Source organism: Rhinolophus sinicus, chromosome 4, assembly GCF_057876585.1.
Source record: "Rhinolophus sinicus isolate RSI-liver-muscle chromosome 4, RSI-T2T, whole genome shotgun sequence".
Lineage (NCBI taxonomy): Eukaryota > Metazoa > Chordata > Mammalia > Chiroptera > Rhinolophidae > Rhinolophus > Rhinolophus sinicus.
The window spans coordinates 4,375,629-4,447,717 of NC_142504.1; the positions used below are offsets into that span (position 1 = coordinate 4,375,629).

At 39.4% G+C, this 72,089-nt stretch overlaps 1 protein-coding gene across 7 annotated transcripts; it reads left to right on the top strand.

Annotated features, from left to right (window-relative positions):
- The first annotated feature begins 6,798 nt into the window (after window positions 1–6,798).
- VSTM2A (V-set and transmembrane domain containing 2A) lies at window positions 6,799–32,339 on the top strand. Of its 7 annotated transcripts, none has more exons than XM_074341028.2 (6): window positions 6,807–7,285; window positions 7,513–7,643; window positions 9,440–9,606; window positions 10,741–10,791; window positions 13,590–13,926; window positions 30,403–32,339. In XM_074341028.2, the coding sequence occupies exons 2-6, from the start codon at window positions 7,568–7,570 to the stop codon at window positions 30,489–30,491; spliced, it is 720 nt and encodes a 239-aa protein (XP_074197129.1). In that variant the 5' UTR covers window positions 6,807–7,285; window positions 7,513–7,567; the 3' UTR covers window positions 30,492–32,339. The 7 variants fall into 7 exon arrangements, with proteins under 7 accessions (XP_088653773.1, XP_088653774.1, XP_019581926.1 ...); XM_074341029.2 differs by having other exon boundaries at window positions 6,807–7,090; XM_088797647.1 differs by lacking the exon at window positions 30,403–32,339 and having other exon boundaries at window positions 6,799–7,285; window positions 13,590–16,459.
- The last annotated feature ends 39,750 nt before the right edge of the window (window positions 32,340–72,089 follow it).

The following is a 72,089-nucleotide window of genomic DNA, read 5'->3' on the forward strand; positions in this document are numbered from 1 at the left end:
TTTCTTTTCTCTGATGCTGCTGTCTGGAATATAGCTCTGGCAATACTGAACCATGAGGAGAAGGACACTCTGCATCTCTCACTGAAGCTTCCAAAAGCAGATGAGCCCTGAACCTCTGACCTCCAGATATTAGTTACGTGGCAGAGAGATGAGGTTCAATCCTGTGTAAGGTATTGTTATTTGGGAGATTTTTATCATGCTGAGCAAAATTTGAACCTTACTATCCTTTCTAAACAACTAACTTCTATCCTGCAGGCACACACACACACACACACACACACACACACACACACACACACACTTATTCCTCTATTCCCAGAATGCAGTAGTGAACACACCTTTCACTGTCAAGCCCTCCAAATTAGGAACAAGTCCCAGGGAATTCTAAAGACCTCATTTATTGTTTTTTTTTTTTCCTTTTTTCTTTCCCTCTTCTCAAATTGCAGAGCATTTTTCCCAAGTTTAGTTTCCTGTACTCGTATTTCTTTAAATCGAATGGCTTTTTGCTCCTTCTCAGCAATTACGAAGACTAATTGATAATTCAGTCCAGCTATCAGGGGCTACTCCCGCAGGGCCTGTGGGTCTCTCCAAAGAAAGTGTGAGCTGACTCTTACTTTCTGAATTTAGAACACTCTGACCTGGGATCAAAATGTTCTTTCATCCAACCTCAAATAACCTCACACTAAATCTTGGTCATTTAAAGAAGTCTTCAATAGTTTTTCTTTTTGTACCTTGCAAGTTACCCAGTCATGATCCTGCACTTGATACTGGTGTGAGAGCTTCACGTTTATCTTAAATTAGGGTGGTCCTATAATTTATCATCTAAAGATGAACGCAAAACTCTATGCTAATAATAATTATGGTGAAACTGACATAAACCAAGACCATTCATTACAAGGTGCCGCTCTGTTTTTAACCAACGTAGAACTTACGTGATGCTCCTTTAAAAGGCTTGGGTTCTGAGTTGGGGACTCCTCAAGGTCTTCTGAGGACAGCCATCGAGCCCTTCCCTCTGCACCCAGACTAACTCCAGTTAAGTTGGTTACCACACAGAGTCACCTAATAGCCATGCATTAGCATGCCTGGCTTATCTTATTTGGGGGTGAGTAGGACATCCATACCTGCTCGAGTCAGACCAGAAGTAGAACATAACTCCATCCTAGAATGCTGCTAAATCACTTCTAGAACCCTGACTGCTGCCTTGCCTCTTCTCATAATATCTCATGAACATAGCCTCAAGGCTTTCAAATACCAGTTCTCCATTCCTCCAACATAAGCCAGTACAATTTACCACCATTTGCCAGTGGAGAAGCCCAGACTGCTCCATTCATTCTTCCTCAAAGATCACTATAAGGTCTAATTGCCCTTTACATTCAGCCCGCAATTATAAAACTTCAGGTCCATGCCTTAAAAATAGGGATAAATGACAATAAAAATAAGAGTTAGCTGTGACTAAGCGCTTACTATATACCTGACATTGTCCTCATAAAGTATGAAACAGGAACTGTTTGTTTACAAGGAAACTGGGTGACAACTTGGGAGGAGAAGTCACTTGCTTAAGAACATAGAGATAGCAAATGCTGAAGGAAAGTTTGAACGCAGTCTGTAACACTCAATAACTAGGGAATATGTATAGGTAAAAGATGCTTTTAATTGAGAAACATGTATACTTAATAATGTAAGGCTAGTTAAATGTTTATAAATTGCTTTGGTTCTTGAAAGATTTTCAACAGCATTATTATAAGTTATTATTTACTTTCATTCAAATTGTAAATATAGGCAAAGAATCAAGCTTAGATATTATAGACTGTACTAAAGTTGCAGCTTTTCTTGTATTTTTGGTTTTCTTTCCCACAAATAATTATCTATTGCACATACACATACACACAAATAGATATAGAAGGTAGCTATTCATGTCTAATCAAACCCAGGGGGTTTTTAATGAAAAAAATAAAATATTGAAATTAATAAACATCACATATCCTGAGTTTTAACTACAATATATTTAAAGCAAAAAGGAACTTTCCAGAGATAGTAGGTTCAGCCACAACACCCTCAGCCTTTCTTACTTCGTGGCTTCTAGTTATAGATTTTTTACTAGAGGATGAACACATAATATTTATGTATATATTTTTTTTGCTAATGAAGAAATTAACAGATGCAACTTATAATTTAATCAGAGCCCCTTTTAACCTCTCGTATGAGGGGAATTATTGGATGCAAGGGTCCATGAGTTTTGTAGAGGGCATCTAAGCAGATCGTGATATTAACTTTTACAGAAAATGTGAAGCTTCCCTTTGCCATTTCCAGAGGTCTCCTCCAGGCTGGGCATCAGAGTTGTAAAATGATATAACATGACCTCATGAATAATTTGAGTTCTTCAACTTGGTGAACTTCAATTGCAAAGTTACATAGCAGTCCATGGAATATGAGCCAGATCTAAGTAATTTACATTTTAGTTGCACATAAAAGGAAAAGATGAAGGGAGAAATGCCATCTAGAAAATTCAAATGAACAGTTGCCATGTAATGGGGAGGTAGATTCTACTTAGACCCCCTGGCTTTTTAAGATGCTTGACCACTTCCAATGACCATGAGTTACTCCCACTCTCTGAATTGACTTTATAAGACACGAGATATTAGACAGCCAGAAGTTGTGTGGAAGAGATTCGAAGACTCATCTCCAAATGTGGAATCTTAAGCGACTTGTTTGTTAGTGTCTAGCAAAGAGTGTGGGTGTGATTAATTTTGTTTGTAAGGGTTATTTTTTCAGTATACCTTGTAGAACCAAGAGCATGAACAAGTTTCATTTGCTCATGTTAAAATATATAACTCTCCACCCTGCGTTTTAAACACTTTAGATCTTAGGATCTTGAAGAAATAAAGTCTTGATTTGCTTTTGTGAAATCAGTGCCTGGTTATCATTAGCAGCTCCTGGTCCCCCGTATGTAGAATAAGAAGTTTGGATTAATTGCTTACTAAGCTCCATTCTAGTTCTAAAATTCGTTCATTTTAGGAAGATGTGTTGTATACAAGGTGTGATCAAACAATATGGTGAGTGTTTAAATAAAAAAAAATTATTACAGTAAAAACATATTGCTGTTAATCCCCCTCAAAATGCTCCCCCTCGCTTTGAACACACTTATCGCATCATTCTTGCCACTTTCTGAAGCAGTTCTGGAAGTCCTCTTTTGTGAGTGTCTTTCGTTGTGCTGTCGTGGCTGCCTCAATGTCCTGAATCATTTTGACTTTGAGGAAGAGCCAGAAGTCACAAGGTGCCAGATCCAGGGAATAAGGTCGATGAGGACACATCGTAATGTTTTTATTTGACAGAAATTGCCATATATCAGAAGCAATGTGTGACACGTAGCCTTGTCGTGATGGAGGATGAAGTAAGACACTCATGAGAGAGGACTTCCAGAACTGCTTCAGAAAGTGGCAAGAATGATGGGGTGTGTTCGAAATGAGGGGCAATATTTTGACGGGGATTGATGGCAATGTGTCTCTTACTATAATAAATTCTTGTTATTTAAACATTCACTGCATTTTTCAATCATACCTCCTTCATGTAGAGAAAGAGATATGTTCCATGCTGTCTCTTCTGTCAATATCTTGTCGGTGAGTCTATCACATCTTTGAAAATGTGATACGTGGAGAATACTGGTCAACCCAGCCCTGCAAGGCATTGCCTTCTATAATTCAGTGGGAAAAAAATTTAAGAGCTCATCTTTGGTTAATACAAGTTAGTGACTTTCTCCCAGACTCTTATTTTCTTCAGCTGAAATAGAGTTTCTCTGTGGACTTTTATATTGCTTCCATATTTAAGGACTCTGTGATACTTTCTTTCATTTCCCCAAGTGAGAAAAAAATAATCCACACATGAGGTTATAGGTGAAAGCTTTCCTCAAAACCCTGAAATATTCTCTCCTACATGCTCTGAGCTTCTCCGAAGAACGTGGTAAGGATGAGCCTCTAGATGCCTGCCTGGAAAAGCCTGTCAGCTCCACTGGCCCCATGAGATGTCTGCAGGAGAAGTGAGCCACGGAAGTTTGTGCCTCTGGACCCATAGGGATCATCTTCCAGTTCCTTAGATGGTTTTATTTTAAAGATTATTTCTAAATAAAATACCTAAATTTGTGTCTTCCAATTACTCAGCAAAAAACATTTGAAGTTTACAGTGGGCACTTAAGCCCCAATTTAGAACAGATTATGACCATGCAATATGGACAGTCACTCTATCATGAGCCTATGAGAGTCAAACATGGGGATCCCCATCGATTTCAAGGCACACAGATAGCCCAAGGCCCTCTTAGGATGAAGGAGCAGTGTGGTCTGTAGTCACGGAACCTGAAGATCCCCATACCCAGTTCAGCTCTTGGTGGACCAATGGCTCTGAAAGCTTATGTAACAGCCTGCAGATATGTAAGGGAGCAGTGTTTGAAAGACAAATTTAAACAGCAATAACAACAACAAAAATGTAATCTAAAAAAGATACCAAAGGAAGGCAATGGAATGAACTCAAACAGGTTTCATTATGCCTGCGAATGGAGCATATTCAAGTAAGCATTCCTATTATAAATTGTCGGGGGGGGGGGGGGCCTTGCTGGGGAATAGCTGTGGTGATAACGATATTTAAATTAAAAAAAAAAAAAATGACCGAAAGTTAATTCAAAGGGCAAAAAAAAACCAAAATGAGATTGGGGATTTTATTGTTAGGGCATTAGTTCATAAACAGGTATTTTAAATAAGAGATTTGCAGTCACCTTTATAAAATAATGTATCACTCATCATCTTGGGGAAGGAAAAATGGGCAGGAAATATCTCTTCCATATATGGGTGCAGACAACTTGTCTTTCCTGACAAGTTACCTCCAATCTTGTGGGAGAATACAGTGTTTTAAAGGGATTTAGTTAAAATAATGGGACTGAGTCTCAGAACTGTGTCATTTGGTATACTGGATATATTTACTTTTTAATTAAGGGTTCTTACCACTTCAAACTGTTAATATATAGAGAGAGACTTTTCGTCTTAAATGAGGCAAATGTTTTAAAGGAGATAATGCAAATGTGTTTACTGGCACTGTTTACAGTCCTGGAGATGATAGAACAGATAGTATTTAAGATAAAATATTTGATCTACATTGGCAAAACTTAAAATAAAAGGTCTATGAGGCACTTCTCATAAGAAAAAGAACATAAATCCTTTTGTAGTCCCTTCCTTCCTTCCTTCCTTCCTTCCTTCCTTCCTTCCTTCCTTCCTTCCTTCCTTCCTTCTTTCCTTCCTTTACTCTCTTGTTGCTTAAATGCTATGATGGTTTATCTGTGCTATAAAAGCTTTTCTCACACTTTATTTTTCACATTTAAACTTGTTTTTATTACACTTTTGCAGTGATCAAGTTCCCCTTAAAAGCAGCTGAAGTGCTTTGCAAAATTAATTCAGAACTTCCCTTGCTTAAAATGGATGCCCTTTTCTTTATAGTGGAAAATGTTCTAACAGCACATAACCTTGAAGTCAGGTCATGTTCCTGACATATTAATCACATGTTTATGTTGAATGTTCAGATAAAGCTAAAGCCTTGTGATAAACATTAAGGCATGCAATTTAAAGCTGGAGGTGACTAACCTCTGAGGATCTAATGGCCGGAAATTTTTGTTTATTTTCCAAATAATGCTTAGTTTGGGGTAGATGTATTAACTTGGGTTTGTTCTATAGTCTGAACACATTCTCTATGAGAGAGTGTTTTTCTTGGAATCACATACTTCAGAATCCTTTGCTCAGTACAAGAAGGACATAGCATCTTGTTGGCCTAAACATGAACAGATATGAAATATCCCCATGACTGTCTCCAAATCTTATTTTCTGTCTCCACCCACAGTGAAAAATAAATGGGTCTTAAGAAAATAAATAATATTGCTATGAAGTTACTGTGAGTTAGTTTTCTGATCTTTTAAGTTATCACCGCAATAGGCAGTAGAAAGAAAGTTAAAAATCCAACAGCTACGTTAAGGTCATTTTTCTCTGGTCAGTGACACAATTAGCCAACTCCCAATTCTTTATGAGTAAAATGGAAATGCATATACCACATTGGTTTCCTGGCCACACTGTTAAGACTGGGTCACATTTCCAAACAGCATTGAAGACTTGTGGTATAGTTGCATAGAAATAATAACGGGAATGAAATACCTGATACTGTTAGATAGCAAGTGATTTTCATTTTGGTAAAAAGATTTAAATTCACAAATGATTGGTCTTCATATGGACAAACAGAGCCTTTAATGTGACATACACTGTTTTTTAATTCTTAATTAGAAATAGAATAGAAATCTCCAAACTGTTCCAAGGCAGGTAACTAGATTTGTTCCAAATTCTAAAACTTACAGTGCTTATTGTTCCTAAAGAATATTCCTTGCTCATATAATCCGAGGGAGCATTAAAGAATCATTGTGTTATGCGAAAGAAAAGCAAATAAACAAAACAAAAAACAAATCATGCAATGAAGACTTTAATGGTATTTAAAACCCCTCCCCGGCTCCAAAATACACTTGAGATGGAGGCGGGGAAGGCCCAGGGGTATATAAATTTGAAAAATAAATAAAAGTAAACGTGCACGGTGGGCTTTTCTTTCTGGAAAATTCTCTCCATACGTGACTTTTTGGACTTCGGTGTTTTGCATTTGCCAGCTCGAGGGGCACGGTGCCTGCCTGAGCAGCGCCTCTGAAGGGATACCATGTGACCGCTCTAGTTAGCGCAGTTAATAACTGGTTAAGCGACATTTCCCTCAAATGGCCGTGTGCATCGCCCCCAAGCAGTCTGCTGCACCCCATGCCATTCCTCCCCCCTTCAACACGCCCCAACTTCCTCCTCAAATCTCCAGCGCCTACCCCCCAGCCAAGCAAAACCGCAGTCCTGCAGCCGTATTGTCCCTGTGAGCACCGAGCGAGCGATCCCGCCCGCCGAGGCAGGAAAGATTCAATCGACGAGAGGGAAAAGCACATCGGAAAAGGCTGGATGCTTCTGCTCCCCAGAAGGACACCGCAGCGCGAGCCTCCGCGCCGCTGCCTCCCCGGGCTGCGTGGCCGAGCGCCGGGCAGGTGCGGGACCGCCTGGCGCACACAGAGTTAACGGCGTCATCGCAGCCATTAGAGGGAAAAGTTGCGGCGCGGCGAGCCCGGCGAAGTCCTCCGCCCGCCCCCTGGCCCACTCCCCACTTCCCAGCCGGCGCGGCGTGGAGGGAGGGCAGTGATCACGCAAGCCCGAGCAGCGGCTGACGTGGGCCGAGCTGCCAGGTAGCGGAACGCAGGCAGCCAGGCGGCGGACTCACTCCCCAGCGTCGCAAGCCCGGGTCTGGACTCCGAGGCTCCCCGAACCCCAGCCAGCTGGCTTTAGCCTTCGCGAATTGCACCCCCCTGTCCCCAAAGCCAGTCCTCGCCGAGCCAGCAGCAAGATGTTTGCAGAGTCGCGCCCGGGGCTCTGAGACACCGCCTCCTGACACGTTTGCATTCCTTTCTTTTAGGGCTTTTTGGCGGTCGGCTATACTGATGTGACCCCCCCTCCCTTTTTTTGGAACGATGGGGATCTTTTTGGCGTATGTCGGATTTGTTTTCTTCTCCGTTTTATATGTACAGCAAGGGCTTTCTTCTCAAGGTAAGTGTGTTCACTGGCAAACATACATTTCCTCGCGGGGTGTGTGTGTGTGTGTGTGTGTGTGTGTGTGTGTGTGTGTGGTGGTGTGTGGGCAGGCAGATGTGGAGAGATTCCCAGCAAGTAACAGTGGAATAGTGTTCTGTGGGCATTTTTCTTTAAAGTTTATTAAATAGTAGGCATGCTAGATTTGAAAGCAAATCGAGCTGGTGCCTGACGGTGAGGTAGGTTCCTCAGTGAGCACAGACACAGGGTTGTGTGTGTGTGTGTGTGTGTGTGCCTTCTGTGTGCGTGCACAGGATAACCACTCATGCATACATAATCGTCACAAACAAACAGGGACTCTCCTTTGCCAGTCCTCCCGTTTGATGGAGGCAGAGTGGGTTTAGAGTTTCCTTTTTCTGGGTCCCTGTGACTTCGTTTGCACGGATGTTTATCGAGGGACAGACTCGCGGGAGGACCCATAGAAAGGTCTGGCTTGCATTCCAAGCGGCAGCTGCTTGCTGGGTCCCGTAGTTAAGGACTTAGCACGCTGCAGGGCCCATTTCAGCACCATGAACAGTGGTGGGGACCCCCCTGTCTGCTGCCAGAAGACTGCATCTCTTCTGAAGCAGATACGCCAGCCTCCCCCTTCCAGCTAGAACAAATAAGTCTCTTTGTCAGATCAGAAGGTCTTCTTTACATCTCCCATTTCCTTTAAGTATAAATGCAGGGCCGTTTCAATGGCGATCACTTGCGATTTCATAAAATTGTGAAAAGGGGCGCTGACAGTGTCTCTCCTTAAAAAGTCAGGAAAACGTGCATCCGCCCTGAGCCAGTCCTGCAGCGAGGGGCCCTCCTCTCCAGGAGCGCACTGTACCCTGCACCCACACACCCCCATCAGCCACGAATCTCTCCAAGACTGCTTTCAGGGAATCGTCATCTCTTCCCAAAGCGTCCCTTAGACAAAATAAGAACAACCATCCAAAGAATTCCATGTTAAAGAAATGCCTCTGGGAGAAAGGGAACATCTTATTTTTGCGACTTTTGCATGACTCCATGAATCTCACAAACTATAATAGCAGGGTCGAAGCTGGTAATGAAAAGACAGGAAAACAAACACATCTCTAGTGACTTCAAAACAATCTTTAATCTGAACTAAGTGCAGGTATGTGATTCTTAGGTGCTATGATGTATAGCAATTTACAATACAATGGCTTGACTGGAACAAGTATGGAGGTGAATTTGGAGAGAAATCGTCACAGCCTAGAAAGTGTGCAACTTGTTTCACTGCTGTAGCCTTTGGATCACAATTGCTAATAGTTGTTTTGCTGTATCAGGAATGTGCATTTTGACAGGTACTCATGACCCATTCTCTATAATGTGAAACGTCTAGTTATCATAGATTGTTTAGAAACTTGGAGGCAAGAGGTTCCTCATATATCAACTTGACAGAATTGTCTAAAATGCACCTCACTGAATCCCTCAGCAGTATTTGGGGACTGCTGCAATCTGACAAAATGTATTTGCTTCTAACTGAGCAGCCTGGCTAATAGGGGGAATTATTGGCAAGCTTGTTAACCTCTCCATTATCCGGACTTGATTGACAACAAAGTGATTTAGGCATGATACCAAAAATAAGACAGGAAAGAGGCAAAGGAACGGGGGTTGGGGAGCCAGGCAAAGTGCGGGATGTCATAAAGGGGGTTTTGTTCTTGATTTTTTTAAGTCCAAGTAAAACGTAGTGAGCAATCAAGGCAAGAGAACTGACAAGAGTGGTGTGGATATTCTAAAAAAGATGCACTTCTTCTATTTTACAGCAAAATTTACCGAGTTTCCGCGGAACGTGACCGCGACCGAGGGGCAGAATGTGGAAATGTCGTGCGCGTTCCAGAGCGGCTCCGCCTCGGTGTACCTGGAGATTCAGTGGTGGTTCTTGCGGGGGCCCGAGGACCTGGAGCCCGGGGCCGAGGTGGCCGGTGCGCAGGTAGCAGAGTTGCGTCGCCCGCACGCCCCTGCGTCTGTCCACTCACTCCCTTGGGCCTCTAGGTGTCCGCCAGGGGTCTGCGGCCCAAGATGGTGCATGGGCGCCCCTTGGGAACCACCAGCTCTCCGGGTGGGCGTGACACCCAGGGATGCCAGGGTGTGCGCCAGAGTGTGTCCTGGGGATGATACAGCAAGGAAGATGTCCTGTCGAGTCTTTCTGGTTAAAACTGGGATTAGCCGCCTCCTTTTAGTGCTGGCTATCATCGAGCTGTCCGTGATGGCACTGCTGGGTTGGTACCTCCCAGGACACTCACTGGCGGTCCCTTTCTGGACGGTGGGATGGGGTGGGGAATTCTGTCGGTGTCTGCATCTCCCCCTCCCGCACGTCTGTGGCTGGCAGAGAAGAAAGCGATTGCTAAGGGTGGAATGAGACAGGAGTGCGGAAGGGGCGACAGGGGAGGGGAAGAGTGAGGAGGAGAAAGGAGAGAGAGGTGGAAGAGAAAGGAAGGAAGAAGGTAGTGAAGGAGGGAACCGGAGGCCGAAAGAAGAGGGTGGAGAGGGGGACGGAGTGGATGGGGGGAGGGGGGAGGGGCGGAGAGGGGAAGGGAAGAGGAAAAGGGAAAAAGTGGGGAGAAGAGGGAGAAAGGAAGGGGGGGAGGGGGAAGGGTCCGAGCAGAGAGTGAAGACAGTTCAGCAAAACAGGCGGCGGACGAGTCCAGCAATCCGGGCGAGAAAAATAAAATCTGTCCTTGAGACCCCGAGAAGAGGACGCAGTCCCGGCAAAGATGCAGAATCTCAACCCTGCAAACTTCCACCCACACGCGTGCCCGGCGCCACCCTCCCGGAGTCCCTACCTCCCCGCACAGCCCGTAGGGGACAGATCCGAGCGGGCGACACAGCAGCGCCCCTGCGCGGTGGTGGCCTCGGCCTCGCCAGCCGTGCTGGGGAACGGCTCCTCCCTCTCTCTTTTCTGAATCACCACACACACACACACACACACACACACACACAAAATGTTGCAGCAACGGGGCTCGGGTGCTTGCTGTCGCAGGGCATGGCCCGCACCTCCGCGCTGCGGGTCAGGGCTGGGACCATCCGGGTCCTCAGCCTGAGCCTTCGCCGCCTTCTCCCGCAGGTGGAGCTCGTGCCCGATCGAGACCCGGACAACGACGGGACCAAGATCAGTGTGAGTATCATAGGGACGGGCGACAGGGGGCGCGTGCCTTCGTCAGCTGCCAGGCAGGCCCAAGATGAAAAATCAATGAATTTTAGGTTTTTAAAAGCCTTGTAACTTATTGTCCCTGAAAAAGGCAGTTTCGCAAACGTAGGACGAGAACCACTGTCTCTTGCTTACCTCATTGGGTGCATAAAAATGGAAACCTATTTAGAGTTGGTACAATAAAATTATTGATTTTAATCACCTAAATATTTAAACGTTCCTAGAGAATGGTTTTGTTATCACAAGGGGTGTGATAACCTTGCTTTTTAAATAGTTACATAACTGTAATTGTAAGAGCTGCAACACTAATATCTATTCAAAATTATGGAAATAATTATCTTTTAATAGAAAGTAACACACTAACAACAAAAATCTTCCTAGGCAGAAAAATATTAAAGCATCCCACAGTGTTGAAGTTGTAATGAAAACAACTCAATTTTCACTGTTATTCATAATGCATGCCGTGTATTTCTAATGTCAATATTAAAAATCATATAAATATAAAGCCAGAAGCCAACATAAACATAAGAACATAACTGGAGAAGGTTAACCTATTGAAAATATAGAGATGAATTTCTACTCTACTGGTTACTACTTTTCATAATTGTGTGTAAAATTAGGAAAAAACATGAAAATCTTATTTTTTTACTGTACCTTAAATGAAGCCACATAAAATCATTTTATATTAATAGAACTGATTAATTTGTTGATAAATAGTAAGCAAGCTTCCATTATTAGAAATGAAATAGTTATATAATAAGAAAGGAGGCGTCCGCTAAGCATAATTATGTATCACATATATAAGGAATCTGAAAATCCAATGACCCTACATTTAAAAGCGTAATTTATTCTGAGGCTTTTACAACAGCATACAGTGGTATAAGATTGGGGTTATAGCACAACTAAAATATAAAAATATATTGATAGAATCAAATTCTGTAATCCAACTGTATAATTTCAAAATGGGAGAAAATATCAAACAAAAATAATATCTAAAGCAGAAACTCCAATTTATGTTGAGAAATTCACTGACTTCTTAGACTATTTCAATTCAATTCTTCTTACGTCACAGAAATTATTGTTTTAGGACAGTTCTAGAAAAGCTTTATTGACAGAAGCAATTGTTAACACTGCTTTTCTTAAATATTTCACTTGTCATCCACACATACAATTGGATAGATTGTTTATTGATGAGTCATCTTTGACTCTTCACCTGCCATTCCTCCAAAGACCAGTAATGAAAACAGCCTCCAACATCCTAACCTAGGGAAGCCATAGAATCAGATACATAATCCTGGATACAACCGTTAACAGTATTATCCATGCCAATAGTTCATAAAATCTAAGAAATTGGAGAGAGTTCTAGATACAAATTGAGATAGAAAGTAATTTCTTCCCAGTTTACCCAGTGTGTGAGCTTGAATATATGTCCTAGACCAGCAGTAGTTAACTTAATTCCCAGGCGAGTTTTTATGAAATACTAAGAGAGCTTCAGTCCCTAGAGATACAGTGTGACTGCATTGATCCAAGTGACAGCATTTTCTAACGGCTCCTCAGAAGAGTCTAATGTGCAGTCAGTGTTGAGAATCACCGAGCCAAATCCCCTAAGCCTCAGTTTACTGTAAAACAGGATAATAATAACGTAGGTACTCAGACTTGACTAGGACACTAAACTGGATATATATGAAGCTATTAATTTCCATTGTTTTATAGTATTAGTATATTTATATGTCATTTTTCTTATGCATTCATACTTATGATTATGGTTCAAATGTTGGAAACTATCTGTATATACAACTGTATATGTAAAATAACAGATGAACATATCCCAAGTTTTCTGATTTATGGCTATTTGAAATTATAATGGCCAGTAGCAGAATAACTTTCTATCACTTTCACTTCTTTTCTATTTTTCAAAATCATCCAATCCTTAAATCCTGAATATCTTATGAAATCATCCAGTCAATCATGGACAATATATAATGTATATCAAATCTAGCCATTCTGATAAAGACGTTTATGGATACTTATTACATATTATATAGAATTTTATGTTATACATAATCATTTATATAATCTTGCTATTAATCTGGCATAACAATTATTAGAAAAAATAAGAGATCCAATTTCAATTTTGAAAATCAAACCAGGGTTAATTTCAACTTCCAGGAGCCTAAAGACCCTATTATGGCAGAGAGTGTGTATTCTGAGTTATAAGACTTCAGGTGACATTAATCTGCACCCTGAGCCATGCCACCCCAGGACTATAGGTCAGAGTGGACCAAAAATTTGGGAAGAAAAACCTTTACTAGCCAAATCTATTTTGTCAGTACCTATAATAGTCATTCCACTTAAACTCATGGTTGGTCCCAACGACCAACAAAACATTTTTGTGATACCTCAGAGTTGTAGCCCAAAGTGAAGAAAAGAGACTGTGTGAACTCTAGACTTGACCTCAGTAGGTTCACATTTCATTCATTTGAGCTAACCAGGCAGAGGCCCATCCCATGATGGGAACTAGGGAAGGGGACCATAGGGCTAGTGGAACATGGTGCTGGCTGGATTGAAATGGTCATCCCTTGACTGGGGAAGCCAGTCTACTACTGCACAAGGATACACAGTGCCGTCAGATTGGACTGTGGAGAACAAAAAGAGCTCTCTGACTTGAGACCCTTCCATTCTCCCACATAAGCAAACGCAGGACAAAGTACGGGAACACCATCAATTGACATAGAGCTTTCTTTTCTTTACCTGCAATTTTTCAGACAGTGAAAGTGCAAGGCAATGACATCTCTCACAAGCTTCAGATTTCCAAAGTGAGGAAGAAGGACGAAGGCTTATACGAGTGCAGGGTGACCGACGCCAATTACGGAGAGCTTCAAGAACACAAGGCTCAGGCCTACCTGAAAGTCAACGCCAACGGCCACGCTCGGAGGATGCAGGCCTTCGAAGCCTCCCCCATGTGGCTGCAGGATGTGAAGCCTCGGAAGAATGTCTCCGCGGCTGTCCCCAGCAGCATCCACAGCTCTGCCAACCAGCGGATGCGCTCCACCTCCAGCCCTCAAGCGGTAGCCAAAATCCCCAAACAAAGTCCGCAATCAGGTATGGAAACCCATTTTGAGCCTTTCATTTTCACACTCACAAACCCTCCCCTGGACGATCGATCAAGTAGAGTAGACAGGTTGATGTATGACGGTTTTTAACATTGGAGACCTAGTTCAGTTGCAATGATGATGAGATGAGACCCGGAGAGCCTGGGGCTGGCCTTCACAGAGGATGACACCTGCCCCATTAGTCGCTGGCAGTGCTTCCTGTCCAGGGGAAGTAAGAGCTGGACTTTTTTTTTTCCTTCTGTATTTACACATTATAAGAACAATAAATCATGTAATGCTGGTTGCATTATAAATGCATGTTCATTTTCTCTACAGATTTATGTATTGATAATGACCCAAATTAAGAGACTTTCACTTAATCAAAATGTAAACGAAAGAGACACACCACGTTTTCTGCAACCTATAGCCTTAAGCAGGACCGTCTTCTCCAAGGGCTTTTGATTTTGAAGGAGAAACTTCAGCTGCTTGTGATGAAAGTGATGATGATAATGGCAGGAAGTGAGGGGGGATGAAAGGCAGTAAGTGGTGCCGAGATAAAGCAACTCCTGTAAATGTGCCTTCGATGCCAATTTAGAAGCTTAGTCACACATTTCTGAAGTCAGCTGTGCAAGTTAAAGCTCTTCTGAATAGCATTAATTTATGCAATCATTCAGCCAATGGAAACTCACAGGAGTTTCAACCTTGATGTGGGATAAAGCCTGCTCAGACTGAGCAGTACCTCACACGACCCCGCAACTGTGCCGTATTTTGCTCAATCACTTGATGTAATATTATAGGATGAGGGGGACATAAAAATATTTATCGTTCTTCAAGTATTTCCCTTTACAGTTTATCACTGAAAAATTACTGGTGCTACTATTGGTAACAGAAAATTACATTGGTAACATTCAAGGTCTCTTTAGCCGTTAGATTTTTTTAAAAATCTGGTCATTTCATCAAAATAATTATACACATATATGTGTATTCTCTATCTTATCTGACATATATCTTTGTATCTTTTCTTGTGAATAATACTTTTAAAATAATGTGTTCCACCCTAGGTGTCCTTCTTATTTTTCAAATGCTAATGGTTTTTAGAGAGCTGGATTTAAAGTCCCTGCGAGTTTGCCTTTCAATGTAGGTGAGCAGCTATCCCAGCATGCCGTGGTCACATCAGTCTGATGACTAAATAACTTAGCCTCACTAAAGCTCAGTTTGTGTGGCTTTGTCTTATTTTCCTCTTTATTATCTCAGTTGTTTCCCAAATTAAGAACAACACCATAGCTAGAATATATATATATACATATATGAGAAGGTCAGACAATTAAGTTCGCGAACTTTCCACTGTGCGCTTACATGGTGGAAAGTTCGCAAACTTAATTGTCCAAACTTGTATGTCTACATACATACAGAGGATGCCATATATATATATACACACACACATACACATTTTATGAAAGGACAAAACTATATTAAAATTACACTGATGGTAACCACTTTGAGCACCTCTTGTAATTGCAGAAGTTAAACGTGACTTGTATTCATCTTTTGTTATCAGTATATACTGAGTATTACAATTTTAATACAGTTTTCCTTTCTTAAAATGTGTATATGGTTTTTTTGGCACCCTCTGTACATACTTGTATATATGCATATACATCTATAGCACACATACATATGCACCTAATCATTATAATGTTTGCAGACATTATCTGATCAAGATTCAGTGTCTTTGGAGTCACTGCTCCCATCCTTTTCATGCGATCAAAAGAAGAAGCTAGACACTATATGCAAAATTACAGACTAGCTTCAACAGACAGTTACAATCCAATTAGAGAGAATTCCAAATCATGGAAGTGAAATTATTAGCCTGCATAGAATATGCCCGGCTAGATATCAGAAATCCATGCTGTGGAATAAAATCAAATAGATTACCTATTTCAATGAAGAATTCTAAGCATAGAATAAAACGTTCTATCTACTAAATTAATTACTTTTGATTCAAGAATGTACTCTCTAAAAATACCTATTTTATTTTAGCATCTCTTTCTTAGTACTGTGATTGGAGCTAAATGGTAAACTCTAGATACCATCTAACAATTTTCCAATAAAAAATCCCTGCTCATTTTCCACCCCACTACCAGCCTCACTCACTGCTTTTTCTAGAGTAAGGGTGAAACGAGAGAAGGAATGCTGACTCATGGAAGTCTATATTCATTAAAAGCCATGTTCACTAACCATTATCTGCGTATAGCAAAGATTAATCTGAAATATATCAAAAAAATTTTTTTTCTACCAGTGAATACTGGAAAATCGTTTATATACATTTAACAACGTTTTCTAACTTCTAATTCAGAAGCTGGAGTGGCCCAGCCACCCATTCTATTCACGTGTAAGTTTCTATGCTTGCACAATTATTGTATAAAATACAATATCTGAGATGGATATTTATATATCATATTCACTGTAATACCCACATCCTGATTTATAATTTTGCTTTATATTTTTTCAGGTTATATTCAAATAAAGCTGATTTCAATACCCATGCTTTATATATTCACTCATTTATTCATTCTCCATCCATTCACATTTCTAATTCTGATTTCTTTCTGGAGAGCCACACTAGGGTTCACTATTGCCCTCCAGTGTTTCTCCACATATGTGTCCTATGAGCACTGGAGCAGAGTAGAGATGGCTGCATATTTGTTGACACTCCACCCATTAGATGTAGCACCTCTTCCCCCCAGCCCCGCTACCTGGCTGGTCTGTTCCCACTCTGACAATAAGATGTGAAGAAGTAACGCTATGCAAGTCATGCTATGCCCATCCAAACCTAGCTCTTAAGGAGACTGGCAGCTTCTGCTGTGGCCTCTTGGAAGCCAGCCACCGTTTAAGAAGTGCGATTACCTTGAGATCACCTTACTGAGTGAAGCCCAAGCCCACCAGCTTTTAACTGCAGCCCCCGCTGAAGCGTGAGAGGTCCCGAGCTAGCACTGCCCAGCTAAGCCAGCCAACCCACAGACTCGTGAGAGATGATAATAAATGATTGTTTTAAGGCACTAGGCTTTAGGGTGGTTTGTTTCACAGCGCCCCAAACTCAAATATTCAAAACTGAATTTATCATCTTAGCTTTTTCACCGAAAAACCAATGTTCTTCCTCTGGTATTCCCAAATTCTTTTCATAACAAACACTATCACAGTCCCAAGGTGTAGAAACTTTGAAAATGTTCTTAGCGCCTGTTCTTCAGACAGTTGCCATAATGAGTTAATTAGTTATTCCAGGCCTACTAAGCATCTCTTCAAAATATCCTTGATCAACTGCATCTTTTCTGTTCCCCCAACACGAGTTTCATTCCAACAGCACCTAATGACATACGTGTCTCAATTCCAGTACAAGGAACGGATCACAACAGAGCAAGTATTAAATAATGATATTTCCAAAGCACCTTCCCTAACTTTCGTAGTCTAATTTCCAGCCCTGTTTCCCCTGAGTACCTAATCCTCACACACAACCTTCCTAAGTGGCATTTCCTGTATGTTTTTAGGTGTTTTATCACCTGCATGATGACTTTGCCCAGCTGTTTTCTTTGCATGGGTCTTTCCCTATGGCTGAGTTCCCAGTCAAATGAAAATCCTTTTGTAAAACTTTCCCTTATTGTCTTAGTCAGGTTGGTTGGTCCCTCATTCAGGTCTCCACAGCAATTTGTTATACTTACTTCGAATCGATCAGCCATGTATTGTAGCCATTTTTTCCTGGGGCTTTCCTCCTTTCAGTGCTGGAAGCCGCACATTCTGGGGAACAACCTCAGTCTCAGGAAGTACAGGATAGTTGGTCATCCTAACAAGAACTTCTTGGCTACAAATATTACAACTTGCATTCCGCTAAGTGCCCACAACAAGTGGAGTTTGCGGTTGGGGAAGACAAGGAAAGAGAGGGGAACAGTATACCTTTGTTTTTATCTTCTTTTTCTTATAATTATATTTGCATACATAGTATTGCCACTATTCCGAAACTGATCAAGGCTCCTAAGCAGTGTTTCTCAGAGTGTGTAGTGCAGACGGCCCATGCCAGACTCACCAGGGAGCTGGTGAAAAAGTCATGTTCCAGGATTTCACACCGCACCTACAGAATCAAAAATCTGAGTCTAGAGCCAGAAATAGGCATTTTTATGTGCAATAAATGATGAGAATCATTAACTCTAAAAAGTTCTTATGGGTGAGGAAAAAATGTTTTTATCATTTACTATGAGGTATGTGTGTGTGTCTACAAGACACTCTTATAGAGACTGGTCTCTTGCCATTATTCTCTTCCCAGTGCTGGGATGGACCTTTGGGCAGCTGTTCTGTCTGCTCCCGTGATCAGCAGCTGGCACTTGTAAGAAGCCTGGCTGTGGTTAAGGTGTAGCGATGTTTCTACGCGGAGCCTCTAGTCGCTCAGCAGGAATGCTGGTTCTCTGAACTCAGAAATATGGTGATTTGTTTCCACCGTGATGTGAGCCTGAGCACTGAGAGGCAGCTGCCACTCCAGCTGCTGGAGGCCAAGGGTGCCCCAAAGCACCTCTTCTGCTGACAAACACAGCAGGTTTCCAAACGTGGCCACATTTAGCAGGAACGATCTTACAACAGAAGTCCAAGCTGCTGGGGAGGGAGATGGGGCACGGAGAGTCTTGCAGGAGATTGTTTCCTGACTTAAAATGAGAGGAAGTTGTGAGCTGCGTCCAGGTAGAGTCAGTCGTGTCATTCAGACCTTAATGTTGATTTTGGTTTAAATGACCAACTTGGCTGCATACACTGGGTAAATTAATTTGATCATTGTAATTCTATGTAAAGCAGTTGCTGTGTAAATCAAGTATCTGTGAATAAGGGGAAAAATAGATGTCAGGCAGCGCTTTGGATAATACAGGCCAAGGAATCTGCTAGAGATGTTAGAACCAGAATTACTCGGATATAGATTAATAGTGTACACTGGCTACATTCTCCCACACACTATGCTTAACTTAACTTCCTGAAATTCAGTAACTGGCTGAGTCTACAAAACCAAGGCCCAGCTGTAGGCTGGAAGGGCTTTCAATGCGTCCGTGACCACACTGAGTTTCCCTCATAACCAGAAGCTCTGTAATTGAGGAGACATGATGCAGAATTTGCTGATGTCCTAAGTGCTTGTCTCTAATGATTTCATGAAGCTGCCAGCAGAACAGCTTCCTGGATAGATGACCAAAGGGTAGAGAAGTTGCCAGAAAGACTTCACTCTGTTGATCAAGGTAACACAGTCCTAAAAGAAAGGTAAGGGCTTCTTTCTGCCCAGGAACACTGAAACCTGACTGAGGTGAGCTCATCTCAGCTGCAAAGAGCTGAAACTAACAGGAAGAGGCCCCTCTGGCTGGCCATTCACCAGCAGAGGCAGTAGGCACAGTGGTTAGGGAGGAAGACTGGTCACATGTCATCCCCATCACTCATAGCTGAGTATGTGTCCAGGTCCTCACCTGGAGGATTAAATGAAATTACATACAGAGACAGCATGGCACTGCCCAAGCCTCTGTAGATAATAACTCTTTGCAGGGTTTACATGACCAGTATTGTATGTGCTATATATTACCACCAGCAGCAGGGAAATGCCCTACACGCCTGGCTCTCCTGTGGCAAATATGTTCCTTGTTGGGTGTGTGTAGGTGACGAGTTAAAGAAGGAAAACTGGGTCTTCACTCCTGGCTTGTGTTTCATCATTCATAATTTCAGAACTTTCTCCCGTCACACCACCATGAATTGATGAGAAGTTCTTCCCTATATAACTATGCCACATTAGCCACCAGCTGTCTTGCCCAAGGTCATAACTAGATCCTTACTGTAAAACATAATGAAATCCAAATGATTTTTAAGAATTTCAGCTGTGTGACCTGAATAAACAATATGAATTTGGAAGTCGCAGTTATACAAACTGGCTGCTATCTTAATTAAATTCAAGCTCTTGTAAAAAGACCCTCGGAATGTTTTAAATCATAAAATAAACATAGACACATCTAAAAACATAAACAAGTGAAAATATTGTTGAAAGCTCCACAAAGAGAGAAAAATAAAGAACATTTAAACCCTATAATAAGAAGGGCAATCTGTGGTAATACAATGATACAGATTTGATTCTGAGATGCACTCTCCAAGCTTGGTTGTTGAGGAGCTGTGTACAAAATCTTCCTAAAGCTCAGAGTTCTTATTGATAAAACTGAGGTAAAAACATGTATGTCCCAAGGGTCGCTTTCCACATTAAGTGACATAAGAGTAAACCTGGCACATGAGCGAGCTCAGCAATTGTTGGTTCTCTTCCTCTTTAACTCTCAGGTATTAAAGTATATACTTAAATAACGGTGATTTAAGAGGTTAATTAAGAAACATAAATATAAATACAGATGAAAGAAGCCTGAAAAGTTCTAAAATTATGTAAAATAATATAATATCTGATGAATTAAAAACATATAATTAAGGGCCTGTTTAATTAATAAATGACAAAAGGAAACATATTATCACAATTTATGATATATATCCAAATGAGCTCCAATTGATTAAAGAGCTAAGCAGAAAAGAAAAATCAGATATAGGAAGATTAGCATAAAATCAGAGGCCTGAGGCTTTGAAGATTTACAATTATAAGAAATGCAAATGAAATAACGTTTTACTATATAAAATTTAAAACGTGTTTAATCAAATGTAACCAAAAGGTGATGCAACTGACAAGGAAATATTTGTGTCTAATACTTAGAAAAGAAGGAAAAAGTATCAATTTTACTGATGCTATGATTATGTAATACACTCTAAATGACTTAGAGATAGGAAAAGTGAAAATATCAAAAAAGACAAGATAAAGATATAAATTGAAATCAATTCTCTACATGACAGCAATACCCAAATAGAAAAATTAGGGCATAATATATAATCATCAATAGTAATAACAAAAACGTATAAAATATCTGTGTGATTTTTTTTTCCAAAGACAGCAAGTAAGTAGTATAAATACGGAAAGCATTAGAACACTTTGTTAAGAGTTTATGTACGAATAAATGCAGAAACGTGCTATGGTTTTGGAGGGACAATCTAAGTATTTTAAATATGTCAGGTTTTTCTAAAGTATTTATAGACTTGATTCAGTCTCAGTCAAAACCCTAGTCATGTTAAAAAAATTGGACACATATAATCTTGGCAAAGATTTTTAAAATTAACACATCTCCCCAAGGTTACAGTGACTCAGGCATTCTGCCCTATTATGACTTGCACAGTGAACTGATACTGCCCTTCTGGAGGAAAATTTGGTGGGAAAATCAGTCACAGAGGTTTGGATTGTGTGGCCCATCTGTCCCTGAAGTGATTCTCCTGGAGGAAATTCCAAGGAGAGGAGTAGTCAGGCAGGTCCAGACCCATGCACTGGGATGCCTGTCACAGAGGTAGGTTGGTCTTCCCATAACTGGAAATACTCAAATGACCAAGAGAAGGAAAGTTACCTAATGAATGTGTTAAAACCATGAAATGAATATTAAGCTGCTTCTAGAATCATGTTTTCAAAGAATGATTAATGAAATTAGAAAAGACTCAATATAAAATTTAATGTGAAAAAATATAGGATGCAAACCTTTCAAGTGAAAAAATATAGACTACAAAACTTTAAATCAATCTGAGATATGTGCATTCAAAGTGACAAGAAGAAATACATGAAAATGTACATGGGGAGTCAATGTAAATTTGGTTTCTAATTATTTGATTATTTTGTTTGTATTGATAACATCTGCACAATAATAATTTATAACTTTGTTATAAGAAAGTAAAAAAGAACATCATTCGAAAGTTCCCAAATTTAAAAATAGGCAATGACAGATAGCTCAAGAGAGAGAAAACAAACTAACAAATAAAATACACTAAATAAATAAAGAAAGGCAAAGTAAAATAATGGTATTGTGTGATTGTGGAGCTCATAACAAATTAAAGAAATATACACCATTTGTACATGCATATATATATATATGTGCATGTACGTGTGTGCATGCATACATTAAAACTATTGTAAAAGTGGTGTATTCAGAAATTGCTAGTAGCATTCAAATTAAGAACATTATATCTTAGGATCTGAGTGGAGAATCTCACCCTCAAATTATTCTTTCTGTTTTTCTAAACATAATGGGAGTGCTTGATAAATTTACATTGACTCAATAATTCAAGCACATATAAAGTCCATAAATAAAATATTATGCAATCATTTGTCCTCTCAATAGTATGACTCATTCGGTCCCCAATTCAGAGGGAGATCAAAGTGATGAGCAATGGTGTGTCAAGGAAAATCAATACACTGGAATATTTATAAATTATAATTATGTTTTATTTAATATGACTGCTTCAAAAAAGTCTGAGAGAGCATTTCTGCATGAATTCAGAATCCTATATGCATAAAACAGACCTGATATATATGGTTACACTCAGCGCTTGATTTAAAGCAAATTGTAAAAGCTAGGAGTTAGAATTCCTTATTCCATGAAGCCCACCACTATGGAGCTATTGAAAAAATAAAAATAGGAAATTAACTTAAGCTAATTTATCATCTTCACAGAGGCAAGAATTTTAATGAAGATTAAATAATACAGTCAGATACCCCAAATTTCAAAATATAAAGGTCTGAAGCACTGTGCAGTGAGGGTTTCTATTATGGGACTGATATTTTGTTTTATTTAGATGTCTTATGCTGTACATACGTCCTTAGCAGCATCTTCCTCAGCCATTTAGAAGGTATTTTATTTTTAATTTTTCTGATTAAACAAATGTATTTGCTATGAAGGAAATATTCTCACTTCTCCTAGCATTGTAAAGAGTTCATTTGAAAAATGCTACAGTTAGGGAGCGAGCAGTAGAATCACAACTAAATAGAAAAATATATGTAATTTAGAATATAAACAGTCACTCTATTTCCACCAATTCTAAAATATAAAGCTTTTGAAGATATGAATTGTGTCTTGATAGTTTTGGTGGTGTTGAGGTATGTAGCACTGTGCTTAGACTGGAATTAGAATTAAATAAATGTTTCTGAATTGAATATGATGTGTGGCTTATGTAAAGGGCAACACATTGATGAGGATAATATCACTGCTAAGTAGATATGTGAATTTTTAGGAAATTTGGTCAATCTTTAAGAAAACAACCCCAGACCACTTATGTGTTAAAGGAGAGAGAAGACTGGAAACTAGCCTTTGAACCATTCATTTATTTTTAATCGTATTTTATAAAAAATTCTATCTTGGAACTATGATGAACTATCCTTGGCAACTGTGTACTTTTATCATTTCATTTTCCTGCCTTGATAAGTAGGATATGGATAAAAGAAAAAAGAACTCTTGCTTCAACTATCTCTGTTAATTGTGTCATGCTGATGGCTAAGAAAATTTCTGTTCTGAAGATAATTTATAAAACATTCTAATTCAGATAATTCAAAAATAGCTAGATTAAGAAAAAGGGTAAAATCATTGGTTCAAACTTGGAAAACATGTAGGTAATATCTTAAGACATTTTCCTTATGTTAAAACAAGTGTGTTTTCTGGAACTATATAATTGATGTTTTTCTATATCCTATGGCATTAGGTCCTCAAATAACTTTTTCTCAAAAACAAACATTGCCAAAGAAGTAAAATTATTTTTTTGTAATTTAGGCAAATTACTGTATTTATATAGTATGGTGATAGCTCTATCTTTTTCAATTTATATAAGAAGATATATAAAAAATTGTTTCTTTCCTTTTCTTTCCTTCCCTTCTATTTCTCTACTCCAAGTCCCTTGGTTGCCATTTCTCTTAATAATACGAGATGCATCTCCATGTTGGATGAGGACTTTTCCTCTGACGATATTGGAGACAGGGGTCTGTGACAACATGCAGAAAGTGTAGGTGGGAAGAGACCTTTGTCCCACTCATCAGTGATGATGGCTCAGACATGACATCCACCTTTCCCGCCTCTTCACCCAGCAGTCAGTAATTCTAGCTGTGGTGCGTTCTGTATCAGCTTCTCCCCTCAGGGCAGACGACCCTAGCCTCCCCCGGGACAGGTGCTCTGTGGTTGTGGTCCCAGCATCAAAGCCACCCCCAGTTGGTCTCAGTTGTCCTGACAATTTCCTCTAGGCCACTCCCCAAGTTGAATGTACTTATTTAAGCCCTTGGACAAATGTTGCATTTTTCACACATTGTTATAAGTGCAACAAAACCACACGTGTATGCAATCCCTAGTATGGAATTTGCGAGCATTCCAACAGGGCAAGGATTAATATCTACTTTCACATGATGCATAAAGAGTTTGCTGATTAATAGTGAAAAACTACATGCAGGAGGCATATTTAAGCTCCATGAGTAAACAGTTTCAAGCACTTTAGCAGCATTTATTTACATACCTGAAAATGTAGTGCTAATAATAAATTATTCTTACGTATGCATTAAAGCAGTCGTAATAATCAGTATTAAAATGGCATCCTTTGAAAACATTTTATTTGTTTTTCCACTAATTTATATTCTTCTCCCTATCATTTGTCAAAACCACTCATATTTCCATATATTTCTAATAGGCAGAATTGAGAAAGTATAGTTTTCAGGTATGCAGAATTGCCAGATGAAATGATGAAACAAATTAGTTTGTAGAGTCAAACAGAACTGGCTTTGAACTTCACCTGTACCACCTACTAGCTGAGGAAGCTTGAACATGTGGCATGCCCCCCCCAGCAAAGTTCCTCAATCAGCAAAATGATCATAGTAACCACACGGGTCATGGTCAGAGGTAAAGAAATAAGTGCTCAAGAAGTATTAGCTGCTATCGTCTTCATCACCACCACCATCATCCTGTCTGCGCCCAGATCATATCTTACAAAACGTGCTGTTTTCAGATGCTCTCTAACTTTAGCAGGTGAGAGGCAGAGTCACTGTTATGTGTCCATTTTTCAGTTACTGTAGAAGGAGAAAACCCTGAAAGCATATAGGCATTCCTCGTAAGCAAGAGAACATTCTGGGGTGAATGGGGTATCACCACACACCTTGTCATTTAGACCTTGTGTATGTGGGTGACTACACTCTTTGCCCTCAGCTACAACAAGAGGCCTCGTAACTAGATAGAGGTGTATATCTGCTGACAGGGAAAGCAGGAAAGGAAATTTAAACAGTGGCTGCCCCATGCCAGGGCTCAGTAAATAGGCGATTTATGTATTGGGTCAAAAGGTAGCACTTTTTTTTTTTTTTTAAATAGGGGATTTCTGGAAGAAATTGGCACTGGTTTCATAAGAATTCTAATAAAAAATATATTATTTTCAAAAAATTATAGGATAAAATCATCCTATTGTTTGACTTGCCCCCTTATACAGTGACTTAGTATGTGCAAACCAGAATAAAAATTGCATTAAAAGCCAGCTCAGATTTTCTCGCAAGCTATTTTCATTTCTTAAAGCTGGCATCTGTAATAAAGGAGAAGTATGTCAAAGGCTGGTCTGTTCCTGGAGCTGTATGGACACTCCGTTCTTTATAAGCTGAGCCTCTTCACAAACCAAAAAAAAAGAAAAAGAAAGAAAATCATTGTATTGTTGCTTCTTTTATTATTGGAAAGTTTACATTTTTAGGTTTGTTCACATGATAAGCATCACTAATCTCCACTTTTACAAAATAAAGTTTCTGGATCAGACCGTGGAACCTCAGTGGGATAGAAACTATTTCCTTTCTTTTTTCTTGCTCCTTTTGATACCACTAGATATACTCAAATGAGAGAGAGAGAGGGAGAGAGAGAGAGAGAGAGAGAGAGAGACCTATGGAGAATTGTACATAGATCTATACACAGATGCACTGAATTGTGACTGTTCCCATATCTAAACCAACTACAAGTTGTACTCGCATAGGAAATTAATCCATCAGAGATTCAAGGCTCAGAGAAAGCGGATGTTTGAAGAGCTGGTAAAATTGAGACATGATGAGTTGTCTAGATTGCATCTCAACACGCAGCTTACTTCTTTGAACGAAATACTCATATCCCCTTCTCATGATCTTTCCTGGTAGACGAGTGCGCTGGTTGTCTTTCTCTTCCTGTCACTAACTAATGGTGGCACTTTGAACAACCAGCTTAATCTTTTTTGGTTCCAGGCTATCAAATTTAAATAAAGAGTCTGGAAAAGAGAAGCTTCTGGAAAGAAGACATGTAAGAATAAAGGCAGAGCCACCTCTCACTGAAATATTTAAATGAATTTGGAGGAACCTCTAAGATCTAAAAGTCTATAATATGAAAAGTTCCAAATATTATTCTATCATAAGATATTTGGTATATTATTTGGAATAAAACAAACTTTACTTATTATTAATGTTTAGGAAAACTAAGAGGCTGATGATGTTTTCATATTTACTATTTATTAGCTCAGAATTGGGGAAAAGAAGTTGTATAACAAATAGTTTTTTTCTCTATAGCATGTTATAACCAGTGCATTTTCTCTGAAAAGATCAGTGTACATTTAAATAATGGTTTCCCATCCTAATTTAACAGATGTGCAGACGATCGGGCCAGCTTGCTTGCCTCAAGGAGTTTCAGAGAGGAGCTTATTCAACTCTAGTTGATCTGACTGCATTGCTCTTTCTTCATTTCTATATCTTTGCTTTGCTGCCCATGACCCATGGAAGCTAGGGGGTGTTCTTCCATGTCGCTGAGTTACCTTTCCCTGACCTGTAAGTTCACTAGACAGGGTTGTGGAGAGGAAGAGCTAAGGCAATGGCACAGAGTGTCTGCTGCATCTTCCCTGACACACTGCACGTGCCCAATCTAGTTTAGTCATTTTGGAGACTGACATTAGCAAGAAGAGGGGTGCAGCCTCCTTAAAGATTCTCACGGTCCTCCAGTCTTATGGTTGGAGTCACAGGGAAGGAGACGTGGTGGTATAGATGGAATAGTCCAAAAAGGACGGTGCCAAAGGGGAGCTGAGTTCTTTCACCTGGAAGACAGATGAGCGGGGCAAGGCCCACCTTCCAGTCTGGGAAGTTGTGCTGAGTTCCATGAGGAGGGAAGGTGGGGGACCTAGCTGTCCAGCAGACCCTCCTGATATGGTGCTGGACCTGCCTACCATCCCTACCTGATTGCTGAAGATGCCACCATCTCAACAATGTGCTGTGATTGTTTTGCTTGTTTTAAAAGAAATAGATGGAATTTTCTGTTCTGCTCTGAGTTGAGCATTATAGTGAAGATAAAATACTTGAGGCCCTGTTTCATAGTTCTCCTCGGCCGCACGCTCACTTGTCACAGACACTCTCCTGAGACACATTTGCTTGCCCACATGTCAGTGAAAGCCATGAGACTGGTTATTGCATGAGACATAAAAAGGGCTGAAAATTGGGAGCTAATTTCCTACACTCCTTGGACATGTAAGACTTCTTAAACCTTTCCATTTGCTAGATGGAGAAAATACCTCCCATGCTTTACAAAGGTGGGGGGATTATACTTGAAAGAGCACTAGGAAAATTGTTAAGCAGAAAAACAAATGAAAGGCATCATTATTAAAGAGAAGTCGAAGGACATCCTGAAATGGCATCTGAGAGAGAACCCTCCAGGCTCTGTGGGCTCCCCCCTCCTCTAGTCACACTATCTGTACACGTCCCATCTGTACGGAACTTACTCAGTAATAGCGTCACCTTTCCTTCTTCACTGGCTATTTTGTGCTGGGGGCAAATGTTTGAAACCTCTCGAGGTATTGTTTTTGACATTGAGAGTAATAAAAAATAATAGCAGAAATTTCACCCCTCACCTTTAAAGAGCTTATAGTATAACCAGTGAGATAAGTTATGAATATAATGAATTACAGGTCAGTGTAAGCCTCGCTAAGGCCAAAGGCAAAGGAGAGGCCGTACCAACACACTGTGGAAGTGCTGAGGAAAGAGCTCACAAGTGGCTGGTGAGAGCAGACACGCAGAACAGCAGGTTACTGGAGGTCAAATGCATGGTCATACTAGGGGGGTGACGGGCTATACTGCTGGCTGGGGCATCAAGCAAAGAAACCACATAAAGCAAAGTAGGAGATCGTATTCCCAAACAATGTCTGACATACTAATATGGAAAAAAACATGAATGCACGAATAGTTCTCCTCTAAGAACACATGGAAGAAATACGCATTTAATTTGGGATCTTAGGAGTATGTGGCAGCAGAGAAAATTAGAACTCAGGGCTCCTGACCACTATCCTGGCTTCCTCATTCACAAAATGTTTCTACCTGTAACAATGAGAATGGCGCAGGATGAGTGGCCGGAGTTAGCTGTTTAAAAAAAAAAAAATTAACTTTCGATAGAATAGACCATAGCCTGTTTGATAAACAATGTTTATACTCCGAAAAGTGAATGATGTGATATGTTATATTCAGAACAGTGTACCTCTGAATGAAAATGACTGATGGTTACTTGTTAAAATTACATGGACGAATTATAACATTATAGACGCTCAGATTTCACTGTCTAAATCTTTGGGATTAGAAAGATGAAGGAGTACACATCTCTTCATTCAAGGTGTAAATAAAACATAGAAAGACGGGACAACCTATCAGTGATTTGCTTTAGAATTCACTGTGCAAGAAAGAAAAACTTCATAGTTGGCCTGGCAAATAAATTTCATTAATTAAAAATAGGCTAAAAAAATGCATGTGCCTAGAGTGGACAAAAGACCTGGAAAAAACAAAGTACTATGTTACATGGCCTATCAGAGGGCCATTCAAAGTTTTAGTGGCCTTAAAGTTATCTTTACTGTGTATCATTAGGGTTCTTGCCAATTATACGGATCATGTAAAGTTTGTTTTAACTTGCACACACTGGATATAGTATGGTGGGAAATGTTGGGTCAAAATGAGTAGCCATTTCCTTTATATCTCATAGGCATGATGGGCTCAGGCGTTTTCCATGAAGAGTGCATTACTTGAGAAAGGGGAAGATTTACAAGAGAGTTGCAGTGCGTTTGAGCCCATTTATAATGCCCATGCTGAAAAGAAACCATTATTTCAAAACTACCTTTTTAGAAGACTGAATCACTTTACTTAGCTTTATTGCTTTTAGCATTTTAAACTTTTTTTCAATAGCGGACATACTTTGTGTCAAGTGCCACTGGCTAATTAAGGAGCATGCAATCAATCATTCCATTTTTCTGTTGTTTTTTTTAAATGAATCCCTGTCAAAGTATCTCTCTTCAAAAGATAACAAGAACACACACTTAATTGGGGGAAGCTGAGGCTTGTGGTTCTACATAGATTGTATATATTTTCCTTTGATGGTCATTATACTTCGAGCCGCGCATGGATTATATGGTCACTTTTGCATTTTTGAGCCTTAGCACCCAGCTTGAGAGAAGGAACGCTCTCCAGAGACCCACTCCTAACCTCTAGGTCTTCAGTCATTAGGTGTCTCTGAGGAGATATGCTGTTAAATCCATGGCTCATCTACCAAACAAAGGTGAATCGTGACTGAAAAGCAGCAGTGTGAGGCTACAAAATGGCCACTTTAGAGCCAATCCCTAAACATGTATTCTACCATGACTTTTTGATAGCACGCGCTTTTGCCTCAATTGTTAAAATTGTCAGTGTGGACCTGAACATGATTTAGCTGAAATATTCAGAGGACTCAATGTCTCTACCCTTACCCCCTGCAACCCCAGTCAACCTTTCCATAAAAAAAAAAGGAAAAAAGAAATGCTTTAAGCCTGATTACGTTCTTGTTTTCTTACTAATACAGGTACTTAACACATCATTTGTAACTAGAAATTTACTAGCTAAAATATGTGAAGAATTGCAAAAATACAATTGAATCCTTTCCCTTAAATAGCCTCGAAGCCCTTTAAAAATTCCCAGTTCTTGATAACACTAACTTACACTCAGATTTCAAGGATAAAAATTGAGAAAGACCTTCCTCTAAAAGAAAATGCCCAAATGCACCCATCCGGGAATACTCCCCGCCCTTGGGAAGCCTTCCACCGTCAGTGTGGGTTCCATCTCCGTGGTTTTGTGCTTATGCAGCAGTAATGCAGGGGGTGTATTTTTAGGGAGCAATCTAGGAACACCCCATAACTATAGGAAATGAGCCTCAGAGAATTAACTTGAGGGTCAGTGTTCTGGATTCGTTCCTCTCAGTGTTCCCAAATGTGGAATGGCATTGTTTGAAAACAGACAAAACAAGCAAGACCAACTTCCCGGGACTGAAATACTTTGTATGTGTTGTTGTTTGCAGTGCATGCCAGGACATTCATGAGCACCACAGCCAAGATGGCGAGCTAATTAAATATATATGTGTATGTGTTTAAAACAGCCTAATAAGGAGCATTGGAAATCTTCAAGATGAGCGAATATCTTATAACTTCTTCCGCAGGTGCGAGGATAGCTACAAGCCATGGACTTTCTGTCCTGCTTCTTGTTTGTGGCTTTGTGAAGGGTGCTTTGCTTTAATCTAAAGTGCTGACTTTTTTCCAATATCACTTTCTCTTCTTAAAGCAAAGAGCAAATCGCCTGTAAAATCTACGGAGCGGACAGCAAACTTGACCCTAAACTCCAAGCACCACTCTGCACCCACTGTACTCTAGTTACCTACCCAACGAGCGCCTGCTTCCGGAAGCATAAACGAAGAGGCTGTCACACGCTTTGTTCATAACATTTTCTTGGGCAAATCACTGGTCTTTCCTTTCAAGAGAATTAGTGTGAAGTGCTAGGACATTTTCTAACAGCAAGACCTATTGTTTTCCTTTTCTTTCGGCTACTTAAAGCACCATCTCACTGACTGCTCAGGGGTTGGCCTGACCGTCATGGGGATAGTAAATATTTACTACGGATACCGGATACCATGGATTTCCTACTAAAAGACCCATTATCTGCAGGAAGCAAACAGAGCTCAAAAGGCTACGGAACAGACACTGTCATCGAAGGAAGCCCCGGTTTGGGGGCAAGAACAAGATTATCAACACTGCGAGGCAACGAGGAGAACATTATTTTAAATAAGAAATAAAAGAAATAATTTTTTTAATTTTCCTTTTTTTTTTTTTTTTTTTTTTGCTTGGATTTTTCTTCTTTTTCTTGATTCTAGCTCTTATTCAATGGTGGCAAATGCTGATTATGGCCAATCCCTGTCAATCCTGGGAGGTTTATATAAATACATTTTGAATGTTCTATATTTCAATGTATTTTAATTCATTTTGCAATTCCTGTATATGCAAATGAAAAATTCTGTAAATTGCTTATAGTATGTGTGATATAACTTCAAAGTAGGTAGACTATGACCCTCATGCAAGCTGGTTTTTTTATCATTATATATATAAATATACACATATGAATATCTATTTGTTGGGCCACCAATCTTTTTTTGACAAAACATTTGTTTCCGACTTATGATTCACATATTGTGTGAAATTTGTAATGCATCGTTTCACTTCCACAGGTATGACAGCTGCAGATGGTCTCTGTTGGCCTCTGCTTCCTTCTGGAAAATGCATATTCAAAATTGTATCCGTCTCTGATAAATGAATTATTTTTGTTGTGTGTATGCTGTGTTGGAATTTGCTATGTTCCTTTATATATGGTGTTTATTGAGGTTTGAGGGTCTCTTGACTCTGAAGAACGTACAGTCTCTGGTTTTGACAGTTATCCCCATATTATAATCATTATTTTGTCAAAAAGCTATGTTGCTCCTAGAAAACTTGCCTTGGAGGTGAACGTGGGGAAGATGAAATGGTGACCAGGATTCCCTGAATCCATGAAAGAACACTTCTTGCTGTGGCTAAAAGTGTGCTTCCTTTGACCTTTATGAATTTCTGTAGCTTTGTCATTCTGGTATTTGCTCCTAATTATATTTTAATGTCTCCTAATTAAAAATTCGAATTTGGTTGTTGGCTAAATATAGTATGCAAAAGATGACTGCAAATCTCTGATTGAAGAGGAGAACGTGTTCAGTTTTCACTAGTTAAGTAAATTATAATTTTAAACATTCCATTCTTATTTTTGGCTGTATGATAATTCAGACTATTTTATGTAGAACCTGTTTTCTACTCTGGCAAAGAATGCTAGGCAGAACTATTCATGTGGTCCATATACTCTATGGAATAGATACGGGTTGAGATAGAAATGACCTAAGTTTCCCTTCCAGAGAGATTCTTCCATTTTCTTTCGTAACAAAACCAGAAGATCATCTCTGTAGGACCATCAGCTCCCAGCCTAAGGTCCTAAACTGAAGCTTGAAGGCAATGAATACCTCTGCTTTTCAAAGGTAAATGCGTTGATTTGCTGCAATTCAGTTATAAGCAGTGTGCATATTTTCATAATATTCTTGACGTTAGCTTGAGAATTAATGTTTCATGCTAAACCTTTTATTGACATTTTTCTTGTTCATTTGGTTTATTATTTCAGTCTAATGAGAACAATAAATAAAGGATTTGATTGCACTATTTTATTAACCTAGAAATTTTCTTTCAACGCTTAATACTTAAAATGCGTAAAATAATGGTAAGATAAGTATTGTTGATTCTATCTAACTGGGCTTTAAAGATCACATACATTCAAGCATAAATAAGCATACCGATTCAAGTTCAGTTAGGCTGGGAAAATCCACCATGTAATTTACTTTTACCCAAAGTTCAGGTTGTGAGGTTGGTCAGTTCTAAAGCAAGACAGACGTGTCTCTGTATCTGATGTTCACCATGCTCACTCGTCATGAAGGACTTCTGCTAGCTTGGGGAGAACTCTCATTAGACTCACTGTGTCAGTGTTCAAAACAATGCAGACTTCTTTGCCAGGGCGCTACCAAGAGTCTGGCTCATGGGCCTCTTTGAGAAAACACATGGCATACTCTTTCTCCAAACGCAAAGTCCATCCAGAACCTTAACTACTGGAACAGAAGCAACAGCAAATCAAGGAGTCAATCTAGTCTTTTTCACCTTATAGTGCATCCCCCTGGGACTATTTCTTGGTTTGTAACCAGGGCCATAGAAACAAATAAAGACTGAAAAATAAGTTCTCTTCCTTTTTCAATCTTGATTTCCAAGATTATCTAATGTTTGTTGTTGTTGTTTTCAAAAAAGGGAGCTGTAAAAAAGTTGACATTGCTTTTTTGAATGCGAGTCAAATTCTTTAGTTCTTTCTTACAGACTTATAAGTTGTTTACAAATTAAACAATGCAAATTAAAACCCTTGAGGATAAAATAAAGTAACAAAATCATCTAAAGGAGCTCTTAACCCGAGTTAGTAAATAAACTTGGTGGGGTTCATGAACCCACTCAAACTACATGCATATTTTTGTATTTCTGTATTTGTTTTCTGGAGATGGTCTCTCACATTCATTGTTTCTGAAAGTGATTTGATTATGATCTGCTTGCCTAAAAGAACGCTTATATGCTTTTAAATACCTAAAAGGACCTGATTATTATAACTTTGAACTAGTCTACCTTAAATTTCTTGGAAGCAAGACTTGTTTAGGGAAACAGTGTATGGATATGTATTTGGCGAAGAAAACATATTTTTCAGTCCAGAAAAAACTCCCTTGAAATTTCTCATACACAGCGTGGAATAACAGAGACGGATGATGTTTGTTGAATTTTTAGAACCAATACTAAGAGCTTAAAATATAATTTTACAAAAATAAGCACAGACACCATTCAAATAAGGGATCCTCTATAAAAGACAAAATATTAACTATAACTTACTGGTAGTTTCGATAATTGCAAAGGGAAATGTAATCTGTCTTAGATAATACATAAACTCGGTGAAGCTACAAAATATGTATGCACATAATTTCAAATATATAGCCAAAACAATTTTAATTTTAGAACTCATTAATTAAGGGCGCACTCTATCACTCAGGAAGTACTACAGACTTCACAGTTTCAGCGATGCAATAGATAAGGCACTTTCTTTTTCTTTTCTTTTCTTTTTTTTTTTTTTTTTTTTACCTCTTTTCTGGTTTTTAAGATAAGGTACTTTCTTGTATCTAGGGACAGAGAGTAAATGTACAGAAACAAGAAAATATATGATCATGACAAATTCTAAGAAGAAAACCCTGTATCATGATATAAAGGAGTGTGACTCTAAGTGGTCAGGAGAGGCTACTCTGAGGAGGTGCAGTTAAGCAAAACTTGAATGACAAGAAGCCAATCAGGAGAGGATCTGGGGGGAGAGGCTTCTAGGGAGAAGCAACAGCTTGTGCAAAGCTGCCAACGGGAAGTGAAGTCTGTCTCTGTCTAGGCTTCCTCATGGACTGGAAACGGGACAAGTGCATATAGGAAGCGAGCAGGGAGGGGCATGAGAAACGATCAGGCAAGGGAAAGACAGACAAGACTCAGCCAGGGACAGAGGAACAGAACAGAGTGAAAATTCCGGTGTGGGCGCTTACTCTGAGATAGGACACAGGCTGTCTCGGCAGCTGACTTCTCACTGTGTGTAGGTTAGCTTGTAAGCAAGACTCTTTTGGAACAACATTGAATCTGTCAAGTAGTCAAGTTATAATTTGGTCTAGAAGCTGCTGGGATTTGTTAGGAATGACAGATATTTATATGCTTTAATATTTTAATGCTGATTTACAATTGATCATTTTTAGAAGGAAAAAGGAAATATTGAAAGATAATGGGGACTACTTTTATTATAGCACAGTATTCATTACAATTATTGGAAAGGTAGTTTGAAAAAAAACACATGAGTATATAAATTGTAAGTGCAGCTGAATGAAAGAAAAGAGATCCACTGCTAGACCTTTGTTAGTAAAACATTGTAACTAAAAACATAGAGGGAGGAGGTTAAAAAAAAAAGAAAAAGAAAAACTACACACACAAACATTCACACACACACAGTGATCAAAAAATCAGAAAATAAGAGCTTAGATTTTTCCATAAGACAATGGATTAAAAAGTACGGTGGAAAATATTATGACAAAATAACTATGTACTCAGTTAAGTTATATTTTTATTGTTAAAAAAATAAACAAAATCATTGTGATGTACTCAAGGCTCATAGAAAAATCGCAATTACTCTTCTTGAAAGCTATGCTTATCCATATGCTCCAACTCAGATAGGAATCAAATACGATGTTAAAAATAAACAGGCACAATGTAAACTGTCTGCCACATGAGATTGTATTAAACGTAAAGAATTGCTGAATATTTTATTGTATTTCACTGTATGTGAAAAGAAACAAAAGCTTCACAAACAGTATTTACCCTTATTTGGTTCACACAATGAAATGCACTTTAATCATTTCTATTTTGTTCCATTTCTTTTTTGCTAACACTTGTCACAACACAGTAAATTGATTTTGCAACCCAAAATTTGAAAGAAAATAATTCAGAGGTGTATTTTATTCCAAAATTTAATATAAATGGCAAGCGTAATTAAATGACAATACATAATAATAATAAAACAATAATTTAATTGAGTTCTAAGCTCATATTATATTTTTTAAAACCAGTAAGTCAGAGATAATCCAAGGAAGAGAAAAATGCATTTTTTGTCGTCTACTAAAGTGGTATGACTTGTGTTGTGGGTAGGAAAGTGATGCATGGCCTGTGGTCTTGGTGTTCTGTTTTAGGTGTGTGTCTTTTTCTTTTCTGGCTTATCATCCCTTCCTATGTGTTTGAGATATCCCCACCCCTAGTTACAAGTGATGAGGTTCTGCAGAAGACATTCCCTTCCTCAAAGCTATGAGCAGTCCCTTGGAGAGTACACTGCCGGCATATTCGCATTCCACTTCCAGTGCAGTGCTCAGATACAGACAAGTGGTAGGAAACATTGGGGAAGTGACGTTTAATCGTTAGAGGAAAGGCACGTGAGGTGACTGTAATAAGAAGCAACCCCAGAGAGGTAATCAGACTCATCTGACCCAGTTATGAGTAGTTGGTTGATTGTGGGATCTCCAGGAAGGAAACAGAATGGCATCCTTCTACAAGTCATACTTGAGTTGTGGGATAACCTTGTAAGAAAAATCCCCCATTTCTTCGTAACAGAGCTTTGAACCACCACACGAAAGTCACACACCTGGTCCAAAACCATCAGCAGAGTCAGATTCACTGAAGGGTTCACTGGTCCCAATAATCACATTTCATGTGCATACTGAGAATATTACTCTCAATCTCACCAAAGGGAACTGAGACGTTTGGAGAGTAACTATTCATGGAAGAAAGAGCTATCCAGACCTCGTTGTGTTACTGGACGATGACTCAGGACTAATACCATATCCTGGGGTACATTAGCCTAAGACTTCGTGGGTGGATGATTAATAGAATATTTATAAAAATCCATGGTTGGCCCATAGAGACCACGACACCCACCTGCAATTATTTCCCCAGCTCCTGAAAACACATTTTAAATGTGTACCTTCAGCAATGGAAGAAAAATCTCTGCATGGGTTCCCTGTCCCATAAAGGTAATAACCCTTGAGTTTCTCCTTTTTACCAAAATAGTTCATAAAAGACCATTACAGAATTAAGTTACATTAGTAAAGTCATGGAGAAAGCATTTACCTCTTTCTTTGGCAGTACAAAAGGCAGCTGAGTATTGAGTCTGGGTTATTATAAGCATAATTAGGTGCTGAGCTCAATTGTAGCTGCTGCTCCAAATATAGCTACTTACTGGAGCAAATTAACAGACCTGTCATGCAGTTAATAATTTGATAGCTTTATACTTTATTGCAATTAGAATAAATAAAAGGGTGTGCTTTTTTTATTGTCATTGGTTTTGAGGTTTATTGTTGTTGTTGTTTACCTAGCAGGGATGAAAAGTATCCTTCTAACCTCCTGTCATCTTCCCTCAAGTTACATTGGCTTGTCCAGGTCTGAGCGACAGTTCAGTCTCCCCACTGACCCCCTCGGCCATCCTATTGATCTATTACATTGATGGCATCTTGTTGATAAGACCTGGAGATAAGAATGAAACAGCGCTCTGCAAGCTTTGATAATATACACACACTCTACAGGACAGAAAATAAACTATAAAAACATAGAACTATGATGGCTTCAAACAGACCTTTAAACATTCAAGGAAGTAATCATTCCAATCTTTCACAAACCATTCCAGTGAATAGAAAAATATGGCATGTTCTCCAATTCATTTTATGAGACTAACATTACCTCACTAGAAAGCCTGACAATGACAGTGAGGGAAAGGACAATCACAGCCTAACCTAACTCATGAATATAGGTGCAAAAATCGTCTACAGAATAATAACAAAACAAACTCATCAATATCTAATACATCACATGTGATACATATGTCCCCAGAAGCAGACGCTGAGACCAGAACTTCAGTCTAATTGATTTTTTCGGGAGGTTCCAGAACCATGAGTAGAGGAGAAGGAAGGAAGACAGAGAAGACAGGGTGTATTGTCCAGCGAGCTCTCCCTGTCGGCCACTGGAGTTTCATCCTACAGGGAGATTAAGCAAGTGGTACAAAATACACACCTGAGAGTGAGAATAATTGAATACCAAAGGAGAATCTGGAATAACTAAATACTGAGTCCTGCCTCTCATTGGTTGAAGGTGTCTGGCCCCGTGGGAAGGAAGACGGAAGTAGGCTCATTTCCAGGCACTTCCAGCCTGTTTATGCATGAGCAGAGGAGCCTTCAGCAACACCCGAGACACTTTGCAGGGCAAAACTGCAGAGGCTGGCAGTGGAAATTGGTTTGAACACACTGACATGCCAAGGCCCACTGGATACGGACCACAACAGTTTCTGTTACACCATTAACAGAACAGAAGAGGAAAGCATGTATATGTCTCAGTAGATGAAAGAAAGGCATGTGATGAAATCCAACACACATTCATGATTAGAAACTCTTAGAAAACTAGAAACAGAAAGGTCCTCCCTTACCCAGGTAACGGTATTTTCGAAACTGTAGCAAACCCTATACTCAATTATGACATATCAAATCTATTCCCTTTATAGTCAGACATTAGGAATAAGACAAGGAAGCCAACCATCCCACATACATCTGCCATATAAGAGTGTTCTTAGAAGCATTTTAATGACCCATAATTGGGAATAATGCAAAGGACCATTAATAATAGAATATATAAATAGACGGTATGTTCATAAAAGGATATATTGGACAGCAAAGAAAATAAATGAATGATGGCTATTTACAACATTATGCAGGAATCTTAAAGCCATAATTGACACTTGACAAATTGAAGACATAAGGAGGTACATAAGGTAATATTCCATTTATACAAAATTCAAGAATGCAAAATTGAATCCGTGTCTGAAGCATGCTAGAAAATCCCTTCCAAAATGGAGAAATATGTCACACCTTATCCTTCCTAACACGGAGAAATAGTCCCATGTCTCATGGGCATGTTTGGATTTTGGAAACAACCCATACCCCTCTGATTCATTTATTGAGGGGCCTTAAAGTTTGACAGGTTTGAGTGTAAACCAGAGGAAAGGAAGGCCTTTTCCCTGGTCCAGTCCACGAAGGGCCATCAGTGTTCATAGCCCTACAGGTCCAATGGTGCTCAGAGCACCTTGTTAATTTCAGGATTCTCTATGGGGCCTGCAGGAAATCTTGCTAGAAGACTCACTGTAAACATTACTAGACTTTTGTAGGAAAAGCGATGCCTTCTGTGGTAAGTTACTCATCTACTTTTAAGAATTTACCACTGCCCACTGGTAGAGATTAAATAAAGATGGGACACCAGGCAATTATGTGATCTATGAGGACTTAGTGCCATCTATAAAGCACACCACAATAGCCCACCATCAAGTAAGAAGATCCTGAAGGTACGAGTAATTGCATAAAACGCTCCATGCTCTGTTTCCTTACTCCCACTCTATTGTCAATCCCCAATCAACCCACATTATAGTGTCAGGAGGAATTACTTCTCCATAAAGGAAAAAGTTTAAATTCAACCTACGGATGATTTTGCAACCAGAAAATTATTTTCTTTTAAGATTTGTAGAAGACGCAGAAAACTTGACTTGAAATGTGCAACAACAGATCTTTGACAATCAAAATTGTATATGTATGCATACATGTTTATACAAATATAATGTGTATATCAAAGCATATGGTAAAGACAACATTCAAAAATCACTGGGAAAAGAATTGTTCTACAAGTAATCTTGGAATAATTGATTATGATTGGGGAAAAATTTCAAGCAAAATAAAGGAAAGGTAAATTAAATGTCAGTATAAAACTTAAAATTGATATAGTAAAAATTCAAAATCAAAAGAAGAACTAAGGGAAAACTCAATGCAACATACATGCAATGACCAAATCAATATTTTTCCATATTTTTAAAAACTTAAATCAGTAAGCCAAAGAAAATCATCTCAGTTTTTAAATAAAGGGCAAATAATCAAAATTTTTCAACAGACAAATTAGAAATAGCCAATATTCATGAAAATATTCAGTCTCACTAAAAATAAAATAAAACAATAAGACCAACACTTTGTAAACATAAATCTGAATTTGAGAAAAATTGATACTCTTAAGTATTTTATTATAAAATAAGGTATAAATTATATTTTCAACCCAAGAAGGTAAAAATTGCCAACTAAACGAACTAGAGGACAAGAAGAAATAATAAAGATAAAACACAAAAATAATGAACGATATAACAGAAAAACCTTAGAGAGCAGATATAGGGGAAAGTTGTTTGAACAAGTAATAAAAGAGGCAAAATTCTGAGTGAAAGACTCGGAAAAAGTGGAAGGAAAAGAATGTTAAGACATAACAAGAGACGAGACAATAAAAGTTACACGAGGATGTAATATACATGTTTATGATAACCTATAGTAGGTTCAGTGGCATGAAAAGTTTAGAATGGCAAGTGGAAATCTCAGCTTGCAATTTAATGAAGCTACTATTTGTCACTTGATGGAGGCACACCTCCTTTGAGAACCAAAGTCTCCAAATGAGCAGAGTTTGAAAGGGACAGAAAGCAAAAGTTGTATGAGTGTGACAGTATAATAGTATGACGAACCACTCCCACTTCCAGCCTTGGTTCCTGGAACCAGGTATGCTGACTTTGGGAGAATCAGCAGTACATATCAGATGCTGATTCAAATCTTATATTATCTGCGTGTTGATACCAATTAGGGCATAACTGAAATCTTCAATAGGCCACCTCTTTGTTTTATCAGGCCAGCTGCTTCAGAGTGATGGGGTATGTGGTGACACCAGTGGATCCTATGGGCATGCATCCTTTGGCACATTTCTACTGAGAAGTATTTCCTTGATGGGAGGCAATTTTTTGGGGGATGACAGTGCTGGCAAAAGCATCACTCAAGGAAAGAAAATCTTAATGCAGAACGCTTGTGTGTTCCAGACAGAACAAATGGTCATCCCCTCCATGATGGAAAGAATCTAATGAAATCAACTACTACCTACCAGGTCATCCCAGGAATGGTACCAGGTCTTCCTGGGAATGGTGCCAGGTCACGGGCTCATCACTGGTTTCTACTATGGGCAAGTTGTGCACTCAGCAGAGTGACAGACACCCAGCCTTTGTATGGGGAAGCCCCAGTCATTGAGCCCAAGTATATGTATTAGTAAAAGATGAAATAAAGTAATATAATGTAAGATTGTAGCATGGCTAATAATGATCATCTCTATAGACAATACATGATATGTGCTAAAGGTCAAAATTAAAAAAAAAAAAAAACTCTTTGTAAACTTTAATTTGAAAGACACTTTCTCAAGAAAATGAATAGAATCTATCTTAAACTAACAACAAAACATGTTATATACATTTAAACACTATAAATACCTTATTAAGCTAAGCAATGGAACCAGGGTCACAGTTACTGTTGTTTTATATTTAACATTGATCTGATAATCGAGTCAGTGCAAAGTACAAAAATAAGAAAAGATATAATTATCATAACTTTGAGACAAATAATTGTCTGCTGAAAAGCACAAGAGGGTAAACTGACATTTTAGGGCTAGTAATTAACTATAATAGGATAGAATATAAATATTAATTTACCAAAACAGCACTTTTCTCTATGCCAGTTAGAAAAACAATGGGAAAAGAAATGCATTCACATTGAGAACACACATACACACAAATGAGAATAACAATATCAAGAAAGATGCCAGACCTAAATGAAGAAAACATTAAAAAAAAAGTACTGAGAGCACAAAAGAAAATTAATTAATTGGAAACCATACTATGTCCCGTAATGAGTCTTTATAAAGATGACAATCCTTCCTATAGCCATGTTATTTCCAAACCTATCCTAGATAGGTTTTGTTTTATTTTGTTTTTGTCTTTAGAATTTTGCCAAATGACTTTAAACTTAATCTTGGAGAAATTAGGGAAAATAGCCACAGGAAATTTTTAAAGAGTAATGAATGGAAGTTAACCTCCCAGATAATGAAAGTACAATAATTAAAATAATGTGGTTTGGGCCCAAATATTGACAGGAAGATAAATGGAGCACAATGAATGTTCCACAAAGTACTCAAGGGTGTATAAAAATAATACATGATAAAGGTCATTTGAACAAGCAACTGGGAAAGTGGAATTATTCAATCAGTAATTATGATTTCATCAAAAGGTGGTTGCATAGTCACTGTTCACTATGAATCTATGAATATCCTAGGTGGATTAGACAATTAAATGGAAAAGAAAGACAAATTTTAAAAATTGGTGAAAAAAACTAGTCATAAAGTATTATAAATAAGAAATTATGAAGGAAAGTAATCAATGATAAACTACACAGATATGTGAAATTTCTGTAAGTAAGAGAATTTTTCAAAGACAACAATTTGAAAAGAACAACAGGCAAAAATAAAACAGATAAGTAGATTATATCCTTAATATTTTAAGGAGATCATAAACATGAAAAGAAGACATCAACAACTCAGTTGGAAAATTAGCTAAAGACAAAGTTATTAGACAATGACAATAGAAAAAAAGAATAGTTGAAATAGGAAGAACAAAGAGATCAAACAAGTGATACAGAAGAAATTGAAATTATAAGGGGACACTTTTCATAAAGCTATACAAATATATTTGAAATATAAACATGGAAGAAATACAGACATTACATACTCTTTTCCATCAACTCTATACCCTGTAAATATGTATTTCCCAGGTATCCTTGTCATTCAGTATTGTAAAGAAAATGTCTGAAGTCAAACTGAATTTTATCTCTGGGTTTCATCAACTGCTTTTTCCCCAGAAGCTCAGGACTTTTATTATTATTTTTTAAATCTTTACCGTTAAATTTGTGGTGAAGATATTTCTTTCTCATCTTAATTATCTGTTTAACCTTAGTTCAAATATCACTACTTCCTGTCCTTTTTATTGCTTGAAGATGTTTTGAAACTTTTGGTTAGAAAAACTGCTTTTGTCTTAAAGTCTGAGCTCATGACAGAAGCCAGAATGTGCAGGAAACTATATAAACACACTGCCAAACTACTGAGTGCCTGTCTGATAACAAGCAGTTCATCAACAATTCCCTTAACCTGTTATACAGAAGTTCCCAAAAGCAATTTGCCCAGGTTCTGGCACATAATAGATGAAAAGTAAATATTTTCTTCTATTGTTACTTGGATGACAAGTTTGCTTCATGGAATGACCCAGATTCCCATTTTTGTGTCATCAACCCGAGGTTTGATTTCTGATACATTGATTAATCTACATATAGGAAAGCACAATAAAAAGACTGATCAAGTCACCACGATACTGAAGAACAAAATTGGACAACTGACACTGCCTGACTTTTTTACTTACTATACAGCTACAATATTTATTCAAGGCAGTGTGGCATCGGCAAAATAGATCAATGGAGTAGAATAAAGATCCCAGAAATAGAGCCACACAAATAAAGTCAATGATTTCTGGCAAAGGAGCAAAGATAATTTAATGGCTAAAAGATGGACTTTTCAATAAATGGTATGGAACAACTGGACATCCACCTAAAAAATCAATGAATCCAGGTACTGACCTTATACCTCTCATAAAAATTAACTCAAAATACATCCAAAAGTAAAACCTAAATGTAAAACATAAATCTATAAAACTCTGTGGGGACAGAGCCAGGAGTGCAGTTTCCAGGTTCTTGGCCTCATGTGGAAAGGTGCTCATTAAGGTAGTAAATGGCCATCAACTGTGATTGGATGGCCATCAGCTGTGGCTAGTTGGCCATCAGCTGTAACCAGTGAGCCATTGGCCACTAATATAACTGCCGTGGCTATGCTAGCAGAAAATGGGGGCTAGCAAGAAGATGGTGGCTGATCATGCAAGCAGTGCAGTGGGAGTTGCGAATGGTGTGGCTCCTGCTTCCTGTTTCTCCCACCCAGCTGCCAGCGAGAATATAGTAGTATGACTCCCTTACCTATGGCTCCATGGGTGTTCCTTTTTGGCCTCACCATGTCCTGTGTTCTTATGTGGGGAGCAGGAGCAGAGACCCCGCAGGCCACCTCACACGACAAACTCCTAGAAGAAATAATAGAAAATCTAGATGACCATAGGTTTGGCGATGAGTTTTTAGATATAACACCAAAAGCGTACTCCATGAAAGAAGATAATTGACAAGTGAACTTTACTAAAATTAAAAATTTCTGTGAAAGACACTGTTATTAAAGAATGTAAAGATGAGCCTCAAACGAGGGGAAAAAAAAACTTGTAAATCACATATCTGACAAAAAGGACTTGTATCCAAAATATGCAAAGAAGACTTAAAACTTAATAATAAGGAAACAATAACCAATTTTTTAAGTGGGCAAAAGATCTGAGCAGACACCTCACCAAAGGAAAACATACTTATAGCCACTAAGCATGTGAAAAGATGCTTTACATCATAAGTCTTTGGAGAATACCAAACTAAAACAATGAGACACTTCTATATACTCATTAGAATGGCAAAAATCCAAACTACTGACAACATCAAATGCTGGTGAGGATGTGGAGCAACAGGAACTCTCATTCATTGTTGGTGGGAATGCAAAATGGTGACGCCACTTTAGAAGACAGTTTGAGAGTTTCTTACATAGCTAAACGTGGTATTGCCACATGATTCAGCAATCACACTTCTAAGTATTTACCCAAATGAGTTAAAAACTTACATCCACACAAAACATTTACACATAAATGTTTACAGATTTATTCACAATTGCCAGGTATATCCATGCAATGGAATATAATTCAGTGATAAAAAGAAATGAGTAAACAAGCCATGAAAGGATGTATGTAGAGAAAGGAAGGTTCAAACATGGTGGAGTACATAAAAACTGTGCCTGTTTTTTTTCCACTAACACATTAAAATTACAACTGAATTATAGAACAATCAACCTGGAAGCATCTGAAGTCTGGCTGCACAGAAGTTTTATAACTAAGGATATAAAGAAGCCACTGTGAAATCAGTAGGGAGAATAGAGACACAAAACGGGCTGCCCCACACTTGCAGGTGATGGCTGAGAATAGGGATGGAGATCTCGGCCACAGAGTTTCCCCCTGGAGGACTGAGGGACCACAGCCTCCACACCAGGCTCCCCAGCCCAAAGTACTGGTGCCAGGAAGAGGAGTCCCCACAACAACTGGCTGTGAAAAACACTGGGGATTCCGACCATCCAGGTGGGAGGGAAGGATGCAGGAAACCCAGCTGTCCTTTTAAATGGCCACACACAGACTCGCTCGCTCACAGGCACTCACCTTGGGCTCCAGCGGCGGGACAGTAACTTGGGTGGCATCAGAGGCATACAGGGGGGCAGACTGAGGTGTGTGGCTTTGAAGTAAGGGTTGGAGGACAGTTGCCACTCTCCCTGTGAGGGGTTCTTCTTCCAGGCAGCCAGCAGGCAAACGCCATCTTTTCTGTGTTGATCCCACCCCCACAGGCCAAATCTATACCTGATTTGCCTGGTGAGCTCCACTGCTCCACTCTGCTGACTCACTGAGACCCCACCCCACCCAACTCCCATAACACCTGAGATACTTTCTCTGAGAGCAGCCAGCCCCACCTGCATTGCTCTCTTTTTTGAAAAACTACCACAAGACCCAGATGGGTAGCAGATGTCCATGGTATGCTCTGAGATGTTTGCTGAGTAGCCCCAGGCTCAGCACTGACACCAAACCAGAATTTACATGAACCTGGTGACCACAACTCTTTTCACTCTAGCAACTCCCTGAGGCCCTGACTCACCCAACTCGAGTACCACAGGAGGCTTTATCAGTGGCTGGACAAAAGGGCCAGCAGGTAGCAGCAGGCCTCAGGGTATCCTGGCTTTTCTACCCTAGGCCCGGTACTCATGGCAGACATCCTCGGCTTGCAGCATGGCGTCTCCCACATGCCTCCGGGATTATCACAGACAGCAAACAACTGCGGATTGTTTGTAGCTTCTATCAGGTAGTCCCTGGCCCATCACAGACACTGGGTGAACTGGGCCTGCACTAGAGCCCCTCACAAGAGGCCCCAGAACCAACATACTTGGAGGTTGGCTTCAATCAACAGCTGAGCACTGCCCAATTAGCCCACAAGCGCTACACACAAAGGGTGGTATCAACAGGTACTAGAGCCCACTGGAGCAAATCCCACTCAGGGGGTAAGCCCCCTCACAGCAGCCTGTAAGCTGTGGATGTGGCCAAACCCCACAGCCAGTCAGCCTGAGGGTCAATCCCACCCAGTGATGTGCTAATAGCAATCAAGGCTCAATTACAACAGGAGGGCACACACAATCCACTTCTGGAGCACCCAGAGCAGGTGACCAGGGAGACTGTGCCAGGGTCCCATAGGTCACCTAGTATATAAAGTCACTCAGCAAGGCTGGGAGACATAGCTGATCTACTTAATACATAGAAAAAAGAAACACAGAGAGGCAGCCAAAATGAGGAAACAAAGAAATACATCCCAAATGAAATAACAGGAGAAAACAACAGAAAAATAACGAAACGCAGGGGAGGTAAGCAACCTACCAGATACAGAGTTCAAAACAGACTAGATGAAGCAGAGGATCAAATCAGTGATTTGAAAGACAGGGTAACATAAAATACCCAATCAGAAGAGCAGAAAGAAAAAAAAAAATGAGGATAGTTTAGGAGACCTCTGGAACATCAAATGTAACAACATTCACATCGTAGGGGTATCAGAAAAAGAGAGAGAGCAAGAGCTTGAGAATCTATTTGAAGAAATGACTGAAAACTATCCTAACCTGGCAAAGGCAATAGACAAACAAGGCCAGGAAACACAGCGTCCCAAACAAAATGAACCCAAACAGTCCCACACCAAGACACATTGTAATTAGAAGGACAAAGGCTAAAGACAAAAGAGAGAACCCTAATAGCAGCGAGAGACAGGTAATTACAAACTTATCAGGCACCCTTAAGATTGTCAGCTGGCTTCTCGACAGAAACTTTGCAGGCCAGAAGGGAGTGGCACAAAATATTCAAAATGATGAAAAGCAAGGACCTACATCCAATATTACTCTACACAGTAAAGCTATCATTTAGTATTAAAGGACAGATAAAGAGCTTTCCAGACAAGAAAAAGATAAAGGAGTTCACCATCACCAAACCAGTATTATAAGGGATGTGAGAGGCATTTCTTTAAGATGGAAAAAAAAAATCCAAATTATGAATATAAAACGACAATAGCTACATGTTTATCAACAATTACTTTCAATGTAAATGGATTAAATGCTCCACTCAAAAGACATAGGAGGGTTGAATGGATAAGAAAATAAAACCCTTACATATGCTACGTACACTTCAGACAGAAAGTAACGGGATGGAAAAAGGTATTCCATAAAATTATTAATAGAAAAAAACAAACAAACAAACATAAAAACCACAAAAGGTGGAGTAGCAATACTTATACCAGACAGAATAGACTTTAAAACAAAGGCTATCACAAGAGACAAAGAAGGACCCAGTAATCCCACTTCTGGGTACTTATCCGAAGAAACCCAAAACGCTACTTCAAGGGGACATGTGCATCCATATGTTCATTGCAGCACTGTTTACAGTGGCCAACATGTGGAGGCAGCCTGGGTGTCCATCTATGGAGGAATGGATAAAGAGGAGGTGGTACATATATACAGTGGAATATTGCTCAGCCTTGGAAGGGAATGGGTCCTTGCCATCTGTGGCAGAATGGATGGACCTGGAGGGTATTGTGCTGAGTGGAGTATGTCAAACAGAGAAAGATAGATATGATGTGATTTCATTTATATGTGGAATCTAAAGAAAATAAACAAACAAACAAAATAGAAACACACTCATAGATACAGCGAACATATTGATAATTGCCAGATGGGAGGGGGATGGGGGTGACTGAAAAATGGGAAGAGATTAAGAAGTACAAATTGCTTGTTACACAGCAGTCATGGGATGTAGGGTAGAGCATAAGGAATATAGTCAATAATATTGTAATAACTATGTATGGTGTCAGATGGGTACTAGATTTGTTGGGGTGATAGATGGGAGGGGTTGGGGGGCAGGGTGAAAAAGTTGAAGGGATTAAGAAGTACAAACTGGTAGTTACAAAATAGTCATGGGGATGTAAAGTAAAACAGGGAATATAGTGTATAATATGGTAATAACTATGCATATTGCCAACTGGGTACTAGACTAATCAGGGGGATCATTTCGCAAATTATATAAATGTCTAACCACTATGCTGTACACCTGAAATTAATATAAAATAATATTGGATGTCAACTGTAATTGAAAAAAATTTAAAAAGGAGGAAAAGGTGAAGGAGAATAAGAGGTCCAAATTTCCAGGTATAAAACAAGTCAAGGAGATGTAAATTACAGCATGGAGAATATAGTCAATAATATTGTGATAGTGTGGGACGGTGTCAGATGGTTGCTGGACTTATCATGGTGATCACTTCCTTTGGTATATAGATGTTGAATAACTATGGAGTACAGTTGAAGCTAATGTATTGTATTGTATTGTATTATATTATATATTACATTACATTATATAACGTAAAATATGTGTTAGCTATATTTTAATAAAAATCTTAAAATAAATAAAAAGAAATTGGAAAAAAAGATGTAGAGAAACCTTAAATGCCTATATCTGTGTGAAAGAAAAGGCTACATACTGTAGGATTTCAACTATATGACACTCTGGAAAGTCCACACTATGAAAACATTAAAAGATCAGAGGTTACAGGGACTTCAGGGGAGGAAGGGGAGATGAATGGGTGGAGTGCAGGGGAATTTTAATGCAGAGAAACTATTGTGCATGAAGTCATTAGAGTGGTTAAATGACATTGTGCATTTGTCAACACCCATGGAACTGTACAACGCAGAGAGATCGCTAATGTAAGCTATGGACTTTAGTTAATAGTAATGTATCAATATTAGCTCACCAATTGTTATAAATATACCACACTAATGGAAGACCTTTATGATGGGGGAAACTGAGTGGGGAAAACAGGAAATATATCTGAGCTCTCTGTATTTTCTGCTTAATTTTCTGTTAACTTAAAATTTTTATATTAATCAAAAAATAAAATCTATTAGTCAAAAATAAAAAGGTGACTCAGATGCTTTAAAATATGTTAACACACTTTGCTGTGTTAAAAAAAAAAGTCAAGATGCTCTAACTGCAGACTGACTCATCTTGACTGATTTTAATAGGGTTGTAACAATCACTGTTATAATTTGTATGTCCTTCAAATCGCATGCCAATCTTACTAATTAAGTCATGAGGCCAGTATATTCAACTAAAAATCAATCCAAACAACAATTAAATCTTCACTCACCAAGATGCAAAATATGCATTAAAACTTTCACTACTAAAATTTTTATGATGATAAGTGTGCAAAGAAAATTATGATACAAGCAATGAGCCTTTGAAGTGCAACAGCATACGTATTTCAACAGGATGCATATTTAGGAATTCTTTTGTTATAAGATTTCATTTTGCCTGAGTCTCAGATTCAAGGGTTTGAAAATGTGGATCGTAGATCTTTGGATAGAAGCTATTGGTAGATTTCATAAGCCCCTGAGCTGTATCTCTGTATCCCCAACAGCGGTGTAGGCTCTTGCCTAAAGGAGCAATGCTTTCATATAAATAAAGAGAAAAGAAGGGAGAGAGAAAGAGGTCAGATGAGGAAAGAAGGAAGATGCATTGATTAGGTTGTTTATACAAATGCCTTAACTCATTGTCTAAGCTTGATGGAGCGCTGAGTATTCTAACTCCCTGGGAGCCATCACCAACCTTTTGACAGCCCCGGTACTTTGGGGAATCACAAAGATAACAAACTCTTCTGATTTCTACGTAACATTTCAAGTGTCTGAGACTATGCAGAAAGTGTCAGATGCACCATTGTTTGCCTGGAAACTGAGCTCACTTCCATCTCTTCCTCATGCTGATTTCTCTTAAAGCATCTACCTTGGGTATGTATTGCTTCAATGACAGTTATGGATAAGGCTGACATGTCTAAAATATTAGACCATCGTAAGACAGGAGTGCCTTATTTTTTCTTTTCATGAGAGCCTCATTTCCATTTTAAATTGGCAATGACAGTACATTTGCTCAGACTTCTCAGCACAGACAGACATACCTGTGCCTGGAATGGTCGGGATGGCCAGTAAGAGCACCATTTCAATGGCTGTTGTGACGCATCCTTGTATTTTCTTACCTGCGGTTTGGAGGGAGTGGAGGAGAGTGGTTTCTACAAGATTCTAAAATTACACCTAACTGTAGAGACATTACATATGCTTCTAGATGAGTGTGACATATCTTTCTGTTACATATTAATTTAATCACCCTTCTCTTACTCTTTCAGGGAGTGCGAAGGTGAAAAGGAGTAACGCTCATAAATTTGAGAAGAATGTGTGCTTTGGCACCGGGAAATAAATTTAAACAAATAAAATTACAAAGATAAGAACATGCTCTTGGCATTGGATGACAATAAAGATAGGCCTGAGAGACTAATCTTAAAGCATTACCAGAAGAAATTCAATCAGAAATCTCTAAAAACAAAATACTAATCACATTGATAGCATGAGAACTGGGAGAGAGAACATTATTGATGCCAGCACTAAACTCTCAGCAAAATTAGACTCTGAAATAGATACAAATGCATCACGGTTGCTTCTAGACTCAGTGCCTCTGTCTTCGCAATATACAGCAGATAGGGCGAAGATTGAATAGCTGCATGAACTATCGCTACGAGACATCGGCCTGTATATTTTTTGGAATGTCTACACTGTTAGTGTAAACATCTAATAAGTTAAGGGATATACACACACTTATAATTATAAACAAACCATACATTGTAAATAGTTTGGAATTTCAAAGTGACTTAATTCGTGAAATCCAGCTGGAAACCAGTGAATGCATCCAGTGAATGCATAGTATGACTTCTCTCACAACTTTCAATGTCTCTCATTTGCCATTTGAGAATAAATTACATAAACAGGCAACCAGAAGTCTCTGAGACCTGGCTTCACCCTACATCTCTGCCCCATCCCACAGTGATTCTTCCCAGATACGTCTAGTCCAGAAAAAAGACCCCCCCATTCACCACACCCCCAAACATTACAATCCAGAAATACGCCACTCAAGGCTCGAGCATCCTGTTTCTAAAGTGGCTCTGCCCAAATGACACCTGCACACCTATTCTTTTTAGGAAGTGTCAGGTGCTATGAGCAAGTGTTACAATGTCCAGGCCGATAACTACCATACGCTCCTTGCCACTCAAAGTGTCGTAGGTAGGCAGGTCTGTGACCAATGAGACACCCAAAGAGGTGTTCCAACAAGGGAAACAAATGCAAATAATACTAAAACTTGCCTTTCCTCTTCACTTTCAGCATTTTTATCTCCTGTCTCACCACTTTTGCATGTTTCTTGGCCTCCCCCACTCTGTGCTCATCGCACTCACGATCTTCATCTTCAAATGATCCCTGTGGGTTTGTACGGAAGCCGTTCTTGTCATTTGATGTGTTTCGTGGTTGGTGTCTCGTTCTCATGTAAACACACAGACTCCGAGGAATTTAAATGACAAGGCCCAGCCAGTGCAGGAGATGAGAAAAGACAGGACTCTGACACTGTTTCCTCAGCTCCTTCCTACAGAAAGGATGCCTTTCCCCAGAGAAGGAGCATGGCCGTGATGAGCCACTTAACCTTCCTGATCCCCAATTTCCTCATCTGTCAGTGGGAATTATGAGTCCTGCTCTGCCTATCTCATGTGGCGGCTGCAAGAAGCAAATAAGATAATGTACGTGAAGGAGTTTCTGAAGTGCTAATAAAAAATTAAAAGTGTCCTTTTGTTATCTTCACATGGAAGGCAGCTAAAGAGCACTGGGATTAGAAATATCAGATTTAGCCTGTTACTACCTGCATTAACCACGGCAAACAATGAACATTGTGTGAGCCTAATGGATTTCTGAACTGTGACACAAAAATGGTGACCTCAGAGATCACACAGGTCCCTATGAGGGACTGAATCAGGTTTTCATTAAACTGATGTCTGATTTACACTTTCCCAATTTCCAATTAAAATAGGCTTTAAGATATCAAAAGAAATACCAAATTTGCAAAAGACTAAGAGTGTTTAAAATTTCTTGGAAACACTTTTTTCATAAAAGTTCAATAGTTTGGGATTTTGAGTAAGAAACACAACTGTGCCTAAATTAAGCTGAAGTCTGACTGGCAAGTTCCAAAATAATGCCTGTGAAGACTGATGAAAACTCATTCCATCTTTAAATGCTAAAAAGCTTCTGCAAAGGAAATAATCAACAGAATGAAAAGGCAACCTGCAAAATGGGAGAAAATATTTGCAAACCATACATCTTATAAGGGGTTAACATCCAAAATATATATGGAACTCCTATAATGTAATAGTAGATAAATAAACCAATTTAAAAATAGGCAAAGAACCTGAATAGACATGTCTCAGAAGACATACAAATGGCCAATAGGTATATGAAAAGATGCTCAACATCACTAATCATCAGGGAAATTCAAATCAAAACTACAATGAGACATCACCTCACAGCTGTTAGAATGGCTATTCCAAAAAAAACAAAAGAAGGTTGACAAGGTGGTGGAGAAATTAGAACCCATTGTTGGTGGAAATGCGAAAGGGGGTAGCGAGTATGGAAAATAGTATGGCGGCTCCCCCAAAAATTAAAACTAGAACTACCATATGATCCAGCAATCCTACCTCTGAGTATTTATCCAAAAGAATTGAAATCAGGATCTTGAAGTGGTGTCTTCACCCCCATGTTCACTGCGGCATTATTCACAATAGCTAAGGCATGGAAACAACTCAGTGTCTGGGGCCCACGCACATATAAACGGAAAACGAAAATGTTATACATGATATATAGATATAGATACATAATTCAGTATTATAACTGAAGGAATTCCTACCATTGTAACAATATGGATGAAACTGGAGGACATTATGCCAAATGAAATAAGGCTGCCAGAGGAGAAATACTGCATGATTCCACTCATATGAGGCATCTAAAATCATTGAATTCGTCGACTTAGAGAATACAATAGTGGATGCCAGAGGCTGGGGAGTGAGGGAAATGGGGAGTTGTTATTCAATGGTCATAAAGTTCCAATTATACAAGAGGAAGAAGTCCTTGAGATCTGCTGTATAGCACAGTGGCTCTAGTTAGCAGCACATATTGTTTACTTCAAAATTTATTGAGCGAGTAGATCTCATGCTAAGTGTTATTCACACACACACACACACACACACACAAATAACAAAAGAGAAAAAAACACAAAGGGACACAAGGAAACTTTGGTATGTTTTGAATGTGTCTATTACCTTGACCGTGATAATGGAATGATAGGTGTTTGCATATGTCCAAACATCAAATTGTACATATTAAATGTGTACAGTTCTTTGTATCAATTATACCTCAATAAAAGCTAGTTTAAAACAAATATATCTGAAACAAGATGACATACGAAACTTTGATTCTATTTTATTTCTATTGCAAATTGCTTCTATCAGAACCTGAGTGAAATAACCCCTGCTCTCTCTGAAAATGATCGCTAGCCACCATAAGGGCACAGTATGCCTTACTAAATTACACTGTCAACTGGAAATTAGCAATTGACCTATGCATCCTTTTTTTAATAAGAACATCCCTGCTGGTATTGATTTATAGGGAGCATTATTTCCTGTTGCAATATGAGTAGTAATAATTTTTCCTCAGAGGCACCTTATGTTTTTAAGCGTTCCTATAACAAATGAGATTTTAACAAGGCAGGAGTGATTTTATGTGATTGGAGGCTGTTTGTTATGCACTGGTGATTTGTTTAATTGAACGCGATCTAGAAGACGCCAGTATTACAAATACGCTCCAGCAACAACTACTTAACACATATCTGGAAACAGAACCTGAGATTGCGGAAACACCGAGGAACTTTTAAAGTCATGAACAGAAGAGGAATCCAATTTTAATTTGGACCCATCTTGAACTCCCCCAAATATCTTCAATTTCAAAAATAATATTATAACCTTGCACTTTCTTAATAAATATTTAACTTAAATGGGTTGACTGTTCTGTGTGGTCATGAGAAGGCGTGCAAACTCCTTGGCTGATGCCCCACGTCCTAACACACCTGTAATGTTCTGCTCTTACTCAATGAGCCATCCGCTTTCTTGTCGTTCTTATTTCCTTGATCACTGTGTCCACCTTAAAGAGTATCTTTGAAACAGACAAAAGTACATTTCTATGTAGGTAGATGCCTTGCTAATCTCAAGCTTTCAAAAGAGAGTATCAAGTCTACCCAAAAGTCATGAAAATCGGTCCTCTGTAGGAAACAGATTAGGTACACCCACACTGTGTGTCAGGGCACACAACCTTGCCACCCAGTATTGCCACCCACATTGATGACAGGCTTTGTGGCGATAACCCACACTTCAGAATCACCAGTCATGTCTAAGCCAAAGGAAACCTGAGAGCAGGACCATGTCACACTGGCCATAAGAATTCCAGCTCTTACTTCAGTTCGCTCTAGTGAGATAGCTTCTCCATCTAATAAATGTCAGTATGAAAAATAAAGGCGCTATACAAATTAATAGAGTCTACATAAGTGATGCTGTCACAGACCATTTTACAGCTTGCAGTGATTACCCCTGAGACAAAATTCTCAGTGGTGCTCATAAAAGACTAGCTGCATGTCCTCCGAAATTTCAGTTTTACTTTCAGGAAACTAAGTAAATTATATAATTAATAGAGTGTTTTTCTTTTTGCTTTGTCTGCTGAAAAGCTTATAACTGACCCAGCTCATTCAACTTTGCCTCATTCTTGGCACCATTTTTTGTTTGCGTCTTTAGTTTGTTTTCTTTTTGACACTTCCCCCTCTAACATTTATCATGTACTTGGATTTCAGTTTTCTTTGAAGGTGCCATAAATCTCTTATTGGAAAAGATGTGACACGTGTAAATAAACAGTAGGGTCAGGTGAGTGCTTGGGGAGAACACTGCGCCCACCCGAAGCTGTTGACACTTAAGGACAGATCCTTCTGTATAATCCAATGAGAAACCACTGTCTACATATTATTGTGTTCTTGCAGTTCTTATTAAACAAAACAAAATGAAAGTGCATTGATACAACAAAAGGGAAGTTTGTGGATCACAAAATGCCTTATTTCTGAGATAAATGGGAGAAAATAAAATTTAAAGGGAGAAAAATAACAGATACCTGTTTACCTGTTCCATTTATATGAATAAAGATAATTCCTATTGCTGAAAAATGGCCTCTTTTTTAATAATTCCCTAGAGGGTCCTGACTCTTAGGGAGTTTTCCTCCAAGAGATTCTACATTGGTTGGAAGAAACACCTTGAGATGGGAGATGAACTTAAATCATTCCCAGAAGCCAAGTAAAGAAACTTACTGAGTAAAGGAGCTTTACTGAGATATCATTGGCATAGAAACTTGTGTAAATGTAAGATAGACAATGTGATGATGTTGATATATGCCCATGTTGCAGAATGATCACAGGACGGTTAGCTAAAACATCCATCTCCTCACATCACAACCTTGTGTGTGTGTGTGTGTGTCTGTGTGTGTGTGTGTGTGTGTGTGTGTGTGTGTGGTGAGAACATTTAAGATCTACTCTCTTAGCAACTTTCAAATATGCAATATCGTATTGTCAACAATTATCAATAAGCTGTACATTAGATCCCCAGAACTTTCTCATCTTATAACTGGAAGTTTGTACCCTTAAAACCAGAACAGAAGAGCAAATTTTGTCACATGCTGCTGTCACATGTAGACAGATGAGGAACAAGCAATAATCACTGGAACTGGCAAGTTGGAGATCCAGGCGACCTTGTGAAATGAGATTTTGGTGGAAGAGTAGAAGCGGAAACTTGTTGGAGTGGGTTCAGAAAAGAATGAGAGAAGGTGAAATGGAGAAAGGAAGTACAGAGAATATTTTTGAAAAATTTTTCTAAATAAATGGGCTGAGAAGTGGGACATTGCTGAAGGAAGACATGGGATCAAGGGAATTCTTTTTTTAAAAGTTTTTTGGGGCATATATGCAAGTGGATGGAAATGGCCCAGTAGCGGGGAAATCTAATGATACAGAAGTGATGATTTAAGTGCATGCTTTAGTTGGAAAGAGGAAATGGAAGTAATTACAGGAATAGAGGAGTCAGTTGTAGGAGCACAGAGTTACTTCAATGTAATAAAAGGCAAGGCAGAAAATGTATACACAAATGCAAATACATCAGTGTGGAGTTGCGAAAGTTCTTATTTAATGTGGTTTTTTTTTAATTTTCTCATAGAAATAGGTTAAAAAAAAGTCCTCACTTAAGAGTGAGGAGAGGGAAGGAAGTTTTGGAGGTTAAAGAAGATATCTGAGAGAGTGGGGAATAGAAAAGATAAGGAAAATGTGATACGATTGGTGGGAAGCACCAAAAACTCTCTTAAGTGTATTGGTCATGAATTTAATGTAAGACCAGTCAATATCATTGTGTCTTTTCTTCTGGTTACTTGCACCTTCTTGGTTGCAGGAGTAGAGTTAAGGGAGAATTGTCATTAACTAGGTGTGAAATTTTGCCAGGAATAAAGAGAGAGAGTGGCAAGGGATGTGGAAGTGATTATAAAGATGGACCAGGAACTCTAACCTAGGAAAGAAAGAAAGTGAATGAGGCATAATTGGAATTTAAAGGACATGGCAAGGTCATGGGTCAATGTATTGGAAGGCCCATTGGGATGAAAGTTGTTAAAACTAGAGTGTAGAGGGAGCGAGCTGGAATGATTGAAAGTGGTAGTCAGAAAGTAGAATACTTACAATTGCAGTTCTGAAGCAATTGCAATTACCGGTAATGGCAACACTGGGGGTCAAAACACAGGTGGCTGACATTGACAGAGGACAGGTTCACTGGAAGTGGGACCTCAAGGAAACGAGAGGCCACAGCGTATTGGCAACATTTTCTATGAGAATTTTGACATAACCACAAAGTATGAATTGTGAGTTGCTAGAAAAGGAGGTGACAAATAAGTAATAGAAGTATCCTAGTGATGGGGGATAGCAAAAAGTAAGAGTAATGTATTCTTCATAGAATCTTGCTTGAGATTTGGCACAAGTTTTGCTGCCAAGAAAGAGCCTGGTAACAACTGGGCCTAAGCCAGTATTTATCAAAGAGTAGCTCCCCGGCCACTTGAGAACTTGTGAAAAATGTAAATACTCAGGGTTGTGCCCACACCTACGGGATCAAAATCTCTGGGGCTGAGGGCCTAGTGATCCACATGTTATCAAATCTTTTAGGTGCTTCTGAAGCAACCCAAGTGTGAGAACCACCAGCCAAGCGTGCCCTTACACTCGGCTGTCTTTCAGGTCACAACTATTTCCCTGAATTCTTCTCTAGACACCAAAGGTGGATCTTTACTTTTTTAATGAGTTTCCTTCTTAGTTTGAAATTAACACATACATCTTGGAAAATATAGAAAAGAATAAACGCAAAAGAAAAATCATCTGCCATCCTATTATACAATCCAGAGAAAAAAATTGTAATTATTAATTTATTTAATATATATTAAACTTTGTATATGATATATAGTATATATATTTGGATTGTGTGGTATATATGTACATTTAAAAATTTTTTATTTTATTTTACAGTGTATAGTGATTATTTTCCGTGCTACTGAAATACCTTCTGAAACTCTATGTTACTGGCTGTGTAGTTCATAATATAGCGGTGGTACAATTTATAAAAAATGTGCTTCTTTCAATGGAAATGAAGGTTTCTCCAATTCTTTGAAAGAATAAATAATGCTGCCATGCATTTCAGCATAGGTCTGTTCTGCCCTTCCGTGTCACAGTTACTCGCTCAGATCTTGCAATCAGAGATAACTTGGTGTCACTGCCAGGTGTGCCATTTACTGGGTGCATGACCTTCGGCATGTTAATTCACCCCTCAGGGCTTTGGTCTCCTCACCTTTAAATGGGGATATTAACACTCTTTTTATAGATAGAATTGTCATGAGGATTGGGCACAATAATACATGTAAAGCACTTAGTATAGAGCCCCCCTGAAAGTAAGGCTACAACTCACCATTAATCACTGCTGCTGGAAAGAGTAGATGGTTACTGCCATTTTGGAAAACAACGTAGCACTGTCTCGTAGAGCTGAGCCTGACCACACTCAACAAGCCAGCAATTCCACTTCCGGGTATAGCCCAAAACGCTTGCACATGTGAGAAGACTCATAGCCTCACTCCTGATAAAAGCAGAGAAGCTAGAAACAGCCCAAATGTTCATTGGCTGGAGAACAAATCAACTGTGGCACTTTTGCATGATGGGATATTGAGCAGCAGGAAAAAAGAGTAAATTATAACCGAACATAACAACATGGATGAATATTAGAAACTGAATAGAAATGAAACAAATGCACTATATGCTATTTAAAAAAAAAACAAAACAAAAAAAAAAAACTAATACTAAAGGAGAGTGAAGCTCAGTCGTAACACCAGTAGTATCAGGAGTAACAATCCTGGTTCTTATAATTGAGTCTTATAAGTTCTTAAAACCAAATATTTTGGGTCAACATTTGGAGTGGTTAAGTGTTTTGTTTTCCCTTCTTAAAAAAAAAGTTTTATTGATTTATTACCTAACCATGAATTTAGGAGAGTGGCCATTCTATCACATCCCTCCCAGCATGAGTATTTTAACAGGCAAAAGACACCACATTGTTTTAATTTTTTTTTATGTTAACAGTGTTGAATATTTTTAATGTGTATAATAATTCTATTTTTTCACGCTAAATCTCCCCAAATACTTTGGCTACGTTTTCAGTGAAGGTTGATAATGGAGTTGACTGCTGGTAGTAAACACCCATCTTCCCATGGGAAGCATGTAGGGTGGTTAGGTCGGCCTGGGGGAGGTTCATTCTGGGAAGAATAACTTGCATTACCAGATTTTGTTTTAGAATAATACCTGACTGAAGTGAAGAGGACAAGCTGGAAAGGGCAAAGCCTAGACCTGAAGCATCTGGCCTTTGAAGTCATCTAAGAAAAAGAAGTCCTTGGTTGAACGAGGCCAGAGGCTGTGGAGAAGTAAAGGGAATTGTTCCAAGATTCAGAATCAGAATCAAAAGCCGGTGAGTGATTAGATTTTAGTGCTAAGTGAAGGTTTAGCAGTGAAGCTTTTACCTTGGTCAAACAAAATGGAAATTTTGCCCTAACGATTTAGAGACTATAAGGAAGGGAAGAGAAACACACATGTGTACATGGCATTTTTATAATAGTCCTTGATTTGGGGGATTTTTGCTGCCATTTTCCAAGTTGTCCTACTTATTCTTTCTTACAGTCTGCAATGCTGTTGACAATCTTTTTAAACAATTCTCCATGTCTGAGGTTTGCTTTCTTCACCCAAAACATGTTTTTTGGTCCAGTGCTGGAAAAAGCTCCTACACTGTATGTCTCCCTTTGTCTCCTCTACATCGTCTTCGTCTTTCTCCACCCTGTCTTGTGTCCCAGAGGACCCCATCAATCACTGTTATATGATCAAAGCACCTTCATCAAAGGGCTTCATCCGGGGGCTTCCTTGTTCCTGCCTTACAGGTGGGCTCTGCTAACAGGGGGCAGCATCAGAAGGGAGAAAGAGCAGATAGGGTGGGGGGTGTCGATCCCCCAGGCTCCCTCCCTCACGACCAGAGAGCTACTGGAAGGAGACGCGGCTACCGCATAGCTCTCTTCTCTCTCTCTCTCTCTCTCTCTCTCTCTCTCTCTCTCTCTCTCTCTCTCTCTCTCTCCCCAAGTTGGTTCTATGATTCTGGGAACTTCTCTTTCCCCTCCTCCCCTTGCTGCTTGGAGGTGGGAATGGAGCCCCCCATTACCCATTTCTAGGTGAGGGTCCAGCACTGTCTGGTCCTCGTCTCCCTACTTTCTGTCTACATCTATGTAAATAGTGCCTTGATTAAACTGTTGTCAAATTGCTCAGATTTGTGTAACATCTGTTTCCTGCTGAGATGTTAACCGATATAGAAATTGGTACTGGAAATAGCTCTAGGAAACCGACCTTCAACATGGGATTCTGGGATTGGGTTGCTCTCCTTGCCACAGGGAAAGGGGACGTGAGTGACTAACTGCATCTGGGGATCATGATTATTCAAATTGACATCGAATACAATGAAGGGCAAGTTGTTGAAAAAAAAATCAGTTTGCTGTAGCTATTAGTCTCTATGATGATAACATGGATTAAAAGATTGTGGCGTTTTCTGGTAGCTGTAGGGCAGTGGCTCTCAACTGGTGGCAATTTTGTCCCCCAGGGAATGTTTCTCAATGTCTGGAGACAGTTTTGATTGTCACAACTTGGGGGTGAGGGTACTATTTGTATCTAGTTCACAAAGGCCAGAGATGCTGCTAAACATCCTACAATGTGAGGACAGCCCCCACCACAGAGGATTTTCTGGCCAAAAATGTCCACAGTGAGAGAGTGGGAAGTAGTGAATATCAAAACTGAGAGCATGACTAGAAATCAGAAAGTCTAGGTGACAGATTAAAAGAAATCCTCATCTCCTGGAGTTTGGAGGCAGGTAGGGCCGAGGACCAAGCCACAGGTCTGATCGTAAGGACTGCAGAGAAGTATTCAACCCCAGGTTGCAAACATACCAAGGTAAGTGTCTTGCTGAAGAGGCAAGACGCCCCGGGACATGGGACAGGTACATTTGAATCAAAAGTAACAAGACAGGGAGCACTGAACTCCCAAATATTTCTGAAACTCTTGTAAGAAGAGAGGGGCCGTTGACTTCCTGAGAAGGAGCCAGTCTCCCTTTGCGTTAAAGCTCAAGGATGGTGTCACCTAAGCAAGTAGTCCCACAAGCTGATGCCAGTTGTCCTCAGAACACACCCTTTACCCCGTGCCTCCAGGCTCATAATTAGAATTAGATTCCAGCGTAGAGGACAAAGAAGTACTAGGTCTGCTCTGGAAGCAGATACAGATCCCCCAAAATAGAGGATTAAGCCAATCCCTCTTGGCAGAAGCCAGAGAGCATGTGAAAGAGAAGATGGAAGATGCTAAGTTTGTCATACCGAGGAGAATTAAGCATAGGGTTTGAGCTGGCCATATCTAATCACATTTTTACACTCACTGCAGGAGTTGGGCTCAATGCGTTGTCTCCAGCACCTGGGGATGCTGTCAATCATCTCCTGGGTTGGCTTAAATTGCAGATGGAATTCAACAGTTGTTTGCAGTCTGTGTGCGCCAATGCACGGGCCAGCAGAGGCTTTCTGGTTCTGTCAGAGTCACCCGGGGAGCTTGGTAAAAATACAGAAGCCAGCTCTCCCGTTGCTCCAGTACTCCAGAGCAGTGGTTCTCCAACCTCAGTCACATCAAAAGAACTTGCAGAGGCTTCAAAATTCACAGAGCCCAGATCACATCCCAGACCTAGTAAGTAAATCAGAATCTCTGGCGGTGGGACTCAGGCATCAGCGCTTTCTGAAGCCTCAGGTGATTCTAAAATGCAGACCAGATTGACAGCCACTAGACAAAGGCACCTGAAGTGTGACAGGAGAAGCCTGGGACCTTTAGAGGAAGGTCCCTGTAGTGTGTCTTTAGGATCATATCAGGAATCTTCTCCAGACTTTCTGGAGGACTCTAGCAACTTTAACCAGCATAATTATGCAGGGAGAACAGCCATATTCCAAGGCTTTTAGACACTAGCTCTGACCTGCTTCTAATCCTTGGAGACCTAAAATGTCACTGTGACCCACTAGCAGATTGGCTCAGTGGCAGTCAGGTGAAAGACGGAGCCCTGACCTGAGACCTTCCTACAGCAAGGCTAGTGGGACTGTGGATCCCCTGGGGTATAGCTCCAGACCCAGGAAATATAGGTAGGACACATATACTTAGTGATAGAGAAAGTGTTCCTATTGATTTCGTGACCAATGGGGTAAAGACTATTATAGTAGAAAAGGCCAGATGGAAGCCCCTGGAAATGTTCCTCCGCCCACCAACCTCACCGAGAGTCAACCAAAATCAAATACTGCCTCTCTAGGGAATTTAAGAGACAAAAGAGCCCACTGAATACTTGAAAGGTTCTTGGGTCACTTATTGCATCTCTGTTCACCTCACCTGCTTGGCTGGTACAAAAGTGAGATGGGTCGTGGACTTCCCTTCACCAAACATGAACACTAAGCCCCCAATATGACATCCCTCACCAGGCGGGTCAACCTGATGGCAAGGTGTTATCTTGGAATCCTTTTATCGCTCAAGGAATATGACTTGTCTTCACAGGGACAGACACAAATTCTTGGTCAAGGTTAGTCTTCCTTGCCACTATTTATAGACTTACGGAATGTCCTATTCATCATTACATAATCCTGCACACACTTATTTTATGGTGAAGAATGTGTAGCACTGCAGTTCCCTTCTTACCACCTGCTCTTTATCCTGGAAGCTGGAAAGTCAGTTGTTATACCAGTTGGGAGACAGTACCTGCTAGGCTAGGTACTCTCTTCGAGGATGCAGAGGTGAGTCCTTAACCAGTGGCTGATACATGGCAACTTCTCAGCCCTAGTCAAGTTTGGTGGACCTGGAACGAATCAAAGCCTTAACAAATGTTTGCTGTCAGTCCCCACAGTCTCAGCCTCTTTAGTCCCCACAGTCTCAGTCTTGTTCCCAAGGGAGGGGTGCTTTCACTGGGGAACATACTCAGGATTCCACAATTTGGAAGCTGAGATCACCCTTGGTTGTTTTGGACCCCACATATTATCAAACATACAGAGAAGGGGGCAATTCCAGTATCAGACATGATTAACCCCATGGGGTTGCTTTGCTCCTACACTCTGAGGGCAAGAAGGTTCCATATTAGAACAAGGAGATTCCTTGTCACCAGAGAACCCTGGCCATCCAATGAAGACAAGACCTCAAGACCTCATGGCCCAACTAAATAAAGATCTGGGTCATCCTACCAGGCAAGAACCCTACTTTGATGAGGTGCTAACAGAGTGTAAAGGGAATACAGAGTAGGTAGTGGAAGAAGATGACAATGACCACCAACGTCAGCCTGTGACAAGCTGCATCACTGGGAACCATAGCAGCTCTTTTTCATAGTAACTGTTTACCCCTTCTTTTTTATTCTCTGCTGCCTTATGGACAGACCCCTAGCTGTAACGGATGGTGTAGGCTTCAGGCAGCAGTGTGCTTGTCTAGATGTGTCCCCATGATGGTCTGTTAGTTGGTGAGATGTGCTGTTTCCCATGGTGACGACCTGGATGAAGTTCAAGGGTGGAGGCTGAAGGACCAAAGGAATAGACTGTATGGACATCTCCCCACATGCCCCTCCAGATCCAGGGTTTCCCCTTCCCCTCCTTGCTGTGTGCCCTAGGAGGCTGACGGATGAGGATTGAACATTTGGCCTGTAGCTTCCAGATGAGTTCAGACAACAGGGATCATTAACCAGAAATTAGAGGAAGGGAGGGAGAGAGGGAGGGAGGGAGGGAGCGAGGGTGAGCAGCAAGAGCAGGAGGGTATTTAGTCCCCTGGTTTCCTCCCTGTGGGGTTGCATGGTCCCTCAACCTACTTCTCCCAAGGTCATGGGCCCCCTCCACAGAGCCCTCCCCTTCTCCAGATCCTAGTTCATTGCTTCCTGCATTTGCCCCATCCAGCCCGCCCTGGACTGTGCCAAGGCTAGGCTCCAGCCTCTACCCTGCCCCCACATTTGTAGCAAATCTTCATTAAGCTTGCTTCACATTCCCCACTTTGAGTGTGCCGTCTGTTTATCTGTTTTTGCCAGGACCTGGGCTGATACAGTTCCTCTTTTAATGAGATTTTTCTTTCTATGCTTTTGCTCTCTAAAAAGATTTAGGAATTTTTAATTAAAAGAAAAGTTTCAAAAAAAAAAAGAAATCTCATTTTGATTTTTTTCCTCCACATTTTGGGATGGTGAAATTCTAAATAGCCCTGATTTTGGATTGCAGTCTGCCAAATTACAGTGTAAATAGCTTTGATTTGGAATTGTATGCCCCAGAATCAAGGTTATTTGCAAATTTATTTTGCCAAAATCAGAAACCAGGTTTGAGAGTCCCAATCCTGTTATTTAAGGGAAATATTGTAACGAACTGAGCATAATTGTAGAAGGAAAGTATAGAAACATTTTTCTTGCCCGTGTATATCTAATTTGCAAAGCACAAACAATATTTAAGCCATTCATTTCAGCTCATTTGCTTGGTTATTGCAGTTCCTTCAATCAGAACTCTGGTTCTCTCAGTGTGCTACTGCCCAGCTGAGGATGTGAATTCAGCACCCCATTCTAGCATGCTGACTCAGAATTTCTAAAGAATCTTTAATGAGCTAGCCAGAGAAATTAACACATTTTATTTCTCTTCAAAAATGTTCAAAATCTGAATGTAAGCAAAAATAAACACAACTCCGGGTGGGACTTGCAAAATAAGTATTCAAAAGAGGTGATATTTAAGAACAAGCTAAAATTATTTCTATTATTTTTCCAGGTAGCAACATACAACTTGAACAGTTTGCTCTTGTGCTTATGCATATGTAAAAAACTGTGTAATCACTGACTATTTTTCTTCAGAGGCATCATTTCAGGAGTGTTTTTCAAGCATCTGGATGTTGAAATATGATCGTTTTAGACTCACATTTAATAACGCCCCAAAATTTGAGCACGAGATGGGAAGTGTTAGGTACTTCCATAGCCCAGCGTGAGACAAACACAAAGTTGATTCAGAGAAGTGGTTGGAGACAGTTGCCAGTATTGGGGTGGGGGCCACTGCAAGCACCTTGAGCCAGCTGGGGGGACCCACAGATGGCCAGTAATATATTGTCACTCATCCTCTAGAGCAGATGTAACCTTTGCTGTGTGTTAGAATCACTGGAGATCTTTATAAAGTACAAAATCAAGCCACAATTATCTATGGGGTTAGAAATCATGATAGTTATTTTAGGGCACTTGAAGGAGAGCATAAGGGGTATCCCTGGGGCACTAGTCATGTGTTTTTCCTTAATCGAGGTGCTTCTTAAAGATGCTTGTTCAGTTTGCAAAAATTCACTTGGTGTACTCTTAGGATATTTGCAGTGTTTTGTATGAACACTGCGCCTCTGTAAGTTCTCTATTAAACAGAGAACTTCTAATTAGCTAAGAATTATCAAACTAACTAAATATCTAAAGTTGAATTTTTGTTTTTTAACATTAAATAATCCATTACATCAATACATTACAGGAAAAATATGATTATATCCCTTGATGCTGAAAACATTTATAAGCCATTCCTTTCTTTATTTCTAAAATTGAAACAATAGCACAAATAATGAATTCATAACTCTTCAAAAGAGTATTTACAGTGAAAAACCTTTTCTCCAAACTGTCCTGATGGTGAAACTATAGAGCATCAAAAGAAAACAAAATGTCTTAAAAGCAGCTGAAAAGGCAATGGAAATTACCTAGAAAAGAATTACGCACTTCCAGCAAACATCTCATAGACCTCAATATTCATGGCTTATACCCATTAGGACCTCAGTGTTCACCAACCCGGAATGTTCAAATCTCTCATTTAGGGATTTTTATGGAGGATTCATGACATAGACGTGATTGATTGAATTATTGGCCAGTGGTGATTCAACGCAATCTCCAACCTCTTTCCCCTCCCAGGAGGTCAGGGGGCGTGGCTGAAAGTTTTAACCTTCTTTTCACATGTTTGGACTTCCTGGTGACTAGCCCCAATCCTGAAGCCTTCTAGAAGCCCCACCCTGAGTCATCTCATTAACATAACTCAGGTGGGCTCCCAAGGGGCTTGCTAGAAAGAACAAGACCCCAGTTACAGGAAATTCCACGGGTTTTAGGAGCTTTGTTGCAGGAACCAGGTGCAAATACCTAAACTAGGTCTTTATTTTATCACAGTAACAATATGGATGAATCTCATAAACATAATAATGAACAAAAGAAGCCAGACACAAATGAGTGACCACTGTATTATTCCATTTATGTAAGTTACTTGTGCTATTGCTTTAATTTTAGAAATTAAAAAAAGGAATGGCTTATAAACTGTTTCAGCATCAAAGGATATAATCATATTTTTTCTATAATGTATTGACGTAATGGATTATTTAATACTGTTAAAGAACAAAAATTCAACCAAGTAAATTTTAAATATCTAATTGGCTTTATTGAACAATTCACAATTTGGCCAGCATCCCATCTAGTAAATAGAGAGGTGCTCTGAAAAGCTGTACAATATGGAAGGCTTTTATAGGCAGAAACTGGGCAGGACAAGAAAGATATCAGCAAAAGAAAACAAAGGATTGTTCTAGGCAAGGTTACCTTCCCTTAGAGTAAGGTGGGGGAAGGTGGTCTTAGGCAGATAGTCTCAGCTTCCTGTGGGGGGTGGACAGCGCCCACATGACAGACTACCTCATTGGTATTGACCAGAAAATTCCAGACTGAACAATTAAGATTACATTCCTGGAGAAGGTTGAAACTGCAGTAGGTCAGGTATTTAGTCTAGGTTCAATGTCATGGCCTTTAGCACAGGTCCGTTTTGAGCCTGTAGATTTCCTCTTTAACAACACTTTCTTTTGTGTTTAACTACTCTTATATTTATGTGTTAAATCATACTTGGTCATGATGTATTACTCTTTTGATGTATTTCTGGGTTGTTTTGTTAAAATTTTATTTTAAATGATCTGATTTTTACTTATTATTGAGATTTTTCTATAACTTTCAATCCAGGTGTAGCAAACTTGTGTTACAAAATTTCAGGAAGTAGGAAAAAATGCTATAGGACTGTGTCACTAAAACAGATGTCTCAGTCTTTTCCATTGAATTAAAATAAAAGAAAACAAAGAGTCCAAAAGCTCTAAATGCATAAGGTAGATGGTGAAAATTGCCTGATTATAGATTTCCTATTAGTGCCAGTGTGTGGTAAGTGAGTTAGAACTGGTTTTATTTAGAAAAAGTGAAAGAATATGACATGTTTGTATTTCTAGTCTAGTAGGTCAGGTTTGTTCCACTTATGCTCTTCCCTCCCATTGCATAATTTCATATTCCCAGGTCACACTCAGGGAAGATGTGACAATTGCATTAACTATTAAATAAAATAAAATAGAAGAATAATAAATGGTTAAACCATTCCTCAAATTAGAAAATGCAACTTCTAAGAAAGTAGGTAGGAAAAAACTATATAAATAAGAATAAAAGCAAAAACTTGAAGTTGTTAATGAAAACAAATTGAGAAACGTTACATGACAAAGGTCAAAAGGCATACAATTGTTTTGATATTAGAAACACTAATATCAGAGTAATATGATATCCATGGAGTCCTTATGTGATTGTCTTGCTTAGAGGTGGAGAGTAGGCGTGTGGAGATGAGGAGCATAAGAATATTAATTCATAACTTCTCTTCGTAGGAAGGAAGCTGATAAAACTGTAAACTAAATAATGTATGCAAGAGTAGTATAAGTATGCGACGTGGGAATGTAAAGTTGAATACCAGCAAAAATAGCTACAAATGTAGACTGTCGTTGTCAAGAAGGAGCAGGAATCAAGAGTGGGAAGAAATCAATTAGAAGACACCTTTTTTCTGTTATAATCCTAGTAATTCAATGTGACTTTTAAAAAATATGTTCAAGTATTTCAGTGATACAAATTAAATGATAAGATTCAAAAGACATGTGGAGCTTAACCGCAATTCTGTATTTATGTGTGTACACGTGTGTGTATGTACATGCATGCACACATGCACACTCACATACACATCAAAAATGCTATCAGATAAATGATAAAGAGTTCACGGTGTTATCACCGAGTAGTGGGATTACGGGCAAGTAATTTTATTCCTTATACGTACTCTATTTTCAAAATGTTCTATACGCGATAGACACATTTATTTTTTTTTTTTAATTAAAAATTCCGTCTGTCAAATACATGCAAGCACAGTATTTAGTGCTGGGGATTCTAAGATGAGTATAATGCAGACAACCATGACCAAGGACGATACACAGAGTGCAGTACACAGAGAGGCAAATCAACTGCAAGTCAACTCCAGCCAAAGCCTGTCCATCAATTCACTCTTTTGTCTCTACTTGGACCTGTGTTCCCTGGGGTTGGTGTGGAAGAGGAAACAAACCCTCTTGATACTACTGGCATCGGGGAGCAAAAGCAAAACGTTCTTGAAATTGTCATGTGTTGTACACTTTCAGAGCATTTCTATTTCCAGCTGGTATCTATAAAGCTGTGCCGATTCCTATGTACTTTGTAATGCTCGAAGACTGTGCCTTCTACCGCAATGCATTATTTATTGGGGAAGGTATTTTCGTGGTTTTCTCTGTGTGTTATTTTTATTTCCTATGAACTTCCTATGTTTTAATCATTGCATCCTTAAACATATGTTTATCAAAATGATTGCTTTAATGTGAGACGTTAATTGCATTTGCTGTCATTTCTTAATACGTGTAAAATATTTTTAAATTATCATGAAGATCAAATCCTTACATTACGAAAAGAAAGGTCTGTAACAGAGAACAGATGGCTAATGGGCTGTGACTCGTCGCAAATGGATTCTAAGTTTTATAACAAGAATCTATCAGCAGTAGAAAATGTATCTGGACAGAGACCAACAGCCTGGAGTTAGTACACAAGCTAATTTTAGACCATTTCACTTTTATCTTTTCCGTGAATGACATGAACAATATGATTGAGTCACTTTGCTGAAAACAATTGAACAAGACTGACAAATGCATAATGCTTCAGACCGTGAAATCCCAATTGATCCAATCGCAGATATATTCATCATGCCTACAGAGATGTTATTGCAGCTACGAGTTGTGTTCCTCCCACTGTTTAATAACTGCTGAATGGAAGTGCGCCAGGTCTGCAGTGTAATCTACTCAAGCATGTGTCTTCAGATAAGTTTTTTTTAATCAGAAGATTCTTGTGTAATTTCATTTCATTTCTTCTTAATACTCTTGACAAATGCCATTATGAAATCTCTTGACAAGAGATTTTATGCTTTATTTGGAAGTGTTTCTGCTATGATTGTGCATAGTTTATAGCAATAAGAAACACAAGTTGTCCACCCACGGAGCAGCTTGGAAGGAGCTATATAATCCTGGTTGCTAATTGTATCAAGTATGAGCTCAGTCCTGGAAGGATGGGCATTAAAAATGGGGTCAGATAGAGGATTTACAAAAGGAGACCGACAGCCATTTCAGGGCACATTCAGAATCCCAACATCCAAACTGAGAAACTGAATCATAAACAAGGCTGTATTTGGAAATCACAGATGTGATCATACAACCTCCAAAACAGTGAGAACAGGTGAAAAATCATCATCTTTCCCTCCGTCCCCAGATGGCTTGTCTCCATTTGAATGTGTAGGTCATGTGAATTCTTCTATCCCCTAATAAAGCCCACTTGTAACTGTACCTGGCCTCAAAGCTGGGTCCTTTCTGCAACTCTCCATCTTTCTCAAAGCAACCTGTGCTTGGAGGACTGCAAAATGGTTACCTCTATACCCACACCCATGTGCACATCCACGATCTTTTTTCTAGTACTATCTATCTACCTACCTACCTACCTACCTACCTACCTACCTATCTATATCTATCAATCTCTATCTATCATCTATATAGCTGGATATCATCTATCTATCTATCTATCTATCTATCTATCTATCTATCTATCTATTTCTCATGAGATGTGAGAGTGAGAAAAGAGAGGAAATTTGTGCTGAATTGTACCCCTTTGAAACACGCATAGAAGTACAAATTTTGCAGAACTATTAACAACACTAAGGAATATCATGTTTTAAAAAAAGATCTAATTTGATCATTTGAATTTGCATGCCTCTTATTGCTGGTAATTTAGAAATATTTTCATATTTATACTAAACATTGGTATTTTTAAAACCTGTTCATTGCTTATCCCTGTGTTTTATCCATCTTCTATTAAAGAATTGGCATTTTGAATACTGATGTACAGAATTATTTTAAAATAAAAGTTGTGTATTGTGAAGAAAAGGGTTAAGATAGCAGGTTTGAGACTGCTATAGTTAGAAAGGCGGGCTTGCAAGGTCGGCCCTGGTAGGCATCTGGCAGCTAATTTGGGGATGTTCTCCGCATTCGCTCCCTGATAAGCATGCCTCATACACCTAAACTCTCTGTACAAGCCATGGGATTTATGATGGACACCTGCTTTCCTTCCTTCTGGGAGTGTGAAATTGGGGTCAATGCCAATGAAATCCTTGGGCACTGAGGCTCCAATAATCTTTCCAGAGAGCTCTTCACATGTATTTTCATAATTTGATACTGTTTGGAATTAGACCTGTCCACTGGAGAGGAGCCTTCAAAACTTGCACCTGGTTCCCTCTGGACTTCATGCCCCACCTTTCTCCTTTGCACATATGTCCTGTGTCTTTTCTCTGCCATAACATAGCCCTATGTATGACTCTAAGCTGAATCCACCCAAAGAATCACCAAACCTGGGAGCAGATTTGAGGACTCGTGATACATGTATGAATGTTTAATCATGGAATTCATGCACATCGTTTTACAAGGTGTACTATTGCCTTTTTATATTCTTTATGGTGTTTTTTGATCCAAAGAAGGTTGGATGTGTGCAAATCAGAAGTTTGAGTGCCCAGAGGCATCCTTCCCAAAACACTCCCTGCTCAAGTTCCTTCCTAGTCCTAGCTTCCTGGAAATCATTCTTGTCATTTTGCCCAGCTCATGTGACAATCCTGGTAATACTTCAAAGATAGGTAGAAAGAAAATTATTAACAGAGGTGCTTCCTCAGCTAGCACCTATTATATTGCCTAAGTTTCTAAGCATTATATATATACACATATACATATGTGTGTGTGTGTGTGTGTGTGTGTGTGTGTGTGTGTGTGTGTGTGTGTATTAGTCTGAACCTGTGAAGAAAATAAATTCTTAAAGCCAGGCATGGAAAATTTGTCAAGATCAGCTGGTGACTGTGAGATCCAACTTGATTCCATATGCCTTTTAAATGGTGTAAATCCCTCCCAGATTCTTGAAATATCTCATTACTTTTACTTTTCAATGTTAAAATTTTCATCTTAGTTTTTATAATTGGGTTTTTTAATGAGGGATAGGAGAACTGAAACAAGTATTTAAATATATCCTAGCAGTTATTTTTTTCCATGCAAAATCTTTAACAGAGATCATAGTGCAAGTTCCAGATTATAACTCTTGTTAACACCAGAACATTCACATCTTTGAGGGAAAAAGATATAAAGAAGGGCTTATGGAAGCTAATGCTCGATTTTTAAAAAAACAAAGTGGTCCAGGTAATTTGATATAAACTTAAGAGGCAGGACAAATTATTCAAGTTAATTAGAAGTAAAAATTGGTTTTATGTTGCTTTATGTAATTCTGCTTCTGCAGACTAAAATTAAATATCTTTATAAAATTAAGTCCCTTAGTGCAAGCGGCCAACTATGCAAATGATTTTGTCATTTTTAGAACATGCTGAAAAAGAACACCATTTGCTGTATTAAATGGACAAGCGATGACTTCAGAACTGACAAATGATGGTCATGACAGGAAAAACAGAATCCAATGCTGTGGGAAAGGAGTAAAATCAACACAGGACTGAAAACTGTACGAAAGACACAGGAGAGGCGCACACGGTGCTTTGTTCATTGGCAACAACAAAACAACAAAAAGTCATCAGAAAAATAACGAAGATAGACCATAATAACAATGGGATTTCAAACTAAGATGAAAACAAGTCTACAAATCTATTTATTTCACAGCTTTCCCCGTTCTTGAGTTTTAAATCTTGATATCTCTCTCGGCTGGACTATTTCCTCAAGTTATGTGTTAAATAATGACCCATGGGCTATTTATTTTCTGATTCATTTTCATGGTATGCCTTTCTGTTCACTTTCAAATGCCTTTAAAAATGTAACTTGCTATAAAATTCTTGCCCCACAGTTCTTGCTGCCACCACGACAGAATAAGGAGTTCAACAAATCCTCTTCCAAAATAAGTTACTATAAAGTACAAAAAAAAGTCAAAACCATCAATGTCAACACTCTGGAAACTGACCAAAGGCATAGAAAGAGGAGAAGAGTCTATTCCTGACTACCACTGAACTTCACGTTGTGAGTCGCCGGCACTGTTGCCCAGAGTTGCTCCCATCCATTTCCCAGCAGCTCTGTCAGTGGCCATTTGACCAGGACAAAGCAGACTGTGAGCAGCACCTTTGACAGCACTGCTGGAGGAAAGTCACGTGACTTGGAGCCTCGTCAATTACAGCTACGATCCCCATGGCAGGCAAACAGAGAGCCAGCAATCTGACTGAGGTGGTTGGTGGTGGTTTTGTTTCAAACAAGCAAAGGCCCGTGTTATGCAGGGTGGCAGGCGGGGTCTCCTGTCCAGCTCCCCACATAAGAACGCAGGATAGGGTAAGGCCAAAAAGGAACACCCACGGAGCCATAGGTAGGGGAGTCATACCACTATATTCTCGCTTGTGGCTGGGTTGGAGACACAGGAAGCAGGAGCCACACTATCCGCAACCTGCTGTCTGCTTCTCTCTGCCAACCAACCTCAATTGCTAACTGCAATCCGCCGTCCTAACTGCAATCCACTCTTGCTAGCTCAGCCACCATCTTCTTGCTAGCCCCCATTTTCTGCTAGCGTAGTCACAGCAGTTATATTAGTGGCCAATGGCTCACTGGTTACAGCTGACAGCCAACTAGCCACAGCTGATGGCCATCCAATCACAGTTGATGGCCATTTACTACGTGAGCCAGCACCTTTCCATGTGAGGGCGAGAACC

Coding starts and splice junctions, on each gene's coding strand:
- VSTM2A (XM_088797647.1), top strand. CDS start 7,568: ATGGGGATCTTTTTGGCGTATGTCGGATTTGTTTTCTTCTCCGTTTTA. Junction 9,607..10,740: donor CCGAGGTGGCCGGTGCGCAG/GTAGCAGAGTTG, acceptor CTTCTCCCGCAG/GTGGAGCTCGTGCCCGATCG. Junction 10,792..13,589: donor ACGACGGGACCAAGATCAGT/GTGAGTATCATA, acceptor GCAATTTTTCAG/ACAGTGAAAGTGCAAGGCAA.